Source organism: Poeciliopsis prolifica, unplaced genomic scaffold, assembly GCF_027474105.1.
Source record: "Poeciliopsis prolifica strain line A6 unplaced genomic scaffold, Auburn_PproV2 SCAFFOLD031, whole genome shotgun sequence".
Classification (NCBI taxonomy): Eukaryota; Metazoa; Chordata; class Actinopteri; order Cyprinodontiformes; family Poeciliidae; genus Poeciliopsis; species Poeciliopsis prolifica.
In genome coordinates, this window is record NW_026562406.1 from 4,966,283 (window position 1) to 5,022,921 (window position 56,639).

General features: G+C 40.5%; 2 protein-coding genes across 6 annotated transcripts; one reads left to right on the forward strand and one right to left on the reverse strand.

Moving 5' to 3' along the window:
* The first annotated feature begins 16,985 nt into the window (after nt 1-16,985).
* On the forward strand, nt 16,986-28,114 carry angptl2b (angiopoietin-like 2b). Of its 3 annotated transcripts, none has more exons than XM_055050592.1 (5): nt 16,986-17,383; nt 22,839-23,755; nt 25,667-25,860; nt 26,635-26,905; nt 27,012-28,114. In XM_055050592.1, exons 2-5 carry the CDS (start codon nt 22,864-22,866, stop codon nt 27,209-27,211), a joined length of 1,557 nt encoding a protein of 518 aa, XP_054906567.1. In that variant the 5' UTR covers nt 16,986-17,383; nt 22,839-22,863; the 3' UTR covers nt 27,212-28,114. The 3 variants fall into 3 exon arrangements, with proteins under 3 accessions (XP_054906567.1, XP_054906568.1, XP_054906569.1); XM_055050593.1 differs by having other exon boundaries at nt 16,986-17,090; XM_055050594.1 differs by having other exon boundaries at nt 16,997-17,066.
* An 8,266-nt stretch (nt 28,115-36,380) lies between these two features.
* On the reverse strand, nt 36,381-49,021 carry zbtb34 (zinc finger and BTB domain containing 34). 3 transcript variants are annotated; one of them, XM_055050590.1, is made up of 2 exons: nt 48,816-49,021; nt 36,381-43,523 (listed from the first exon to the last, which is right to left on the reverse strand). In XM_055050590.1, exons 1-2 carry the CDS (start codon nt 48,831-48,833, stop codon nt 41,961-41,963), a joined length of 1,581 nt encoding a protein of 526 aa, XP_054906565.1. In that variant the 5' UTR covers nt 48,834-49,021; the 3' UTR covers nt 36,381-41,960. The 3 variants fall into 3 exon arrangements, with proteins under 3 accessions (XP_054906565.1, XP_054906563.1, XP_054906566.1); XM_055050588.1 differs by having other exon boundaries at nt 48,734-48,840; XM_055050591.1 differs by lacking the exon at nt 48,816-49,021 and adding an exon at nt 47,532-47,652.
* Between the last annotated feature and the right edge of the window lie 7,618 nt (nt 49,022-56,639).

Sequence of the window (56,639 nt, forward strand, 5' to 3'; positions counted from 1 at the left end):
CCAAAACTGAAGCTAAATCATTTACCATGAAGTGCAGTTCTCTATCAATAATATGCACAAAAATAAAATAATAATGCAATACGAGTTCACTTATGAAGTAGCGCTGCTTATACCCAAAACACAAAATAAGTAGCACAGCTGTGCAAAATCTTCGGTTTATTAAGATGGAGGGGTTTTTGTTGAAGCGATGCTGTCAGTGAGACGTGTGATTGGTCCAACAGTGGTTCTGCAGCATGATGATGACCACAAAAGAGCAGCATGAAGTACTTTCTTCAGGCACAAGGGAGACAAGGATTCCAGATTTCAATATTATTTGAATACCTGCTGTGGAGGGAGGAGCTCTCCATTTGCCGGCAGCAGTGTTGCAGTACTGGAGACCATTTTGTAATTGTCTCGATCTTATCTTGGTCTCGGACGCTGAGGACTCGGGATTTTACAGTTCAAGACCGCAACTGTGGAAATATCACTGAGATTACAGCGTACTGTCCAGTTCATTGGTTAACATGTTTGTTTTCAATGGATGCAAAACGCACCGATTAAAATCCAAGCAATAACGTGAATTACCAATTACGTGTTTCATCTCCTCCGCATCTTTCACTCTCATTATTTTATTTCATTCAACTATATACATTGATATTTATTTAATTAGCGAATAAATGAAACACAAGAATGAAAGAGCATACAGAGCATGCACATAGCTCATTGATTGTTTTCGTTCAACGTGGCATCATGGCCGCTGTAATGTCTGCCATGATAGCAGATATTACGTCTTTGTGCTGCCTGACTTCATGCAGTGGGAGAGAAGCGAGAACAGTCATGGTGAGAGCCTTGTGCTTGGTTACTTCTTGCTTGTTGCTCTTTGGTCAGTGTTCATAGTTGACCATTGTTTACCATCAGGGCATTGCTTCAATTGCTATGTTTAATGACAGTGGTGATTTTTGACATGAATTATGGCAAATGCCCAGGGCTTTATCTTTTTAGATAATTAATATTGGTTCAATTTATTTCAGCTCTAAGTATTTAATATCTCTGGGTTTTTATGGGAATGTGAATCTTTCAGATCAATTTGATTAGCAATTTTGATATTATTTTACATTTTATTGTGTCATGTGGTGCGGGGCGCTGGTCTTGGTCTCGATATCTCTGGTTAGGTGGTCTTGATTACAACACTGGCCGGCAGACAAGAAGAAAAACAAACAAAAAAAAAAAGAGTAAAGAAAAGATGTGGCAGGAGAATAAAATAACGAAACAATATCGCAAGATGGGCATTGCTGACCCGTTGTGCCAGGACTGGAAATAAAAGCTCAGAGTACCTACATACCTACAGGAGGAGGATAGAAACTTGGCTTTGGATCATGTAATAAGTCAGACAGCTGCAGACATGCGATAAAAATCAAGCTATATTTAGTACATGTAAGAGAATGTAAAAACACAGATGGTGGATTTATACGTCAGCTATAATTCATTTACAGAAAAAACTCAGGTCAACGGTGGGGTATTTACAGACAAGACGGATGCTGTACTTTTGAAGTTCATCTCGAGCTGGTTATTAGAAGAATAAACCAGTCTCAAGTCTAATCACCCTGCTAATAAATCCCAACTATAATAATCTCTATCACGAGGCCTGGCAGCGTTTAAACCGACTGGGACAGACTGCTGTAATGGTGTCTGTCTGGGGTTTTGACCTTCGGATGGCGCACTCTGCCAGGCCAGTGGAAATAACTGACCAAATGCTGGCAAACCTGTTGAGACTAAATATTGCCACTAAGCCCGTGGAAGTTCTGACTAAAACATTAGGTAACTGTTCGACTCTCTCTGTCGACCGAGTGGTGACTGTACAATAAACACAACGTGACGAGTTTCAGTTTGTCCGTTAGGTAACAAGTAATAAACTGTTGTTTGGCCTGCAACTCTTTATGCCGGTAATTCACTTACTGTATTCCCCTTTTCCACAAATTACGGAGCGTAAACAGCTCGCGTCTGACTAGGAGTCTTGCTGGAGGGTTGCTAGAAAACCTGAGATGGCAGCAATCTGCTCTCCTTACCATCATTCAGGCAAGGGTGCAACAACAACTAAATCTGCTGATTGACCTGAGAGGGACAGCTAATGTCAACTAAGCTGTCCTCGTGAGACAGCTTATCTCATGAGGACATGAGAGCCAGCTTACGAAGGGGAAAGTTTGCTGCACTTGCTGGACGAACTTCTGCAAGAATAATGTCGGGTCCCCCGCCAAAAAAAAGGGGCTCATTATGACATGAAGACACTTAACTCGATTAACCGTGCACGGTTCGCAGTGAATTCCTGGAGTGAAGTTACAGACAACGACTTTGACATTTCAGCAATGAGCACTGAAAGTACTCTCGCCTTGCTTTGATCCGGTGGAAGCACATTTTAAAGAGCTGCCGCTCAAAACATTTGACGAAAGCCTTTATTCGAGGGAAAGTTGAATTTTCTTTTGTACCTTTCGTTCAAGCGCTCAGACATTAAATCTCAGGGTCAGTTTCTTTCAAAAACCAACAAAAAAAACACTTTTTTTTCTGAAACAAAGAAACCGGAGGCTTCGAATCGCATGCGTTTGTGTTTCCGAGATCAATTTTCCAAACTCAAAACATGCCCTTGTTGATGTTCAAATATTAGAGTGCAACCCTGGTCTTTATGTGGTCCCAGGCAGCGTATTGTACGAAACGGCTGCAGAAGCCGGGCCAGATTATGATCTCAGCACTGTCGGAAAGCAGCAGCCTCTGCAGAGAGGACACTAAGTGCACACATGTGTTTGTGCCGAAGTGTAGGCTTATTAAGCTCCTCTTGTTTTCTAATGTGGTCCAAGAAATACCTCACAGCGCTTCCTAAGCCATGTTTAGGATGCGGCAGTAAACATTTTGTAGCCAAATTCCTCCACACGGGGGAAACTCATGGTATAAGGTCCCCATAAAAATAAAAAATAAAAAAATCCTTCCTGACGTGAATACCCATTAACCAAGAATCTCATTACATCATTGAAAGCTGCTTAATACAATAAACTATAGCAAATCAGTGTAATTGTTCTTCTCCTTGAGACGATGGTCTCTTATCTGCGTTTCAAAGCGAGCCGTGACGAGCTGAAGCAACGCTCGACCTTGGCAGCCGACGCGGCACACAGCGCATTATCTCATGCAGTGGAAAAGCAATTCCCATTTTGTGGTTCGTTTGTTTTTTTGTCTCCTGCGAGACTGGGGTCTGTCATTGAAGTGAGAGCAAGGAGAATGCTTTAATCTGGAAAATATTATTTGAGTGGGGGGAGAAGGGGTGAGAGAACATGGGAAACAATAACTGTAGGAGGATTCCTCTCCCATCCTCTGGGTTCTGTGATTTCGAGATATGCTCTCAGTCTGCAATTTTGGCTCACCGCAACCACCCGCCTGGCCCCCATCCTTTTCCTGCTCTTTCTTTTTTTTTTTGTTTCGTCTCCGTCTAATCGCAGGCCACGAGGTGGGACGGCTTGCAGCAGGAATCCCACAGGTAACACTTTCAGTCGAGTCGCCCTTAGGCTCAATGAGCTCTCCTTTTACCCTCATGCCATTGAAAAGACCAATGTGCAAACCTCCCACTGTTGCAGCGGTGAGAGGAGATGCTGAAGCACCGTGTGGAAAAGCCTCCCTTGTTCACTCAAGAGCTTGTTCTCCACACAAGGAGAAGTAATCATAACAAATGGAGCAAGTAGCTCTTCCTTCAGAGTTGGATGATTCCCTTCTGTTTTTGACATCCAGGCAGCTGAAGCTTTCCGCCTCCTGATTAACTACTGTTTTCGCAGAGGAAACCATAACAAATGATTTGTAAGCTGCAGCTCCATGAAATTCACTACAGGGAGAGGAAGAGCGAGTGAGAGGGGGAGGGAAAAAAAAATCAAATTTATATTTGCTTCCCATCGGGTTGTATTATGTAAAATCCCTCATAAAATGGTAACTCAATTGAGAGAGGAGGGATGAAGCGGTGCTATATGCTGGATGTCTCTTTATAAATGGCTGAAAGGTTTAATATTTGCAGATGTGGAGTCAATATACACGACTGCACAGATATTGAAAGTTGGACTTTCATGCAAATCTGCATCTTTTCTTCAACGTCCTCAAATCAATTGAATGTTTGTAATTAATCGAGGACGGACAAAAGCGGTCAGTAGCTCATTCAGACTGTGTGGTCTGTCACTGATGCAAACACACACACACAGCCTCCTCCCCCCTCCCCACACACACACACACACACACACACACTCGGTAACCAGTAAGTTATTGGTAACTTTACAACAGGAAGTATTTTATTAGATGTTTATGTGGCAGAAGAGGTAGTAAGATAATAAAATGCTCTTAATTTGTTGAGAGTTGTATTTTTGTGAAATTTCTGAAAACTGTAGTGTCTTTGTGTAAGATGAGATTTTACAAATGTGGTAGGAAAGCAATAAAAGGCTCTTATTGTTTTTTTTTGTGGTTTTTTTTTCTGAAATTTTCTGTCTGTATTCAGCCACCCTGAGTCGGTACTCGGTAAGTCATGAGGTCAATTAAATCATTTCATCGTAGCTTTGATAACAGTGAAATGGGGTTGTTGAACATTTGCCCCAGTCTCAGGTTTTGCATCCGCTACAGGTTTCTCTACCCTGACACCAGCTGCTAGAGACGGACGGCCACCCACCCTCCCTGTGTCTGCTTCGGTTCCACCCATCCTCACCATACCCTGTTAAAGTACAGCATAAGAAGGCTGACTGGGTTTCATCTGTGAGTTGACTATGCAGTTCGGGACTGAACTGGGAAAGTGAGTTCAATCTGGAACTCTTAAGGTGACCATATTATGTTTGCCAGGTGACTGATGTTCAACAATTCTAAGCAGATCGACGGGAATAAAGCAGAGACAGACCCAAGGCTAAGGCGCTGCACTCTAATGTCATCCATATGCTTTCATAACATGACCTCGCTGAATGTTGGTCTTACTTTCGGTAATTTCTTGTATATGTACTTGTGCCTTATGCACATCTTGGGAGTCAAGTGTTTACTGATGCACTCACCGTCTGTTTGTGAGCTGGAAGTGTCTGATTTCACATGCTGCCAATGAAACACAATGGCAACATCAGACACGGTCTGAACGGTGGCAGAAACACACACTGATGGGGAGTTTTTATGAATCCCTGGGAATCAGGAACATCTTCCAGTTTGTTGTAAAGTACCCAACAAACTCCCAAAGGCGTACAAAGATTGTTTGTTCAAGGCAACTCGATTCATTTTGATGGATCCGACTGAGAAACTAAGTACGTTCAAGGGATGAAAAGCAAATATAAAAAGTGTTCCGTAACGTTTGGCTGAAAAAGACTTCGGAGGTCATTGGCGGCATCACTGTAACATATTTAAGTCCTTTACTGGATTGCCAAGATTTTAATATTTACAGCAAGGTCAATATTTATGGCAGGGTCACACAAACAGACATGCTTTGCTGAAACTGACTGATGGAAAATGCCACACTTGACTGAGTTTGGTCACATAAAAGCTGGGAAGGAATTCCCTCTGAGTTTCAAGTCAGTGACGCTCTCCAGGAAAGTTGCTCATTAAAAGTAAAGACGGATTAAATTAGGAACAAAAGACAATTTATAAATCAGTTTTGAGCTGAGTGCTTAGTTTTTTGTCATCGCACAAAACATTACACTGTGCTAGTGATCAACTTTATTGGGATAAAAGAAAAATCATACCATGCTGTTCATTAAAAAACACGGTAAATGGGGTGTAATAATTTGAAGTCTGATTAAAGTGGCATTTTACTTTGTGGCGCTAAATGGGACGTGAAACGATCCAATTAGAGTGGCATACAAAGCTTTTACAAACAAGCATAAAATGAAATAAAATGATCTCATAACTCATCAGCTGGTTGAAGGTGAACTTAGACTATTTTGTTACTGGGCTTAGTAGCCAAATGCAAAAGGAAAGATTTTTATCCAACCACTGTTAAAAGAAAAATGTTTCAAATTCATTATTACCGGTTGTCAAAATCTTTAAGCTGGCTTCAGGTTTTCTTCTACATTTAGGGATGAAGTAACACACCTGAAATCACCAAACGTCTCTGTTTGCACTTTGTGTATTTTTTTGAATCAGGTACAAACTTTGCTCATAAAACAATACTTGACTCTGAACACAAATTATTAATAACAAAAAAACGTTTCACATTTTCCTTAAGTAGGTCTCAGTGTGATGTCACATCAAAGAAGTAATTTTATTTTATTTTTTCAGTGGAGGATTTGATCAAATATAGTTGAAATTGTCTTCGCTTCAATTTGACTTTATTTCAGTTTACTCAAATTGCACCAATTCACAACATGTTGTCTTACAAAATCTTACCAAAAAAGAGTCAATTAAAGATTCAAAGTCGGCATCAAATATTTCAAATTGTCCTAGTTATCGAACAATGCGTCCAAATTCAGTTTTTTTATTCAAATTAGTTACGTTTTCTACCAAAAGAAACCAAGCAAACTGCATAAAGTCACTGACTTGCAGCATTCACTGCTCCTGAAAGAGTGTGCAGCGAAAGCCGTCAGTCACTTGCGTTGTGTCCTTGACTTTAGGGCAATCCATCACACTGAGCACGCACATAGCAACAGCGGGAAAAAAATCTCTTCCTTAACAGGAAGAAACCTCCTGCAGAGGCTGGCTCAGTGTGAATGGTCACCTGTCAGGACGGACTGGGGGTTTTCAGAACACAGAGCATTTACACAAACGTGAAACAAAAGAACTGATTCTGGAGGAGCTTCTTTCTATATTAGAGGAAAGTAAAAAGAAGAAAAATGAACGGCAGTAGTGGGTCCATTAGTGGCTTCATCTAGGGGAGAAACACGGGTAAACAAATGACCTTAGAACTAGTTTATAATCAAGTTTGATTGACCACTGGTCACTTCAGTGACATGCCAGCAGGGTTGCATCCAATATCACAACTTCATCATTTACCTAAAATCACTATTTATTTATTTATTTAGAGAAAGTCATATCAATATCAGAACATGCACCATCATCATCGAACCTGATATGCTGCAATCCTACATGGCAGCCCTGCATTCGTGCAGCTACATTAAACGCTCTACAAAGTGCAAAGGACTAAATCTTATGTGTGTGTTCGCCACGACACCTGGCTCGTCATGCTAACCTTTCTCATGTCGTGCTTCATGTGCTGTCAGAACTGATTCGAGTGGATTATTATGAATTTGTCTGCGTTCTTGGCAGTCCTGGAGGAAGATGTGACGTTTTAGCAAGTCACAGCAGGAGGTATAAATGACACTCGAAAATAAAATCTGCCCGCTCCAATCCACGCCTCTCCTCCTGACATGCGTTTTCCATTCTGAAAACCCAGCGATGTTCCTGACGTATGTCTCAGGGGTTTTTCTGCAGCCGTTCTGAAAGCAGAAAATGGAACCCTCCAGAGTAAAATGAAATGAAAAATCAAAACTCTAATTGTGCTTAGAGTGACTGAATGATACTCATCTGCACTTTATTCTGCAGAGCAACACCTTGATGTCTTTGAGTTATCAGGTGGACTGAATGCAGAAGTTGGTTTGATGTTCGTTAAATCATGATTTAGTCATTTTGACAAATTTATTTCTTACTAGAAAAAAAAGTGCAAAATGTTCCAAATAATGCCCATCCTGATAAGTCATATGCTCAGAAGAGGTGTTGTGTTGTGTTGGTACCACTATAATGCTCTTCTGGGTTTAGAAAAAAAATAAAAATGACTGAAAAGCTCAACAATGTAATAATTTTCTGATAAAGTTTTCAGGTGCAGTGCACAAAAATTTCAGCTTCTATTCAATACAGCAGATTTTTTTTTAAGGAACTATAATTTCCCTGTTGTTTTTCTTCTTATTATTATTTTAGTGACATTTTTTTTTCTTGTCAGTTAAAAAAACTTAAAATATTAGTAATACACGGAAATCAACCAATGCATACAAGCAATAAGGATTTGTTTTTTCACTTGCACATAAAATGTGATGCTCACCTTAAGATAAAACTATTCATCAGCTTCTTGTCACAGTGAACACATTACTGTGTGAACATCGATTCGTACAAACTATCGACTCATTTCCCCTTGTTGCATTTCTACATGCTGTCATTGGGTAAAGTAAAAGGAGTAAGTGCTGTGATTTGTCACATGTGAGACCATATTTTAATCATATCGATCATTTAAACATACAAATCCCAGAATCAATAGAGACGACTTCTGTGCATTAGGTTACACATTGCTAGATCTTTTCAGTCCTTCCTGTTTGGCACAAGCCTTCAGTCTGTCATGACTGCTGCCTTGTGTGCTAAATCAGAGCACCGGGATAAACTTTCACCTTTAGGATTATTTTCCCTTGGATTCTTTTCAAATGATGTAAAGCAGGCCTAGGGGACCATACAATGAACCTTAAGTTGCCCAAAACAATGTTGAGTTCAAACTTATATCATCATTAAATATGCGATGACATAATTTGGCTCTTGATGCTTGTAACAAAACAAGGTTCAAACAGAAAAAAAAACCCAAAAAACAAAAGTAAATGTAGAGATCTCTGAACTTTGACTCATAAAAACTGACCAGATGGTGCAAAATGTCTCTCAATCTCCCTAATGCGTTTTGCAGCCAAGGCATTGTTAAGAGCACTGTTAAGTCACTGCATGAATTATGACAAGGGATCTGAAGACAAGGCCACACAGGCTGCTCGGGCCTCCAACGTCAGGCTAATGAAGTTTGATTGAAATCCCTTCCCTCTGAATTCTCACACGTTGCATATTTAACAGTCTCATTTGGTGGTTTCTGCAACCGTTGGAGTGAGCTTGACAAAATCCTGAGCCAGCCCCATTCTTTCCACTCAGATCATAAAACCGAAAATTTTCCTCCCAGCAGAACCCTCTTGTGTGTCTCGCCTTCAGGCACAATGAATGCTGTACGGCCAGGACGTGAACAATTAAGTCTGAAGTCTTTCCAAGCCACAAATAAAAGTGCAAATATTTCCATTTTAGCCTCTCTTTTTTATCATTATTTACTGTATCATTGTACAAATCATGACATGCATCAATAAAATCTTTGATTTTATGTGGTTGTCTTCCGAACAGAGTCAATAAGTCATGCATGAAGGCTGCATTGGGAGAATATTCTGGTAGACGACTAATCTACCAGTAAACCGTTGTTTTCATCCATCACTTCTCTCTGTCGACTTGGCTTCTGTCATCAGTGATGCAGATATTTTATTCTTCTGTCTGCTGTCTGCATACCTGTGGATTTCACCTTGATAGGTCTACATTGTTCCTACCGCAAAATAAAAAGTACTTGTAAAATGTTCCTATGGCATAACAGAACTCAATTACTTGCAACCATTCGTTGGGCCTTTCGCATTACTAAAACTTGAGGGTGAGAAACGTTGGCAGGGTGTGATGGAGACATAAAACATAACACTTAACTTCATTCATCCCACGCTACTAGCTGTTTCCAGGTGCGGATGACAAAACTGAAGGCGTTATATCATGCAGAGAAGACTTTTTGGAGCTTTGTCTCATGTGGTAATGCCATTCAGTCATCAAGTGCACACACTCGGAGTGTTGATTTATCGCATTCATGCATGTTGGAGAAATCCTTTAATATCCCGTAGCAAACCTTCAGGGCTGACCGTCCCAGAGAGCAACCATCCCTCATGATTCCACCAGACTAGCAGCAGCAGCAATTAGCAAACACCTGGTGGAGATGTGTGTCTCCTGAGCTAATCGAATCAACTACTTCTCACTCCTAAAGGTTGTAAACGTCATTTTGAGAACCGTTACTGTGACAAAGTGCTGAAGGGGGGAGTGTCGGAGAGGATATCAGGCTCTTAAAGAGACAGAGTCCAATTTCAAGTGTCACATACAGTTGTGATGTTGTCAAATTTCTCCTAAGCTGTTTTTTTTAAACAGCATCTTTTTTTAAAAAAGAAAATAAAAATTTGAGAGTAGATAGACAGGAAACTGAGGAAGGGGAAGACATGTGGCAAAGGTCATCACAGGTTGTGATTCCAAACTATGACGTCTGTGTTGAGGATGATTGGTCCTCCATATGTGGGTTGTGCTTTACCCCTGTGCCACCGCATCCATATTAACAGCATTTTTCTAACATTTGAAAGTAACATAGTTACTTGATTGTGCTATAAGTAATTATGTACCTGGAAAATACATAATACACCCCACAGTCCCTTTAAAACTCTGTAAGAGATCCGTCTTTGGCTTTACCCATTTCCAAATGCCGCTATTTCTAAAGTTTAAGTTCAATTGATCTGTTCTGTCCTAGCTCACTTCAGCACAATCCATCCAATTTATTTTTAATGGCAAGAACTGATGTGTGTAAAACTAAAGACCCTCATGAGGTTAAATTCAACTTCCAGACAAAGATGATAAAATCTACCGCAATACAAATTTGGGTCGGCTATTTTTTTGTTTGACCTTCGTCGATCACTGTGATTATCCTATGAGTCCTTATTTACAGGCATTCCAGCACTTTTTACTAAAGACTCCCACTTAGTAAAGGGCCTGGGTCAAGAGGCCAAAAGATCACATGCCAACAAGGGGGATGAATCTCTATCTACATGTTTCACATTTCTGTCTATTTAAACTCACAGAGGCAGATGGTCAGGCATTCTGGTCACAGTTTCTCCACAAGTCAACAATGAAACTCCGACTCAGAAATCTGTTTTAGTTGCAACATGAACCAGTTTTGCTTGGTGCTAATCCTCGCCCACATTCAGTTCAGACCAGTATCACTGATACCAGTGGCAGATTTAGACTTAAAATGATTTTCAGTCAGCCAAGAAGTTTGCTTGTGGTGAGAAATAAGACAAACTTCTCTCCAAAGACACTGAAATAAATAATTACCTGTTTTTACTTTCCTTTTATTAAAAGACAGCATGTCAAAAATTATTCACACCCTTCTATGGATTCTGCAGAAAATTCGTCATTGGCAGAACAAAAATCAAAAAAATTGTTGCAATTGTTGACCTGAATTTTGCAAGTTCCCTCTTGTGTTTTGACGATTTATCTGTGGCGATAATCTGAAAGGCCTCCACGTCATCACCCTAATCTTTAACTCCCTCCACAAATTCTGTATGTGATTTGAAACCCTGGAACTCTGTCTGCGCCACTCCACAATCTTGATTACACTTCCAGTCAGAAGAAGTATGTCGGTAAAGTTAGAGGTTACTTCAAACATGCAGGGCTTATAAATAATTGTGGGGCTTGGGATAACTATTGGTATTTCATTGTTTTGTGATTTAAAGTGACCTTACACCAGAACTGAGTGACAAATTTGTTGTAACAACCACATATGATGAGAAGGAAAGGACCTTATTTCCAAAAAGACGCTCATGGATCAGCGAGACGTCTCCTCTGGGGCACCGTAAGGGACAGCGACTTCACAACGACCAGCAAGCTGATAAAAGAAGACCAGCGCTGTGCTGCAAACTCTGGGGACTGTGGAATTGATTGTGCAAAGAAGAATGCTTTACAAAGTGAACCAAGAAGAAAAAAAATCGGAGCTTTCTGTTCAAGGCACTGCAGCTGGCACCTTTAGTCTGTGGCAGCCTATGATCTTTTCTGCCCACAGCTATAACCACCTATAATGACTGTTTAAAGTAACTTAGATAATGAGAGCTACTACATCATCTAATTGTTGAACTGAAATGAACTGAATATTTACCAAGAGAACATAGCAATTACCTGCAGAACTTCATTACATTTATTTGAACTGTTTATCAGCGTGAACCAGAGACATTTGAAATATTGCCTCAAGTGATATTTGTGTGTGTGCGTGTGTTAATACACATCCTCTTACTGAATGAGCAGAGGTGGGCAGTTTAAAACAATTATAAACAAGACAAATAGTGATTATTTTATGTTGAGGAAACAGAGTGAGACATTTGCTAACCTCTGCTTCCTGGCGTTCCAGTGAGAATTTTACAGAACTAGCCCTGTGCCTGTTTGAAAGGAAAACAAAGCACATGTCATGTAGTAGTCTGAACAGTGATACACTTAAGAAAATCAACATGAAACAGACGAGCATTCAAATATTTCCTAGAAGAGTCATTTAGGTTTCATAATGCTGTGATTCTGTTTATTTTCAGAGGACCAGTTGAGTCACAGTCCTCGGCTAAGCACTGGGACCTTCCTTTTCCTCTCTCCCTGTTGTCACAATTGATAAACGTTCAATAGCCATAATCTTTTTCTCTGCTTGGCCTTCACAAGCAGAAGTCACGAGTAAAACATTGAAACACACCACAGAAAAAAAAGGTAAATAAATCCGCCCAAAGTGTATCTGGATTTGAAGTATTCCACTAAGTAGAAACACAAGAAAGGAGCTGGAAAGACTTTAAAGATTAGATCACTCTTCTTCATTGCTTTATAGTGGTTTCGTACGTGCCAGCAGCTTCCACTGCTCCTCCCCACTTCCCTGACCAAGGATGGAGGAAATGGGACGAGGAGGAGAGGAGAGAGAGAGGGAAGGAAAGCAGGTTTTGCTCCCCTGAGATGTGAATTACCACATGCGGCATTATACGGCCTCCAGATTAGTGGACACGTCGGTGTGCTTTATTGAGAGTGGAAACAAATGACCTTTGGAATTGTAAGGAAGTGAGAACCTGGTGGAAATGAACTATGACACAGTGGAAATTTGCAATGTGCTCATACGCATTAATATTCCAGATGTTGTACAAAACACAAGGCTTTGTTTTTCACATCAAAAGCCAAAGCAATAGTCCTGTGTGCTACAAACAACGTGTCCGGCGAATGTCTGCATGTTAGGGTATCAGATTGTTACTGCAACCTTTGTTATTTGCCATTCTGCGGCTGGCAGGATGGATGCCGAAAACTACACAGTGAAATGTGCCTAGGATCTGTGCAACACGATGATGCAAAACCACATGTTGCACCCAATACAAAGAAAATGGGTGTGGAGGAAACCAGGAATGATGTTAAATCAAAGGATGTAAATTAAACCAAGATGACAAACTGTTTAAAAAATAAAAAAAAGTCAAAGGAAATGTAAGAGTTACTGCATTATTTACATTTCTTTTACTGATCTTGTGAAGCAACTACAGTTTTGTTGGACTTGGATTTCTTAAATGTCTGTCGCTTAAATCATTTGATGTTCTGTTGCAGTTTTTTTCATGTAACATCAAAAGTCTGGTCTTCATCACTATAAACTTTTTATTTCATGTTTGCACCTTTCATCTGCCTACAATAAAGTTCTGGTGAGAAAAAAAAAATTCTCTAAAGTAGCAAAGCATTAATTTGTGAGACAAAGTCAAAAGTGCAAATAAGGTCCTTTTTATGTGGTTGGAAATGATTTTCCATGTTTTTCTGACACATTTTTCTTCAAGGTGTCAAGTTTGAAATTCCAGATTCATGACCATGTTTTTTTTTTTTTTTTTTTTTTTAAACATATTATATTTGTTCTTAAAATATTCTTGAACATCAGGACAACCTGAAACTTCCATGCTATTTTTTAATATGTGAAAATGTATTGATATTAATTGTTGCAGAGGGTTGAAAAGTCTTGCCTTTGCTTTGTAGGACCACCGCTTCATCTTTTATTCCCCCCTCCCACCCTCCATCTGTGAGTTTGTTGTGCAAAGTCCTGTCAAAAGCAGTAAGATTTTAAAAAAAACTAGCATCATGACTTCAAGATAAGCACGCATCTTGCTCATAATATTTAAACTGAGCACTCTGCCAGGAAACCAGTCAGGCCATTAACCAACATACTGACACATCTGTGAAACTTTCCAAAAACTGAAGATGATTTCTACAACCTTTCACATCTGTGCACAGGTTGATGGCTATTTTTCCACTTGACATCTGTGAAGTCCCATGTTCCTCTGTCTGCTGAGGATTAAGCACAAGCAACTGAACTAATCAGTGCAACAACAATGTGGTTTAAAAGGAGGCTAGGTGCCTCATCCCCTAATCTGCTAACATTTATGAATGCCTGAGTTTCACTCTTATTCTCTTTGATCTAAAAGCCACTTAAAGGATTAATCTGTTCAATGAGCAACTGATCCTTCAGTTTTGGCTTTTTGTTTTAGATGTGAATTTTATTTGTCCAATTCTTGGTAATCCAAGGACTTTTATTCTGTAAAACCGGCTGTAACGTCTCAGTCCATCCTTCGAGAAAGTGCGAAAACATTTCCATTCACTAAAAACTGAAGTGAAAAAAAAAACAGCTGCTGTCCATTTTTAAATACTGAACAACAGATGATCTGTCTAAAGAAAAACATACATGGAAAATTAAATAATCACTTACGTAATATTCTCTGGATAATACTTATTTTTATGAGGTCATTTGTTAAAGACATTTTGTCCTTCTGGAGCTGCTGCTCTTCCGCATCAAAGGCAGTGAGTTAAGATGTCCAGGTGTAGGATCAGGATGCCTTTTTGGGGCGCCTCTCTTTGTTGGCTCTTTGGGCATGCTTAGATGTGTATGTTTAGAAAATGCTGCAGGTGCTACACACCGTCTTGGGAACGCTTTGGGATCCCTAAGAATGAGCTGTCGGGGACAGGAATGTCTGGATTTTCCTCTTAGACTTATTGCTCTTAAGACCAACATTTGGTTAAAAGAAGCGTGTGACTTGCAACTATAGCAGGTAGTAATTCCCCCACTTTCAAAATGAGATGCCAAGGATGTAACAGAAAGGTTCAAAATGTACTATAATTTGGAAACGGTTTTTAGTGCTGCTGTGCGTAATGCGAAATGGAACTTTGGTATTTTTATGACAAAGTGAATATAAGTTTTGCTCAAAACAGGTTTTGAGTTCAGATATGAACTGAAGCCAATGTAAACATGTAGCGTAGAGAAATGGGGTGCATTCACACCTTGTTTAGTCCACTTTAATCAAATTCTAGTTTGTTTGCCTAGAAAGCCCAGTTGGTTTTTGGGAGGTGAGAGAGTCCAACTCTGATGTGAGAGTGAATTTTGTTTTGCCCATAAACCTAGGTCTCTGTTTGCTGGAAGTGAACACTGGCGCAGTTCGAATGCACATGTGAATAGCAACCGTGCTGGAGACCGCTCCAAAAGCAGGAAGAGAATAAAGCACAGGGCAATATGAGTGAATACAACCTAAAACAAAAACCAGAGTGTAAAGCTATTTAGAGAAATGTCTTGTAGTCTTTTACCAAAAACAAAGTGCGAAATCTGATGGCACTCCATTTTTGTCACATTTCGTGAATAAGAAAGTTGTGCCTGGTGTCTCCTTCAGAGGTTTTGGTGTCATTTCCTTCAGTAGTTCTTCATTCACAGGCTGGGAATGTAAAGGGGTTTCAGAGTTTGATTTGTTTGACACAGTGTAGTGGGAAAGCGGATCGCACCAGCTGAAAATGTCACAAATGTTGCAGTCTTGAACGATCAGTGCAAACATACAAGGCTGGCATTCTTTCATATTCTGCCCAATTGCTTTAAGAAATTCAAGCACCGGCTGCAAGACATTTGTCTTGCATTTGCGAGGGATTGTGCTAATTTATTGAAAGAATAAGCAATATTTTTAAACAAACTACGAATAAAGCTGTCCAGTATCAAACATCCGAGCAAAGCTGGTGCGGTGACGACTCTGCTAAGTACTTCCTTTTTGTTTATTTTTAAATGCAACCAAGTACTTAGTGCTTTAACTTTATAGTCGTAAGCCCAAAGAAATATAGACATCTGTAACTTATTAACTGTTTGTACCAGTGAGGGAGAATCACATATCCTGTGACTTTTAAAGCTCACGCTGAAACATAATGGAAAGTTTTATTTATAACCGAGCTACAATAAAACTGTGAAGTTAAGCTTTGCAAACTAAATAATAAACTGGAACGTGACAAGACCCATCGAAACGTGGCAGAGTTAAACAGATTTTTTTTTTATTCGTTACAGGTAAAAACGGAGAGAGAAGCAGGAAAACAAACTTCAAACATGTGACCAACATGTCTGACACTTCTCCAAGCTGAGCTGAAACAATTACATTTCAGTGAAGCTGTTAGAAATAATTAAAAACGTATTTCTGAAGCTGCGACAATTGCTCTGTAATTTTGCTTTCTGAAGTATTTATGACTCACACACACGCACGTGTGCACGCATACACGCACACACACAAGAAGAACAAACCTAAAAAAGCAAAACAAAATACATAACAATGAAAAAAATAGATGATCCTAAGAGAAGCATGAAATGTACCAACATCATAGCTCTCTGGGCAAAGAAAAAAAGAAAAAACAAAATTGTATTAAAAACAGAAAAAAAAAAACAGGCACAATATGCAACATAATCAAAAGCCAAAGCATAGCGTGAGAAAATAGGAGACCTCTGGCATGACTGACATGACTGACGTGTTTCATATCCTCATATCCACCAAAGCACATGGACACGAGGGTGCTTTCAAAGTAATGACGTAATCACACGCTTGCAAGATTTGGTTCAGCATCAAGACACGCAGCCCCGTTTCACACATCTCACCTCCAGGCTCTGAAAGCAGCCGCAGAACCACACCAGAGCTAAACACCTGGATCTGCTTCCAGCCTGTCCGTCCTCTTCTGCTGCGCTCACAGGACAGGTGGAGCATTTGTGCCCAGATCAATGCAATGCCACATATGTCCTTAACCGGAGCAACCAATGCAAGCCTTGGCAGAAATAGTGGTGGTGATGAATTGGTGGCGAGGGGGCGGGGGGCTTGAAATGTGAGCAGTGTGTCTGAATAACTTGCGTGGTGCATGCTTGTGGATCTTCTTTGTACCGCTGGGGAGGAGGGGTGGAGAAAGCCGGCTGTTGCTTTAAACAAGAATGTGTTCATTTTAAGGGAGAAGAGGAGGAAAGGAGGGGGGCTTTGCCCCGGCGAAAAAAAAAAGAGAAAAAAGTGCTTGAGCATTTTTCATCATTTAAGCACACCAAGGAGGGGAAGAGTGAGAGAGGTGCGGTGGAGAGAGACAGCCTCTTAGAGCCGTGAGGCAGAAGTGATGGACTCAGCCCTCGAAAAAGTGACAGTCTTCTCCCAACCGGCCACGGGCGGTACACATCCTGCCCCGGACTCTCACCATTTGGCAGGAAAGTAAGTGCCAACATCCATCTAAAGGTATCCATTGTCTTTTTCTTTTCAAGAGGATATCTGAACTGTTTACTCAATGTTTGCCAAAGAGTGTCTGGGAGGTTGGGCAACTATTGAGCAAGTGACAGCCTTTTAATAACAAAGTACACCACTGTTGGACTGGACTGAGGTGATCATTTCAGAGAGACTGGACAAGGAGAGAGACAATACATAAGTGAAACTTTCTGGCTTGGGATGAATTCCTACCAAGGCAATCTCCGAAGAGCTCTGGAAGAAGCGCAAAGCCACTGAAAACCTCCTCAACACTGTGCAGTTATCTTGTAAGCATTTAGTAATCTTAATAAGTTTATGCATGCATCTTGTTCTGTTGGTTAATTTTTCGGGGAAAGTTGAAAGAAACTGACGGCAGTCATGATCTGACAGAGAAAGTGATCATCTCTCCACAGCTGATGCTTTGTTAAAACCATGTGCCCTGATGATTCCCATTTGGCAAAGAGCTCACACTTTGGCTCACACAGTCAATCTGAGTCACCACAGATTCACCAGTGGTAGCGTAGCATCTGTTATCTGACTCACCGTTTGGTGCCAGTAAATACTGAGGACCATAAAGGATGCTGGTGAAAAAAGAAAAAAATAATGTGACTAACTGAGAACAGGTTTGACATACATGTGCTTTCTGCAGGAGCGTATTTTTTTTTTCTTTTTTGCAAATAAGCTTTTTAAAAAAAATAACGTTAAGTGCAAAGGCATTTTGTAGTGTTTAATTTTATGAGAAACCCTGAGTGACATTTTGCTATTTATTCTAATGAGAAGCGGAACAAGATAACGTCTTATGGCAAGCATACCGCTTCAGGATGTTCCCCTTGAGCCAAGGGGATAGAGAAGCAGGCAGCTGAATCCCCTCTTTGTTCCTGATGCCAGAGGAGTGTTTGGATAAAGGGGCTTTGAGGTACAATGGTGGAACTTATCGAAACTGTTCCCAAAGACCCTCTGCCTCCCCCTCTGTGATTAGACCTAAAGCACAGATGATTGTGTTCAGAGGGAAGACAGAAACCGAGGCCGAGCTGTCTTTTTGGGAGCAAGTTGAACAGGTGGTCGAGTTTAATCACTTCTCCCGTTTCATGGCTTACATGCTTAAGGAAAGAGTGATTACAGTCAAGGCAAGGTAATAGCGTGGATTACGAAAGGCAAATTAAGTTTGACCGTGATCCAGAAAAGTTTGGGTATCATGCAGGAGACCGTTCTCTGAAGAGCTGGCACTGATTCCTACACGCTGCACAAAGCCCCCCACCCAAAAAGTACAGTGACCAGATCCTTTCAGCTACTGACAAATCGGGTGCTGTGTGGTCGTGTTGTGATCTCCCCTCGTGGATGATGATGCGATTATGAAGCATTCACATAGAAAGTAGGACATCGAGAACGAACTGGGTCAGTGGATTTATGCTGTAGGCAATGGCACGGATTGGGGCGGCGGTAGTTCTCCGTGCAGAGGGTCTGCCATCGCCACTAGCTCTCCATACGAGCGTGGCAGCTCACTCTAATGAGGTGATGAAGAATGTGAGGAATGCCATGTTCGGGCTGAAATGAGAGGGGCTGGGGTGAGAGATACGAGCCAGGCTGAGCATAGCTGCCCACCTTCTAATTAATATGTGCTGAGCATGACCATTCAATGAAGCAGTGACCCACCCCTGCGCCAGCCCCCTCTAAAGTCCAGCACGAGGAGTGGTGTAAACACTGACTTTTCACCTGAGGACAGTTTAACCAAAATATCTTGGTGTGAAGCAGACTTTTTCAAGACACTCGCCAAGGTCGGCAGTGTCTTGCTATTCACCGCGCGTCGTTCCCCCGTCTTTATGCCGTGAGCAGAACAAGCCATGTCTGATGCTGTAGCAACAGGTAATTATTGCAGCTACTGGCTGGTCAAACGCAACTCGTTTTGGCAATCCGATTCCAGGACAATAAAAAGCAGGTTGTTAACAGCAAACAAGGAGGCAAAGGCTTTCTGTTGTTGCCTCTGAGAGGCTGCGGACAGGTTAATGACAGGTTGCCTCCGTCAGGACAGATGGGACTCTCTTCTTCCCTGGAAGACAGGCACCCAGCGAGGGTTGTGTGTCTGTCTTTCTTTTTTTGTTTTTCAAAAACACGCTTGCAGTCATGCACATGCCACATGTACCTACAGACGTGTTTCCTTGCAAGCTGCAAACATTTCCCCTCCTCGTCATCTTTGAAGTGTGGTGAAGCCCAGAGCAGGAGACTCCACATTAACAGTGTCTAAAACGGGACTCCTCCTCAGCAGGGAAAATTACATGGCTGTACAGAGACAGGCTCATGTTCCAGGGGAGAAACCGCAAGACCCACTCGCCAAATACACTCATCAACACATTACAAGGAACAAGCTCTGAGATGCTCTGTTATCCTGGTGTAGGATGATTTGTAAGCTATTATTACAGTTTTTGTTAGAAAATGCTCTATGACATGTGATAATTTCAGGTAGAACTACAGCTATAACTGTGGCTGCCGTCGCTTTGCCAATCAGGACTTGCAAGAGTGATGTCACCGAGGGCCGGCTTTATCAGCAGTTAAGGAATTCTGACATATTTAATACTGCGGTCCCAAAAAGATTGCCTAATGCGAAATTCGTAAATGTGATGCCCGTTACATCACATTTACAGAGGCAATCAGTCAACACACTCTTGGAGTACGTAGACTCTAATAGTCCATGTGCTGACAAATGACAAGCAGTAATTCGTCCCATGCTAAGATCTTCTAAAAAGGCTTAACAATGATTTAAAGAAAATAAGCAGAAAGATTGTACATCACAAACCCAGGAGGTTTTCATTAACTGGATTGCAACATGCATTTACTTCATCATGTGTAAGGGAATTAGGAACACTGCACTTAAATGGAGTCAGCCCTGTGTCTGAAACAGTAGCTTTTCCAATTTATGTTCTTCATTAAAGTGCCTCAGGGCTCGATTTTTGGCCCAATCCGGTTTAGATTACATTTTCTACTGCTGGAATCAATCATCTGAAACTGTGATATATTCTTACATTAATTTGCTAATGTATTACATACATACCTTCATATGGAAGTTGGTAATTCTGCATCCTTTCAATCACTACACACTTCCCTAGAGGCCTATAAAACGTCAAATAATGCAAGTCTCTTTATTTGAGAATTCAATGGATTTGGATTGGCAAAGCGCTGCCACGGTCCCTCCAGTTGTTCAGCCTTTCAACAGCCACACATTTTGGTTTACTTTCTTAAAACAGACTTTGAACTTACTAATAAAATTTGCTTTGTTGCTCAGATGGCAACCAGACTTTGAGAGCATGATATCCGGCTTTGTTTCATCCCACAGGGGTCACTCACTCTGTACTTCAATGACAAGTTCTTCGAAATTCAACTCCTTATCATCAGAGTTAGACAACATAATGTCATTTTGGTGTTAGACTGCTTGAACTGGCTTCTGATCTAAATGAGCATTTTATGTACTGGGAACAGAGTATGTTGGACCAGGCTAAAACCAAATTGAGCAGAGAATCTGGAATAATCCACCAATTCGAGTGAGATCTGTTTAAACAAGCATTTTGTTCTGACTGAATAGGATACATTCAATCTTTGAGTATTTCATTTCAAATGATTACCACTGGTTTCAATTACTACATTGTTTTACTGTAGCAGATTTTTTGAACGAAACAAAGTAAATAAATAAATAAAACACGGAGCGTTGATTTCGCCAAGGATCATGTTCTTGAGAAGTGCTGCATTTCTCCTTACTATGGCTCCACTCTAAGGTGTTGGCTTCATGCCCGCACATTGCATAACAAGGCTGAAACACTTTTGACTTTGTTGCCCTATTCTGTGCTCAAATCTCTGAGAAGGATAATCTGTGTAGAAGGTGCAAGAATCCTTCTGCAGTGACTATCGGACAATTTGTAAGACTTTGTGATTAAACAATTACACTCCGGTGGTGCGAGGCTCTGAAAAGCACTGTATTGCGACTTGCAGGAGCTGTCGCTCAGGTTCCCCTCAAAAGTTCAGTGACTCATTACGCTTACCCAGCAGCCACAGTGGTCTGTGGCCTTTTTTTTTTTCATGTGTGTCAAGACTGCATCATATTCAAAACCTGCAATTACTGGCTTTAATAAAAAGAATAATCACTCATTTGTTTGAGGCCAAACAAATGAGCAATGTCATTTATTTTTTCACTCCTCTGTAATCCTAAATGAAAGTTGTGGGTTGTGTCAAAAAGGCCTGCTAACAAGGAAAACGTGTTTAAACCAAAAGAAAAAAAGACTAACATTAAAAGAACAATACCAAAAAATAAACCAGTGATTCAGTCCAATAGCAACTACGTTATACGACAATCCTTTCACCATAATGTTACAAAACTGGAATGGTCTTTCCGTGCTAGGGTCTCATGAAAGAGGCTACAGACCTGACTGATGCAACCCAATCAGTATTTAAAATAGCCACTTGAGTTGCATCATCTGCAGTGTCTCAGCTTTTCCATCTCAGGGCCCCGCAAACAAAACAACAGTGTTTGTGTGTAAAAGACAGACTGTGGTCGTTGCCTAAAGAGAACCAGAGCCAGAACAAAGCAAAGCACTCGCCTCGCAACAATCTATCTGATTAAAAGAGATCGGGCACATTGTTAGGTAGAATAAATATTGTCCTTGGCTTTCAGGCAGCAGGTGTTGCTTTTGATTGCAGAGATCATACTCAAACATGTCAGGCTGGAAGGTAAATATTTTCAATGATTTACGTTTTCCTCGTATACCACAGAGAGCAGAGCAGGCACCATAACATTTCTGCATTGCACATCGTCTGCGTCCCGCGTGACTATTATGACATGGAAAGTCAAAGCAGCCACTGTTGTGCTCGGCCGCACATGTGAACAATTTCCCCTCTGATTATTTGCTTTTTTTGGTTGCACCAAATCTTTTTAGTGCTGAAACCTGTTGGTGTTTAAATGTTAATGCACAGTGCTTCTGTCTTTGGATATTCATCACAATTTACAATTTACCGACAGAAAGCAAGCGACATCTGCTTTTAATAAGCAGAGCAGTGAATGCACAAACTCGTCCTAATGTCAAACAGGTACTGGCTGTACAAGAAAAAATACCATTGCTTCGTGATATGACAGTATTCAAGCTGAAATGTAAAATGTGTTGACATGATGTAACTAACCCTAACCCTTCTTGATGGAAAACAGAAAACCAAGAATCATTCCTACTGCAGCAACATAACGTTTTGATTATTTCCGATAATGTTACAGATAACAATGGTTTATTTTCATTTTGATTCTGAATTGTAGTTTTTGACAAGAATGAATCACCCGCTAAATTTATTTGTAGTCTCAAAAAGCCAAAGTTGTATTTTTAGGAGCAAAGAAAAAGTGTAGCAGACTTTTGTAAACTAGTTGAGTCGCAGTGTCCTATAGAGCTTTGGCCCAGAGCACCGCCTCTCTTCATAGCCACAGAAAGTTCCATACACTCTGACACTGCATCTATTATATCACTGAAAAGACATTTAAACCACAGAAATGGTACGATGGAAAAGATTTGTACTTTTGATGCATAACTTTTTAAAACCTTGATACTAAGAACAACCATCCAATGGCTAATGTCAAAGTGATAATTTTTCAAAGTCCTGACAGTTTCGCAGCATGAGCGAAAGTCGCGAATGCCTTATGTAGTGGATCAGCAAGGACAATTTCAAACAAATATTTGTAATCACAATTTGATCTGTGTTCTTATTGATCGTCTACAGGTTTTGGTGAGTTGGACAATAACACATGGAGCCCCCTTCAGTGGTCCTGCTGGGGGTCATTCTGGTTTATGGACTAAGTTGGGGCGTCCAGCAGACACAGGCAAGTCTGTCGGACAATAGCCAAGGGAAGCATAAAACCCAGGAATTTGGGAGCAGTGAGGATGATTTGGAAGGAGAGTTTTTGTATGCTGGGAGGAGCAAACGTGCTCCAGCTGAACAGCCACAGGACAAGTGTTCCTATACTTTTATTGTGCCTCAGCAAAAGGTGACCGGAGCCATCTGCGTGAACTCCAAGGAACCTGAGGCCATGCTGGAGAATCGGGTCCACAAGCAAGAGTTAGAGCTGTTGAACGTGGAGCTCCAGAAACAGAAAAGGCAGATCGAAACCCTACAGCAGCTGGTGGAGGTGGACGGAGGTATTGTCAATGAGGTCAAGCTTCTAAGAAAGGAAAGCAGAAACATGAACTCCAGAGTGACTCAGTTGTACATGCAGCTCCTCCATGAGATCATCAGGAAGAGGGACAATGCTCTGGAATTAGCCCAAATGGAGAACCGGATCCTCAACCAAACCTCAGAGATGCAGCAGCTGACCAGTCGATACAAAGACCTCGAGCACAAGTACCAGCACTTGGCTTCCCTAGCCACAAACCAGTCAGCTATAATTGCCCTGCTGGAGGAGCAGTGCCAGAGCCGACACCCTCCCCGTTACATTCCTGCCTCGCAGCCACGACCTCAGCCTCCTCCACCGCCATCTCAACCTCTCAACAAGCCTTACCAGCCCCCTTACCAGCCACCTCTCCTTCCACGCATTAACAATCCAATCAGCAATGAGATCCAGAGTGACCAAAAGTCTCTTCCGCCCCTTCCTACAATGCCCGTTGGTACACACAGCCCCTCTACCACTGACAAACCATCTGGTGAGTAGCTTAAACTCCTATTGCCACCATTTCTTTCAGAAGCTCTCTTACAGTTTCTCTCCTGAACACTGGATCAAAACAAGAACTTTTTGTGTCTGAGTTGCCTAATCACTATTCATGAGACAGCAGTTCTTTCCCATTCTTCCTAAAAGAGAGTGATTTAGAAAGATCTCATGCATTGCCAGGGCAAAGGACTGGTTGTCAGAACAGAAAAGCTGTTGTCCTTCGTCTTTTTCAGATGTATATCTATTAATGGCCATCATTAAATCCACAAAAAAAAAAAAACAAAGTATACTAGCAGGGTACATATGTGTACCAACATGAATCACTGGCCCAAGGTCAGATGGTTTTTAAAAACACATGTAAGTAGATTTAAAAACTGATGTGAAGGCTGTTTTGCATGGCCTATTACTTTCCCTTTGCGTTAGAAATCTCCACTTTGTTGGAAAAACGGGGAAAAATCGCACACACAATTTCCCTAATGACTAGTAGGTGTTTTTAACCTTTGACTGTTTACTCTAATGCTTACCATGAGACTGGCAACCTTTGAATTGACTGTTTGAAAGTAGACGAGTCATTTCTTGCCCAGATCTATGGTGCTAAGACAAGAAAAACCTTTGCAAACCCTTTAGACAAACAGACAGCTGCACACCGAGCAGGAATACACACTACAGCACAAAAGAGGCAGACGGAAAGGGGAACAAAGCAGAAAGATGAGAAAACCAGAGGGGTGAGGTAGGTACAGAGATACAAGGAGTGAGTGATGTCATTTGTTCCACCAGGCGAGAATCAGTCATATGTTCCACCGAGGGATCAGACTTTATCAGGCAGAACAGAGCAGGCCAGGACAGGGCAACTCTCTGGCTTGTATCTGCTCAACAGAGACATTCCTGAGAATAGATGGGTGGCTGAGCACAGGCCAAGAAAAGATTATCATCCAGCCTCACTTTAAAGACCAAAAACAATCTTTAAGGCAATCATAGGCACAATAAGAGGGTTCTCCGCAGCCCTGCACTTTCAAACCCCATACCGTTTCATCCCCCTTTTCCCTCTCCGTGTGACCCCAGTAAGTCCATTTCTAATTCCTCTAACTGTACTTAAACTCTCGGTATTCTGTGCCAGTTGGCATCGCACACTCGTGTTATATCAGGAAAACGTAAACACTTTCAAAACAAATTGTTGCTGGGGAGCCAGTCGGCTTTTGGGGGTTTCCTACACCTCCCATTAGTTGTGAATAAAAATTACGCTGGCACACACACACACACACACACACACACCCACACACACCCACACACACACACACACACACACACACACACACACACACACACACACACACACACACACACACACACACACACACACACAGCAAAGCAATAAATCCTCATCACTCCAACTAAACATATAATAGTTCCCATAACCTATTATATTCAGCCTTACTAAGCTTTTTGGCTAATAAAGAGAGCATGAAATAGAGATTTGTCAATCTGATGTCATTCCCAGCGGATGATTTTACACCACAAAAATGTGCAATTACAATGAAGATGATAATAAAAAAATCACTACAGGTGAAAATAAGTCAAATAACAATGCCTGACTGTTAATCTCTAGGAAATACACGGTGGAAACTTGCTGCTACCGTTTCATCATTCATTCAGTAGTCAGGATTCCCTTCGCCCTTTTGCCAGTGTTTCTTTTGGCTGTGCAGCCCAGCAGTCATTTCCCTCACAAGACAAGCAGCCAAAGTTAATTTCACTGCTCTAACAAGAACTTTTGTTGCAAAAAAAACAAAACAGCAATGCCTCCTTGTGTCACTGTAACTTTCTGCCTTTTCTAATGTGTCGACATATTCTGCCGCAAGTGATGGAGTTTGACACGGTGCTGATGTTTTCTTCAACTCTACCCGATAAGGTCCATTCAGAGATTGCCTGCAGGCGCTCGAAGACGGCCACACTTCCAGCGGCATGTTCCTGGTGAAGCCAGAAAACGCCAACCGCCTCATGCAGGTGTGGTGTGATCAGAGACAGGACCCGGGCGGCTGGACGGTCATCCAGAGAAGGCTGGACGGCTCTGTCAACTTTTTCAGGAACTGGGAGACGTACAAGGTGCGACAACTTCACACCGAGTCAAGGCGCTCATAGTTTGAAAGGAGAATGGAGGCTTATGAAAGGTGTTTCCGCACCACCCAGATGGTAAAATAAATTCAACGAATGAATAGATTATTGTTAAGTTCAAAAAGCATCTATTGCAGTTAGATCCTTGGGAGTAAGAGACTCTTATTGTCTTGCATTCACTTTCCTTTAGGACGTCTTTTTATTCCAAGACCAACAATTTACAAGAGTGAATTCAAGATTATATCTTTGCTCGAGGCAGCAACAAGCCTATTTCCATAACTTTTGAAAAGACTCTTAAATGTTATTCTGACTGTGGTACATTTCTTCGTGAAGAGGAATGCCTCCCTGGTTCAAGGCACTCCAAGCCAACTTATAGTGTGAAGGCAGCCAGATCAAAGAAGTTAGATTGTTGAGTTTCTCACCCGCTGCAGTGAGTCCTGCTGTGCTGCAATAACAAAACCCCTCAAAAAACCAGTGGAAACCTGGCTAGCAGATACCAGCTATAAACCTGACCCGAAGGCTTCGTTTATAATCATGTTCCCTGACGACAAACAATAGAGCCGAAAACCAAGGCCGCCCCGAAAAGCCTGTGAATCAATCAGTCGGGTTTATTTATATAGCAGGTTTCAGCAACACGGAGTATGCGGTGACCCTGTGGGCATCCCCTCAGACATCCAAACAAGCAGTGCAATGCTCAACCCAAACGATGCAGTGAGTGTTTCCCAATCGTTCTGATGATGTTTTTCTTATCGCCTTGCTCCGCAGCAAGGATTTGGCAACATAGACGGCGAGTACTGGCTCGGTCTGGAAAACATCTACTGGCTGACGAACCAGGCAACCTACAAGCTGCTCATCACGCTGGAGGACTGGTCTGGGAGAAAAGTGTTTGCAGAGTACGCCAGCTTCAGAGTGGAGCCGGAAGCTGACTACTACAGGCTCAGAGTGGGCCGGTATCACGGAAATGCAGGGGACTCCCTCACCTGGCACAACGGCAAACAGTTCACGACGCTGGACAGAGACCACGATGCGTACACAGGTAAAACGTTTGGCTTTTTCAAAGACTGGGGAGGATCATTTGTCACTATTGGAAGGAAATGATCATGATTGTTTTTTTTTTTTTGCTATTTTTGTAATCTTTACAGGAAATTGTGCTCACTATCAGAAGGGAGGGTGGTGGTACAACTCTTGCGCACATTCAAATCTGAACGGCGTTTGGTACAGAGGAGGACACTACCGCAGCCGCTACCAAGATGGAGTCTACTGGGCAGAGTTCAGAGGAGGAGCCTACTCACTAAAGAAAGTAGTCATGATGATCCGTCCCAACCCGAACACCTTCCATTAGGGACACACCTGGAAAGGTGTTTTCCATCACACAGAACTCCTTGGCGTCATTTCCACAAGACCAAGTCAGGCCACAAAAAACAAAACAAAACAAAAAAAAAACATGATCCTGAAAGTGCAATATTGAAACATCAGGGTGATGCTGGTCTCCCCACCAAATTAATAATATTTTAATAATATTTTTTTAACTGTTTATTTTTCTTTGTTTTGTTTTTCTCTCTCTGTTTCTCTTTTCTCTGCGGGATATTTAAATCGGGCGCGTTGCTCAAGAGTTATTTTAACTCCTCTTTGGCAAACGGGGCTGTCAGTATCTGTGCTTTTGTTCGGTCTGAGTGGCTCTGTATTCTGCACCCTGCATTAATATCTATCTTAACAAGCGAAGGAGGTCGACACAGGAAATATCTCCAGTGATTGCTCTTTAATTTCATGCTAATTACGTATTTTATTTCAAACTGCGTAGTTTCTAGTAACACTAAAACAGTTAACTCGCAACAAAGACTCTTATGTTGTGGTAAGTATTTTACAGTGAACACTACAAAATATCAGCAACATTTTTTTTTCCTTTTTGCTCAAAGAAAGCCAGAAATTGCAATACAAACACATAAACATTTTATCAGTTGTTTCTTTTCAATTAAAAAACTGGTGGGAAAAAAATAGATCCTTATTGCCAAGATTTAATAAGGTAAATCATTCATCTTTTGGTAAATATTTTGAAATTGTGAATTGTTTAAGCAAGTATCCCAAGTTGCTTGTGAAATCTGAGCACCATATTTACTGTATAAATGTGTTGTTTTGTCAGTGCAAGTGAATCCAACACAATGTGTTTGTACATAGGATAATTGTAATATAATGTATGTAAAAGTTCTTTCATAATTGAGTCGCAATAAAATATGTACAGATCTTGTGTTTATTATTATTATTATTTTTTTTTTTTTTGAAAACTTCAACTGGAACTCGTTATTTAATTTAGTAGAAAACCTAATAAGGTAAATTCAGCTGAGCAAGTTCTGTCTCATCTGCATCAGAAGTGCATTAATTAGATGACATTGTTAACAAAAACATGAGAGCTTTTCTTCATCCGGAGAAAACATCATATTGTCAGAACGTTGTAGAGGCTGTGTTTTTTTTTGTTTGTTTGTTTATAGCAGATTAAAATGATCTTGCTGATCCATCAGTTAGAACAAGATGATTTCACTTTGATTAGTTCTGATTTGTGCTGCTAAAAGAAAAGAAAAGAAAAAATAAAACCCTGACTGTTTTCCTCATTCATTTTATGAATCATGTCTAAGAACTCCCACGATTTTTGCTCCATGAATGCAATAACAAACAGTTTGTACTTTTGAAAACCCTTAATGATTTTAATAAAACCATGAAAAATGTTCGGGACCAATGCTTAGACATGTAAATTGAGATAATCTCAAAATGTGGTCATTTTCTTTTGGGTTCAGAACTCAGATCTCTACTAAGGCACCTGCTGCGTCAAAAATCTAAATGAGTCTAAACTGATTGTAGCACTTTGGACCTCAAAGTACACCTGGCATTGGTGACGCCTGGATTCGAAACATCTCTAATTGAAAATATCAAGAAAACAGAAGACGAAAGAAGGCAAGCAGCACCAATGCTGAGGACAAACGAGAATTTTTCCCCAGTTTGAAAAAATTTGATTGCTCGCTGTTTGACCCACACAAAGCAACACTCATTACATCTTCTGTGCACGGTTTAACACAGCAAACATGTCAGATTTTGTCTATAATTTCATGGCTTAATCTGATCAAGTCATATTAAAAATGTGCATACAAATCCTAAATGTACAATTTCTAACACTGAATATTTAAACACGGCCTCAGAAAGCATTGTGCCTCCAACATTCTGCTCCAGCGTCTACACATTCTCAAATATCCTGTATAATCAGCGTGACTGATGAAAAATGACAGGCTAGTAAACTTAATGCATCCAGCAGTCTCTTCAACTGACAGCTAAAAAGCTCTAATCCTCAATTTGTCAGGGTGACGGGAAAATGACTTAACATTGCAATGAACCCAACTGTGTTAATACCATTTTCCGACAGCAAACTAAAGGTGAAAGATTTGACTTTTTCCACTGTTTAAAACATAAATGGAGTTAATCAGAGAACGATCATACGCAGAAAATTTCCAGTTTCAGGTATGAAATGAACCATGAAAGGGATTGTTCACATTATTGTGTGACAATGTCAAAGGCGCTTTACCCTGCATGAAGCTGACACACAGTGGCTGTTAAGTCTGGCTGAGCGGCTATTTTCCACATGTCACAGAGGCTTTGAACAGGACGAAGTTAAGACTGTGAGTACGCCACTTGTCATTCTTGTCAGCAGTGGCTTTTTCCTTGACAAAACATGAATGAGTTGCTACCAGAAACACAAACGCAAAACGTCTGCTTTCTCAATCAACTTAATGGTGGTGAAAAAAAAAAAAGGCCAGCGTTTCATTGTCTCCGTAAACATAGAGGACAGACTCGTTGGATGCCGTGCAAGTCTGAAGACTCACCACAGTGGAAAACCTTGAGTGAGGGTGGCCTGTTCCGCTCCCACTCCTCAACCAACATGGAAAACCTTGAGCTGACATGTTGCTCTCTCAGCACAAAAGGAGCCCACATTTCCTGAACCTTCAAACCTGGAGCTTTCAATGGGCCTGCATTGTTGTGTCCCATCTGTTAAAGTCTGCATACTTGAACGTTTTTAATGGAGGAATGCTTTAACTTTCCTGGCCTCTGGCAATGCCTATTTCACTAAGTAGTCACAGCACAAAAGGTCATAATTGCTTTTACAAGGAGCCTTGGTCACAAATGTTTCACGACCTACGGTCCTCAGTGAAGAAAACATCTGTCGACGGGACAAATGATGCTGCATACTGAGGAATTTGCAACAGATATTTTTATAAAGTCCTGAACACATTTCTAAAAATCTAAATATAGGCTATAAGGGCTGAAGACAGTAGGAGTAACCCGTAGACTGCCACTTTCAATCCAGACTACCCCAGAGCAGCAGTGGCTGTAATGTGGCTTCATTACCACCGGTGTGTGAATGTATGGGTGAAAGCCTGAACGCTACAAAATATTTACAGGAGCGCTTTGGCAGCTACTGGTCCTGATGAAATGCTATGCAAGCACAGACTGTTTGCAAATAAAATGGTGGTCCTTTGTTGTATTTATAACACAAACCCATTGTCTCGAGTGTGTACTTAATAAAAAAGAGCGACCCTGTAATTATGAGATTTGGAGTTTGCAGTGACGTGAATCAGCGAATGCCATCTGCTATCAATCAAATGTCTGCCCCACAATACACCACTTGGTGTACTAGTATATAGTGCATACTATATTTAGCCTATTTATGTACCATAAGCTAATGTGTAAATGTAAAACGGAGAAGAGCCACAATCAGTCAGAGTTCTATTGCACAGCCTTTGCTGGTTCAGCATCACACACAAGTTTGTCCCCGTGTCTCACGTTACCCACAATCCTTTGGTCTACTGGAGATGAGATTGGAGAAAATTCCTCCATGAAATATGAGTACATGCTGAATTTTTAGGGTGCAGTTATGAACATTATTGAATATTACAGATATAATAGAATCACACTGTGACAAAACACTAACTCCCGTATTTTTTCTTCTTCTTCTTCTTTCAAACCGAATGGTTTCTCATGTGAAACATTAATCATAAACCATTGTGCTAACCGTAACCATTAAGTATAATCAAATCCATCCCTTTTTCCGCTCTGCCTTCTCTTCGTCGATGTGATTCACGGCATTTGTTGGCGATAACTCACCAAGGACAGACATGACATGCAGTTGTACAAGAGTCCGGCTATCATTTCAGAGTTTTTCCTCAGAAGTGGCAGCTCGTCTGACATCTGTGTAATTGAGCATTCCACTGAACTGACTGAACGCTGACTCCAGCCAGGGCTTTGCATTGCCGTAATCTAACGGCAGTTCAGGTTTAACAGAATTTTCCCCACATCTGACCTTCAAAAATATATAGGAAAACAGCAAATGTTGACTCAGGGTAAGAGGAAAAAAAAAAAAAAAACTGCCTCTTTTTCCAAACCGTTTACAAGAACTATTCCCAGTTGCTGCTGTAAAACACTTTTGATGCATATGGAAGTTATTAGTTAAGCTTCAAAATAGAAACGTGTAAAATAGTGGTGAGGTATTTGCTTCTTATATATATAGTGGAACTTTTTTTTTTTTTTTCCCCCCATTTTCCAAAAGCTCAGCATGTGAACCGATTTCTAGCTGAGGAGATGTGCAGATCCTGGTATAACTTTATAGTCACACACCGTGACCACTATCCCATGCTCTTCCAAACGGTCTGCAAATCCTCTGTGAAGATTTACAGGACATCGTTTAAGGATCGGTAAGAGAAATTTTCCTTTGTGCAACAGATGTTTTTATTTATTTCCTAGAGTATGTTTTTTTTTATTTCTTTTAATAAAATAATAATAAAATAAACAAACAGTATCATCAAGTTATTTTTGTTTTTGTAAAGTGAAATCCTGTGAAGTCTGTCCTTACAGGTCAGATGTACCCTCAATGTACCTCAGGCTTTTTTGTCTCATTAAAAATAGAGAAGCGGTTTTCAACTAATTTGGACAGTGGAGGGCAATTTCCACCAAGTCTGATTGCGTTCAAATCCACAAGATCAATAAATCGATTCAACAGAACCTGTTTTGCAGCATGAAGTAGACGGACGGATCTCAAAGAACAACAAAGTCGTTCACATCTATTAGTCTGGAAGGAGTTCCAAAGCCAGTTCCACGACTTTGTGACTCCGACACGCTGCAATGAAAGTCACTGTTCAGAAATCGAGGAGTGACTGACTTATCAAGTTATTTTTTTGTCCAAGAGAGCATCCAAGAGGTCACAAAGAGATCAATGTTAGAATCCAAAGTACTGCAGATAAGGGTTTGTGATTGACATGACTGAATCGGAATCGTGGGAGAGTAAAGAGTCGTAACTCCATGCTGAAAAAAAAAAAAAAAAAAAGAACATAAAAGGCCACACAAACCTTTTACCACACAGCATCTCAGTGATATCAAGACTTTTGGGGAAACAGCTTTTGGACTGCAGAAACACAAGTGGAACATTTTGGAGGATGTGAATCAAGTAACATCTGGTTCAATCTAACTAAATAAAAGTGAAAGAAGAACTTCATACTTACATTAAAGCTGGGGGTGGCGGGTGTTAGTGAGATGGTCTGGAGATGCAATTGCTGGAGCCATAAATTCTGCTCTCTGCTAAAAATACTGAGGTTCATGAATCTGAGCCTGGTTTACGTAGCATAAAAGTAATCAGGAACGCACCATTGCGCTCACTTCTACATGACTCAAAACATAAAAATTGGCTGTTTTGGAGTGGCCTAATCAAAGGCATGGATATGAATCTAGTAGAGGAACTGGAGCTTGACTGTGGGCAGGACGTTATTGCTTTAAAACAGTCTGGGATTTCTGAATCAAAGTGATCTGGTAAAGAAAAGTGGGAAAAAGGTTCTCTGCAATGATGTAAAAGACTAACTGTTTTCACCCAAAAAAAATAAAAAAATTGATGATCATTGTGGTCAATGGGGGTGAAATTGTATAGTTAGTAAATAAAATAATAGTTTACAAACTGCTTGCTTCTATCACATAGAAATATTTGTTAGGACATCAGAAATATTGAAGCGTGAACAAAAGCAAAGCAAAAGAAATATGTAAGAAGCCACATTCTTCTCGCTCCATTGTTCAATATTCGAGCTGCAGAAAAAAAAAAACATTAAATGCTATAACTTGCATCTAAAAATCAGCCATCAAAGAAATAAAAAAAAAGGATTGTTATTGACTAAAATATGAGCCACAACTACTGGAGTCCCAGTTAAGCTGTATGAAGGAAAACCTTTAACTCTTTGAATTAAACTGAGGAAACATGCTAACTGAGATTAAGTTGCAAGTTTTCCATGGTTTGACTGAATACTTCCAATTGTTTGCATTAGACTCTCTTTACAGAACAACTGCAGGCAAGTGATGGTAATAATGGGCAATAGCTCTTTTTAAATGCCGGGCAGAAATTTTGTCCCACTCTTCTTTGAAGATGTTTTTTCTTTTTTAATTCAGCCATCCTGAAGAGTTATGTAAGTTCCTTTGTGGAAGATTTAATAGTGAGGCAATCTCCCAATTGGACTTCATTCATTAGTTCACAAAGGTTTGTCAAAGACATCTGCATTCCCAGTGACTGAATCACACAAATTTGATTAATTGGATGGGTGAGGAAATAACTTTGGCCAATATAGAGTTACTTTTCAGTTTGGATTTGTCATAGATCAAAATGTCAAACTTGTGGTCAAGACAAACATTTGTGGTCACGGCACAACACTCAAACTAAGGTTGAACCTCTTCTGTTTCAGTGTTTTCCTAAGTTATTGCATCTATTCTGTCACGTAACATTACCTTGCTGGCGGCTAACGTTACAAATACATAAATGCTCCAAATGAACTCGGTGCAGATGACGAGCTACTGCTCCGGAGGAAATTATGTTTTTCCTTTTCGCTGGTCGTTTTCGCACATTTCCCTCTGGAATTATTTTCCATTCTGTCACGTTTGGCGCACCAGAAGCCACTGGAAGTTTTTAACTGGAGTCAAAGGTTAACCTTCCCTACCTGTCACAACTATTTTGTGAGACTGATCGGTCTGGGAAAGGAATTCCACCCGGGACAAAAAAAAAAAAAAAAAAAAACGGACCTGAGGACCAGAAGACTTAAATTCGACATTTTCTGTAGGAGGAGAAACTCATCTCCTGCTTTTCCACTCCCTTAATACCTGGCATTGACTTGAATGAGACTGCCACCACAAGATAGCGTAGCAGTGTGACAGAAGAAAGAATTGCATGAAATACAGACAAGAAACAACTTGATGCTGTTGTGGGTAAAAAAATAAAAATAAATAATATATATATACCGGGTTCATTTTTAGAGTTACAATTAAGTTTTCCAACAGTATGCGTTTGTTGTTCATCACAGTTCATTTGATTTTGACAATTTAGTATTTTGGATTTAATATCAGTTTTCAGATAGATGACCTCGTGCCAAATATTTTATCTTTGTAAGCTGAAATTAGCTGGTTAATCAGTCAGCTAGTCAGGCAGCACTGAACTCGCCAAAGTTTTGGCTTATCTAAAATACCTTCGTGTCCACTACTACTGAACAGTGATACTCCTTGCAATGAGTGTGTTATTATTTGATATGACAGCAGAATTTGTATTCCCAGAAGGAGAATGTCTGGCCATCAATGTCAGACGTCAAGCTTAAAAGTACTTTGGTAATGCTGAAGGACAATGATTCAAATTCACTAGCCTAAGAAAAGCTGATTATTGTTTTTTTGGGGTTTTTTTTTGCAATGATGAAAACTGCATTTTGTTTCAGAAACAGAAATAATCTCAAGAGAACAGAGATGCATCTTTTTCTCCCACGGCACTTCAAAGCAGTTGTCATGGGATCGCCTCAAAGTCGAACAGGCACGAAAGGTCCTTTCAAAGTGTCACTTTAAGGAAAGTGTGACACAATAATCCGAGTTTCTCAGATCTGTCCACGCTGGTGTTAAAAACCCGCATCACATCATACTGTATTTAAAGATCCCTGTGGAAACGCAGCAACCTCTGGGTTCCTGGTCTTGTGTTTAGTGGTTCCTTTTAAACTCTTATTCTTCCAAGCAGAGATTTTTGGGCTGTTATTTTAGGATCGCGTGTGCTTACAATCCCATAACACTGTCATTTCATGAACTTTATTCGATTTCTTCTTTTTTTATGCATTAAATGATGCAAATTTTACATCCCACTTTGCAGAGCTGTGGGGCTAACTGAAGGGAAGAAGAAACACTATAGTTAGCATTACATTAATGTAGCATGCAGCTGCAAATGGTGATTTATGAGACACTTGATTCTGTTAAAAAAAATAAATAAAAAAAAAGTGAACATAATTCCCCGACAGTCCTACCACATGTGCCTTGCAGTTAAAGTGTTTCTCCCCTCGGATGCATTTTTTTCTGACACAGAAGGGACAGGAAAAGTAACATTGGCAAAAATTATGTAAAGAATTTAGCTGGAGAACCGTCGAGACTGGTGATAAATTTGTGTTTTATCCCCGGGCATCTGGGACTAATGCCGTTTATTGTTTTATATGCTGCTACTTGGCCTCTGTGACTTGGATGGATCACAATATTTCCAGCAGGGGCATGGTTTTATCTGGGGAGGCCAGGAAAACTCCTTCTGAATAACTGCCATCCAACAATTATCACTGATTATCACTTTGAGTTAGTATTTAACCTTTAGTTGTAATCATTATTTTAGGAGTGAAATTAAAACACAGCCACTGAAGGCCGAAGGTGATGAGTGCTTTTCTGAAAAATGACTCTCTAGCTCCCTCTGGAGGGCCAAGCTGCACACATAAACGCTTACTTTCTCATTCACACTCAGTGTTATAACTGCTGCAATAAATCCAGTTATTTCAAACAACTAGCATATTTCAGTACTTAAGAAATTTTAAACACATACTTTTATCACACACAGTGTTGCACTTGAAGCTTTTGTGTCTTGTAGCAGCTAATTACAAAAATGAATTCTGAAGATTGAAATATTAACTCAAACCGATTAAGAAGTGAAACTTTAAGGCAAAAATGCAAAATAAAAAAAACAGAATGGTGACTCTTGAAGCTCCAAACTCCACATTAACTTAACTTCTCCCCCCCAAAAAAAGTCCTAAATGAGGTTTGGATTGTGCTTTTTGCTTGTGGATTTTTACCCAGCTTTTCTACCTTCCACTCAACTTTCCAGAAGTATTAAACACAGCACTTTGAGCAACCGTCTTCTTCAGGATTTTCTTTTCTTTTTGTACTTAACCTCTTTGTAAGGTGTTAATGATTTCCTCCCCATGGTTGTTCAGATATTTCTGTACAATTATAATCTTACCTTTAAAAAAATATTTTGTTAGCGTTAGACTACAATCATAAAAACAGAAATTCTTATGCATATTTTACTTGACAAATGTACTGAGCTGCAGCAAAGCATCGAACTCCAGAATTTTTTCTAATCACTGGATACTTGCAAGCAGATTTTAATGCACAATAAACTCACCAACTTCAACTTTTAAGCAAAGAAAAGACAAACAAGAGCCAAATCAGCGTCTTTATTTTACAAACGCATTATTCTATGGACATTTTTTTTTAGATAATAAAAAGGCAATTTACAAGCTTAAGAACCAAAATGAAGCAGCACAGAATGATTATGAGTAAAATATATAATTTGAATAAATATATCTATTTCATGCTATAAAATAAATTCATAAATGGCAATAGATACAACGTCTATAGCTGTAGCTAGCTTCATTTACTTCATAGTTGTACAAAACAGTAGAGTTCTGAGGTTCACAGTTGGGTTGTGAGGTTGTGTGTATAGAGTGGACAAGAAAAAAAAACAAACAAACAAAAAAACTGGAGCCGGGTCGTTTCTGCTGTCACGGTTCGGGTCGTGGTCTTCGGCGGGCCTCGGGTCTCAGCTCTGTGGGAACTAAGGGCTCATCGAGAGCGTGAGGCAGAAACATTTGGGGAGTGGAGACTTGGTTCCCCGCCCGAGGAGAAGCGAACGTTTGGGATACGGACACGAAGTCGGTGTCCAAGGATATCACTTTTAGCAATATACATTTACCCTGAGTTCGAGGTTTTGTGATTAATTTTGTTTTGCCTTGTCAATAGGTACATGAGAGTCAGACACTTTATAGTGCAGAGTGTGGGGGTGGGGCGGAAAACATCCGGAGGAACTGCTCTCCGACGATCCGGAACTACAGCTTTGAATCCCGAGGAGCCGCCGGGGATCGCTGAACCTCAGCGTGTCGACAGACGGCCCACGCTCCATAACAGTGGCGATGCAGCCCCGAAAATCCCTTACATTGTTTTGCTCAGCTGGACGTGCACCTCCACAAAACGGTGCCGCTGAGCGCCCAGTTTCTGCTGCGGCTCACCGACGCCCACTGCGTTTCCGTGAGCATCTGAAACATCTCTTTAACAACAAACAGTTTCGATTGAATATTCTTTTGTTGTTGTTTTGAAAAGTAAAGTCAAACCATCCAAAGTATTAGAAAAAAAATGAAATAAAATAATAAAGATAAAGCAATATTAAAATCGTCCTGGTCCTACTTCAGCTCATCCTCTCCCTGACGTTGTTGTGTTTGATACATGACAGGCCAACATTTCCTTAGGCTTGATGATCCCAATACCCCACAATCACTCTCTCAAATAATAATAAAACAAAAGAGGTTATTGCTTTTCTTTCAATAATACACAGTGGACAGAAACTGACTGAAAAGCTATGGAAGACTTGTGATTTTTTTTTTAAGCCTGTATCAGTGTTCGTCAACTACCTGAAGTGAGTTTATTATAAAAGGAACAGGACGAGCTGCAATTTTTCAAAAGAAGTAGTCTGACAGCCTTCCTTGTAAACACTTCCTTTTGATTACTTGTGGCCCAAAATGCAGATCCGGTTCCTTTCGCAGAGGTGGACCTAAAAAACTGACTAAAGAGCCAATCTGAGAGTGTTTCAAGTTCAGTTGGTTCTGGAAGTGTGTACTATCTAAGAAGTAGCTATGGTTTATTAAAAAAACAACAACAAAAAAATAAAATAAAATAAAAAGCCTTTAAACAATTCTGCCGCCATTCACCAATCATGAATACATAATTTAATTAATAAGCTAAAAGCACCACTTAAGGGAACAACATCCCTACCTACCTACCAAAATAACAGGGAACTATTACTGAGTTCCTTAAATGTAAAGAAGGAGATAAAGTAGACTTTCCGGTTGGATCTGGTATGTAGTTTTGACAAATAGAAGTGCACAGTCAATGAAACAATTACAAGAAAAACTTAAGTTAAATCTACCAGTTAGCATTTTTATCAATTTCTGGCTGAGCAACGTGCAATTTGGCTACAGTATACGAGGATAAGCTTTTATTTTACTTTTTTTTCCCCGCACAAATGTTCATTAATTATCTGCTGAATATTCAGGCTGTTTCCTGCACCAAAATAACCCCCCCCCCCAAAAAAATAAAAAAGGAAGTAGATTGTTGTTTTTCATGCATTATCTTCCTTCACTGAAATGCTTCAAATACAGTGCAAAGCTCACATTGTCCGAGTACAGTCTGCGAACACGGGGCGGTCGGTCGGCTTGTTGGAAACAAGTCTGCCTTGTTTGATTACGATCGACTGCTACAAAGATCAGTTAAAATCAGTTGGCCCGTCCCCAGGTCCAACCCCCCAAAAAAGACTAGGTGAAAGTTAGAGGCCGGATTTAGCTGTTAATGGATTTAATTTAGGTCCAACTCATTCTTGGTGCACGCTTAACAATATTGTATTCATATCCTTTTGAATAATTTATCACTACAACCAGAAATCGCCGCATAATTTATAGAGATCTTTTTCAAATTGAAACAATGTAGTATGTAGCTGTGAAATAGAAGGAAGTATCTTTAAATGTAGAGAGAGAAATTTGAGGAGTGGCACATGGATGATTTTTTTTTTCAATGTTGGCAACAAGCTATTGAAAACAAGTGAAAGTGTGGTGGGAAAACTACCACTGCATTCACCCTGGACGCTTAATCTGTACGGTGAAATATGGTGGTGGCAGAATCATGGTGTGGGGACACTTCATTAGCAAAGGAAGTAATTGGATGTTGCGAAAGACTGAACACAGCCTGAGCCACAGCAGGATGATTAAAATGCTCAACACCTAAACGCAGATTTCAGTCCACGAGTAAACTGTTGGCAGAATCTGAAAGGCAACAGTAGTGCAGACACACCTCAAGGTAAAATTGACGTCAGCAGATTATCCACTGAGCTGGGTAGGAACAAAATGCACACCGCACTTTTCAGGTTTTGTTATTCCTTCCACCTCACAACTATGCGCTACATCGTGTTCTGACACCACAAGTGGTAAAATACGCTGGAAATGGCTGGCTGTCAGGTGGTGAAGCAATTTGATGGCAATTTTTGGGCAAGACACTAGTTTTAGTTGTGGCCATTTTATTTCATATTGTCAAGAAAGAAGCACATTTCCAAGTGCCAGAATCTAAAGTATAAAGCTTGTGGCAAGGCACGAGGTTTAGGATGCCACTGTTCTCTCTCTCTTTTTTTTTTTCTCCTTTTGCAGACTTAATAATTACGAAACCTATTGAACTTTTCTATGGCTTAAAATATAACATTACCAACTTACCTATTGAAAATGTTCGTCAAATCTTTCACAACTGATTGTTATAAGCTGAGAAACCAAACTTGCAAATAGCAATCACCTTATTCTATATTACGGAGTATTAAACTAGTATAATCAAAACGGACTCTAAAAATCACCTATTAGTCTTTGGTGTAATGTCTTGGCACAAACCTGTCAAAGATTAATTTAACAGTTTTTTTTTTCTTTTTTTTACTTATCATTCAACAGATGATTCTAATGAATATGGATGCTTTCCTTTTAGACTGGTAAAGATCATGGCAAAATTTATATTAGTCAGCGACTTATATTGATGAGGTCAGATCAGCTGACAAACCCACATGTTGTCAGCGTTTGACAGATATAAAATTGTACTTGGTAAACATTTATAGGCTGACAGACTGCTTGTGATAAGTGAAAGTGTGCGCTTCATTTGAACACACTGCTAAAGTAAAGCGAGCCAAACTGATTAAAGAGAAATTCTCCACATTTTGGTGTCACTATCTCATCCGATAAAAGCGTAAAGATGGCGTAAAGACATTCAGAGAAGTAACGAAATAAAAAATCTCACGTAATTTTAGGCAAAAGCAAATAACAGAATCTTCCACCAAACATACAATAATTAAGGAAATTATATGAAATAAACTATAATGTTACAAATTTTTTTGTTCATTGGCATAAAATTCAACATGGCCCAGATGGGAGAAAATAAAAGTCGATGATAGAAGGTGTTCTTTAAAAATACACAAACACACACGCACGCACAAAAGGCATTTAACAGCTGGATGGCAAACAAAGAAGCAGAGTAGCACAAACAGAACCACCCGGCTAAGTTTTAAACTCGCAAACAGTTAGTTTGGCACTTTAAGCGCCTTTTTATACATAGTAAGATCCCCTTCCCTGATCCCAAATAACACAATGAGTATAGATAAAAAATAAAAAAGTCATGCCACATGCATGACTTTAAGCCAATAGTATTTATACGATTTCAGAATGACAACAAAGTTTTTGTACTTTTCTCTGACTGAAGTTATACTCCAAATATGCATCAAGAACGACAAAACAAAGTTCTGCTCTTTTAATCGGTGGGCTGGCACTAAGCTGAAACCTAACTCTGCAGAGTGCACTAATACTTTTAAAAACTGACCACATTTCCACATTTGCATCTTTTAACCTTGATTCAGCTATGCCACATCTACGACAATGACACAGAGGAACACACTCCTAATCGGATTCCCCGACAAACACAACAAAACGAAATGAGCTTTTATAAGTGATGGCATATAAACTATGAGGCAATGGCTGAGATTCCTTTGTTCATTCTTTTTGCATATTGTTCAAGCTGCTCCCTAAGCCGTGCTTAGTTAACAGCAAGTACGCTTGTCTCTGTCAGATACTGAGTATTACATTGGAAGCCTTCCTCTTTATAAAACAGACACACATATGTTAATTCATTGTAAATTAGCCTACAAGGTAAAAGAGGTATACAGGTGACTTTACTTCGTAGACATATTTCACCCATTTCATGGGTGACAGTATCTAATACCACACCTGGACCAACTGAGTGAGACTTCCAGTAGTGACGTGGGATAAAATCCTGAAGTGTTTTTATAAAGAGAGAATCACCAGAAAGAAAGTAAAACGTGACATGAAATCCTAACAGGGCCAGTCTCTTAAATTGTCCGCAATATTTGCCAGAAGCACACAAGTAAGCGAGAAGATTTAATGCACTCCTAACATAGCACCTTCTTGATCATAATTTTAACCTGGCTGACCATAGACATTTGATAAGGACTTTGTCCCTAATCTATACAATCAGCAAGGAATATTTCCCACCCTAGTATCAAGGCTTTGTGTAAAAAGAATAAGTGTTACAGCGTTTGGCAATAAGATAAACTGTACATAAAAGCTAAAACGGATTTCAAACGGTGAACACGTTTGTGCCGGCTAGGTTCTTGGCTATGAGGTAGAACCCGGTGAGTGTCATTGAAGTTAAAATACTGTCTGTTATGAGTATGTAGTTGCAATATGAGGTATTAAACAGATATGTCACACGAAGCTTTGCACTGGCAGAAAAATCATTCCTTGTGAGTTAAGTGACCTCCAGTGGCCACATGTGCAAAAACAGGTCAGGTAAAAAGGTGATATGACAAGCATCTTACCAGAGCTTTCACATTATCAATTATTGCAACATGCCTATATAACTCTGTAAATATTTTTTTTTTTTTAAAAACATGGAAAGATAAAAAGAGCAATCAACTGGAGGTCTTGATTATTGGGACCACCTCAAAAATAGTACGTTGTGACTCCCTTTGCTTGAAAGAATTTCTATAATAAAGCATCCACTTTCTTTCACTCATTTTCTGCATCAATTTTACAAAAAGAAACGCTTGTATCAAGAAAGGTTTGTAGCAGAGGGATTCCAAAAAAAAGTGAGTCCTTTAGATTGAGTTGAACTAATCATATTTTAAAGCTTCCATAACCTGAAGCAGGACCTTAAAAATCACATCTCGATGCCTGAGCCTCCTCTGGACTGCATTTGGAACTCTCCTCCATATCATTGGCTGGTGCCTCTTCCGCATACTGCGCCTTATAGGCCATCCCCTCTGGTGTATCTCTCTGGTCCTTTTGACCTGAGCTATCCTCGGTTTTCTCCGGGTAGTCCGTGTGATTGCTAGCCTCCGACGCTCCCATGTGCTTCTTCCGCAGGTGTTGATTAAGGGTGCCCTGGAATGGGAAGCATTTACCACAGATCTGACAGTGGAAGGGCTTGTTGTCTGTGTGGCCACGAATGTGGTACTCCAGCTGGTCTTTCCTTGTGTACTTCTTGCCGCAGAACTTACAAACAAATGGAGTAATTCCCATGTGCAGGCGCATGTGGCGGTCCAGACTCCCTTTCTGATTGAAGGTCTTTCCACAGTAGATGCATATGAGTCTTTCGTTGTACGGGTACCACTGGCTCCGGAGGCTACGCTCTCGCACGTCATTCTCCAACCCTGCGGAGCCCACGGCTGATTCGGCATCGTCCGAAGCGGGTTTTATTTGACTCAGGACCCCTGCCGGGATAGCCACTGGGCGCTTTGATCGGGCTCTCCCACCTCTGAAGCCACTGAGGATGGAGCGAGAAGGACTGGAGTTGCTGAGGTTGACCAAGCAAGAGGAGGACAGCCCTGAGTAAGAATAGGTAGCAGGCTGGATGACTGGACCGTAGGAACCCACAGTTACAGCCACAATTTGTTCTCCGTCCACAAATTCTGTGTGGTAGCCATCGTCACCAGCTGAGGAACTATCTGAGCAAGAAGGCCTGTCATTTTTTTCTACCTTCACATGCACATCTGTGACTTGCCCATCTTTGCCAATCAGTTCTATTTGCTCAGTTTCACCTTCGATGACTGCATCATGCTCTGACACACCGTCGCTACTGCCACGATCTGATTGCCCCTCCTCTTGCTGCTGCCGCACCCGGCCCTGGGCTTTGCCTGCTTGTTCCGACCGAGCTTCACCGACTCCATGGCTCTGCCGGGAGTAATAAGGGGGGGAGATCTGGGTAGGGTTTATGAACAGGTTGCTGTCGTTTACACCATTGTGACTGATTTGCGAGCTGTCTTTATCTGGGCTACAAGCATTAACTGGGAGGCTGATCTTGGAATGGATGCTCTCCAGGATCTGGGTGCACTTATCAATGATCGCCTGCATCTGCAAAAAGCTGGCCGCAGTGAGGAAGCTGATAATATCCTTGAGCTGGAGGGACATGTGACCCGTGTAGCAAAACGCGAGGAGCTGCTCAAACACTTCAGGGCTTTTGATGACTGAAATGGAAAGGCCGCTCATGGTGTTGAGGGCTGAGTGGTCACGGAAAAAGGGTGAACTAGCCGCCAGAACGGCCTTGTGAGCTCGAAATGGTTGGCCCTGAATGTGGACGATGATGTCACACAGCTTCCCCTGCAGCCGTAGCTCGTTGAGTTGGGTCAGAACTGTGTTACTGAACTCCGGCACATCAAACTCGATGTAGCTGCCGTCGTCCATTTCTTGGATATGTTTCTCCAGTTTGTCGACAGCCTGAAAAGAACAAAAACAAAGTTTTGTTTTAATATTTTGCATGCACACACACACACATTATAATACATGCAGAAATACCATGACCCCTGTGGGAAAAAAGCAGTAACCCTTACACATGTTAGTAGCTAGAACACAATAAGCAACAAGTGAACACTTTTCTGTTGTGTGTAAGAAGGAGAACAAATGGGAAAGCTAAAGAGCTGAGGGAGTCCATATCAGGAACAAAACTATCATTTCAACCACGGCTATATAATCTATAATATTTATAAGTGTTTGACATAGATGAAATTAAACCTTTCTGGCACAACTGACCCAATAAGCTCCTCTGATGCTGAAACACTTCAAGTGGAAAGAAAACCTTAGAATTGACTCCTGCGCAAATTAGAGTGTGTTTTGAAATGTTTGCTGTGCAAAGCATTACTCCTTTCTGCCGTTTGAGATCAACAAGTTATCTCCTCATGTAGTATGCCTGCAGCTTAACAGACTTTATGCTCATAGCTGCCAGCTGTGAACTAAAGCATCGTTGACTTGATATATGTGACGGGTGGTAGCTCTTTAGTTTGCACACCATAATTCTGTTTTTCGCAGAGACAAAATATTTAAAAATAGCATTAGATGTCTTTCTTCTTATCAAAAGAAGGTGGAGAAGTATGCAAACCTTCTTTAAACAATTTGACAAGGAGGAATGTGACTGCAGAAATTTCTTAGTGGCATTACTATATGTTCGACTTCCTCCTAGCATTTCCTTAAATTGATTTAAAAACTTTGATATAGCTTGATATCATTAACCGTTTTAAAATGCACAGTGCGTCAGAGACCATTGCATAAAGGGCTGCTTAAGCAGCAGATCCTTGAGGTTAGAAATGGTTTTAGAAGCACAACTTGCTTCAAGTTTGGACTTGGCCTTTAAATTCCATAAAACTCAAATCCAATAAACATCTTATATTGTGCTGAACAAACAATTTCCATTGACGGACGTCTAACCTCACAACTTATAGGACTTCAACAATCTGTTGCCAAACGCTTAGTGGTGTAATGTAGCCCATATCATAATGGGTCAGGTCTATTTTGGTCATAACATTATGCTAAGCAGGTATATTATGATCTTGCCATGAAATTCTATACAGTGTTGGCGTTAAAAAGAAAGGAGCTGGGTACATAGTTAAACCTTAAAAGGAAACTGATGGGAAAGCAGGTAAAACTTATGCAAATCATTGTTCAAAGTCTACCTGTCAGTGACTGTAGTGAAACGTTAACAGTCATTGGAACCAGACCGAAAAAGATATACTGTACATACAGTACTATAGAAAGAAGAAAATCTGGTCCTGCCAGGAAGGTTGGCACGCACCTATTATTCTTTAGAAGGCTTGTAAAGAAAAGCTACTACAATTAGGAACAACTCATGTGGGGCAATTGCCTATGTGTGATCATCTTTCTATCATCTTTCTAGATTATGTCACTTATGACAACATTTATCAAAAAGCTTTGAGTTGAATTCAGGTGCTACGTAGCAGATATCCCCCCCCCAAAAAAACGACTATAAATTATAACTTACAATCAGGACACGTTTGCAAAGTTACTGTCTTTTACACTCACTAACGAATCCTGTTTGAGTCTCACTTTGCATAACATTAGGTTATCAAAAACATTGGTTTGAAATTAGGCATAAACTCAAAAACAGAAATGGTTCTTTACGACTATGTCTCGTAAAGAATTGCCTCAAAATGAAAGCCCAGTATGTTTACTGCAGGTAAATACAAATAACTTGTTCCAAGAGGCTGTCATTTTCTATGTTTATAATAACTGGTAAACAGCCACTCAGTGAGTACATGCTAAAAGTTTGAGGTTCATAAGAAAACTTTTATTAAAACAACTTTTGGAGAATGGAGTTTTTACAAGAAAGTAGAAGTCTGTCAGTTTTGGCCTCTTTTAAGACAAGCTTTTTATTGTAACAAATTAAAATGCCAAGAGAGAGTTATCAATTGCAAATAAGATATTTACTGCTTATACAGCTTGAACAGAAGCTCACGTCAAATACTCTGGACTATCCTCTGAGGCTGTGATAGCTGTTTAGCGTTAGCTGCTCTCTCCTACCTCCTCCACTGCCCCACATTTTTCCCTTATAACCCGAGCCGGCTATTCAGCACTATCCTATGCAAACTGAGTACTGTCAGCACACTGGGGATGTAAACACTTTCTCAGTTGCAAAAGCTTGCTAAGACATCTTTTTAAGACATCTGTCCAATGAACCTATTCTTCTACATGTATTCTTAGCAACAGAGAGACAAGCCTGTATTGAGGCATAAGAATATCTTTGGTAAGAGGGCTGATTTTCGCTCCTGTCATGACAGTTAATACATAAAACATATCCACACTGACAGACTCTTTACGACATGTAAACTGGGTGGAGCCAAATGGAAAGGCAGACAAAGAATGTAAGCTCAGTAACTAGAACGTCTGTGATGTGTGAGGATCACATGCTTGGCTTGGACGCAAAAAAACAAAACAATTGGAGCTAAGCTCATATTTCTTGCTAGATAATGAGTTTGATGCTGCTGCTACGTAAGTCCACAAAGATATATTAAAAAGATTGTCATTTAGAGGAGGGGAAAAAACGGTCAGCAGGAAAGCAGTTTATGCTTTCTTCAACATCAGCAGGCAGCCTTTGCCTACTTTGAAAAACTGTTTGTGGGCCACACCAGACATGGGACAGAACTGCTTAACAAGCACAGAATGAAGAACAATTTAAAACAGATAGCAAAGCACCCATATAAAAATAGACCACAGAGGGCCTAGGGGACAGTAAGATGTGCATAACTTTGCTGTAGTGAAAATAACACACACCCTGAAAACGACTCAGCCTTCTGTATCTAGAAATCAACATGGCACACTGAAGGTTTCACGTTGAGCCTTGTGGGTGGGTTCTCCGATTGGATTTGTTTGGAATACATCAAGCTTGTTTGTTTGTTTTTCTTCATTTCAGGCTAAATACATGTTAAACAGATGAAGAAAAATTAAAATCTTAAAACATTCGGGCCTGTCTCCATCCTCCTCATCGGTTTGTAAACAAGATACCATTAAAAAAACATCCCTAATAAATGTTTTACATTTGTTTTAGTTTGCATTATGCTTTTATTAATTTATTATTAAAAATGAGTCAACCAAATTAAGAGAGCGGACCGACTAAAGTTCCAGTTGGGTAATGCAAATTAAATTTGGTACAACATCCTTAAAACAGAAGTCAGTGGAAATAAAGTGTCCATTTGCTGTTCAGTTGCTGGAAATATCTAAATGCACAATAACTTTTACTGTAGTCCTCTTTTAGCAGGAGGGCAATTGGAGGGATGGGAGGAGTCATAACTGGTTGGTGAAATTAAACCTTAATGGGTTTTCATAGTGCAAAGTGAAAATGATAAAAGTGCTCTATCCGTGGAGTAAAAAGCAACCTATAAATATGGGAATGTGGCTTGTGGTGTGAAGTATTTTAATGGCCATTAAGGCTGTGGAAGTGATATATTTTAAGAGCACTTCACCATCTTTGGACTGATATCTGTCTGATCCTGTTTGAAAGCTGTTTGCAAAATTATTATTAATTTTTTGTTGTTGTTTTAAAGGATGATATCTAAACAAAAATGAATAGAATATCATCTACAGAAAAAATATTTAGAAATGAAGCAGAAAATGAAGTGATTGCAAGACCTTACCCAATAAACGAACCTTGATCTGATTTTCACTAAGCTCAAAAAGAACTAAAAGTTAGCCATTTGTTGCACTTTTTAGTATCTGATGTTTACATATATATAGAATAAAATATCACAAAATCATGTGCCTGAGTCAACTTTTATAAAGTTACTGCAACATGAGGCAAAAACCAAGATTACATAAAACATCTGACATTTCTATTGCACTGCAGAACAACGTTCCAAGTGACCAGTTTGCTCTATGCCTGTCAGTATAAAAATAATAAAACACAAACAGAATTAGAATCAATACAATTTAACTACTTACCACATAAAGCAAACACAGAGCTTTAATAAAAGAATGTGGGGGTTCAATACCACAAAGTTCTTGTAAACACTGCAACTAGTTTGGCAGCAACAATCTAATCTGGCATATGTTTTTGTTCAAATTAGCCTGGCTACAGTTGCAAGTGTCAAATGTCAACATTAGTACAGATTCGTGTCTACGGATATTTTTTTATTGTACTGGATTAAAAACAAATCATTGTCAAATACACAGAAGTGAACTCTGCCTTCAGTGACCCAGGAGACCTAGATTTACTGAAAAATAATATGCCATGTCCCTGCACTTTGTCCTGCCTATCTCACTTTCTTAGAACAAATTGTAACAAAGTGTGCTGCCATATTTGCCGGCCCACCTCACGCCCCAGGAAATCCAGTAAAGTTTTTTTGACAGATGGGATCTAAATGCAGCCCTGGTGCCATATCATATTTGAACAGTGAGTTTATCAAAAAAAAAAAAACTTTTACTTTGCACCCCATGTAAAGTGTAACTACTTTCCATCTGGAGTGGTGTTTTTATAAACAATAACACCTTCCTACAAGTCCACGAAAGCGTCGAGGCATTCAGTGCACACTCTGATGTGTCGACTGCCAAGGCTCACAAGAAGCAAACAGGAACAGCTTCAAACTTTAATGTACAGCGGGTAATGATGGGGGAGGAGGAGAGGGTCCGATTAGCAAAGCTGCTACCGTTGACGAGAGCTTCACTGTCACGTCGAGCTCGTTCTAATGCCAACTGCCGACTATGTCTCGCTCCAACTGAAAGCTTAAAGTCTGGTTAAAGTTACTTAACCACTTTCAGTCGATTCGGTGGGCTGGACGAGCCGCGTGTTGAGCATCAAACAAGCAGAGACTAACTAGCTACACTAGCTAGCCTACAATCTAGTTTCATGGAGAAATGGACTGCTTAAGCAAAATGTTCCAATTTGTGTTGTTCAAGCATAAATCTTGTTCTCCAGTTCATTACTATATTGGTAACTGTCAAGCCCTCGGGAGTTAATCACCAAGTTACAACGTCGAACGCGGTTGGAAACTATGTCGGCTACAATGCTAGTTAGCCAATGCTAACGCTTAGCCGTAGTTTACTAGTCACTTTCGTTTCAGCGCCTGGCGTTACCCACAGGCTAATGCTGGCTAGTAGATAGCACCTAGCGTACGGTCGTAGGTAATTACTTCGCCATTACTTACGCTGAAAAGGCACCGACGTGCCGACATAACAAACGCACTACGGTCACCAGTCCATGCCAAAGACGAAGTCCGCCACACTCACCGTCTTGAAGGTTGGCATTTAGATGCTGTCCATTCCCCTCAGCAGCTCGCTAACACTACAAGCCAGGCCTCCCCCCCCTTTTTCCAAGTCCAGATGTGTCAGGCAGTTGCTGCTGCAATTTTTGCATCAACAGGAAGTGTTCTTTAGGCTCGTTGCATTCATTCTATCTAATGTATCTTGCAGCAGAGCAGCCCCTCCCTTGCTTGTGTCAGTGCTGTACGGTGACATATTATGTTCCTAATGTATGACGGGGTGGGGGACGTTCACTCGCAGAAAATGAGAAATAAGAGTTGCCCGTGTCTTTTCCCTTGAAGTAGTTTAACTGATGGTTTGAAGGTTATGTTTTATTAAACAAAAAACAAACAAAAAAAATAGAAGAAGAAGAAATTACATCGTGCATTCCAGTCTAACTTTTTTTCAACTATAGTATAAAGTTAATATTTATTCTGTGGTAAGTAGATTTATAATTAAATTTGACATAAAAAAAGTGTTAAATTATGCTTTTTTGTTTGGAACTCTGCGTCACGTTACCATCTTTCATTTGTTTTAATGTTTCTGTTTTTGTCGTTTTGAAAACGTGAGTCTGACAAAATTGTGAATGTGCGTGTGTGTGTGTCTGCGATCTATTTCTATGTGTGCAGCTGTTTGGGTGAAAGCTCAATGAATGGGATGGAAAACAAACTTAGTGCCAGCCACAAAATAAAGGAAAATAAGCTGTGAGAATGTCTTCTGCAGTTTGGTATATTCGACAAAAAAAGGGACTTTCGACGGAAGAGTTTTAAGATACAATTGTTATTCACTTCTGCATTGAGGCCACAGAGTGGCGCCAGAGGCCAATTTGACGAAACAAACTGAGCCGAGCTCATCAGATTAACTGGATTTGTAATGGAATTATTCAATGACAGCAAAAATACCTGGGAAAGATTTAAAGACCAAATTAGGCTTGAACATGTTACATTATTTGCTGTACATGTGTTGTAGACCATGACAGGTAAACAAAGAATAAAAACAGGAATACTGTCGGATTTTTTTATGAGAAATTATACAAAACATGAATGTCTTCTGTATTCAAGATTTTGCATGTTAATACAGTATATTGCACATGTCATGCATTTACTCTCTGCACTTTTTTCTAGTTAGATGAACTATCGCTGGCCTGGATCCATACGCCTGATATAGATATTAGTGACCAAGATACTGATACTCATGGTGAGTGGTGTGTGGACATTTTGAGATTAGAATATCTAGAGACCAGTGAAGAAAATATGGATTAAATGTTATAATTACATCACAAATCACTTAATTTGCTAATTCCACTCAGGCCTACCTAATGTGACAACATTAACGATTCAACTTGTCTGATCATTTCTGTATCCATTTCAGTGTTGATGGTAAGTCTCTTTTCAAACACTTTACTGTTTATTCTGTGTTTAATCTGAGTAATAATTCTTGGCTGCCTGTTTTCTTGATAGCGAAAAGGACAAGTAAGCCCCTGTTCTCTATTCTCTGCAGAACTTTATCTGTTCTCCCCGAAGAGGAGAAGGAAGGATGAATGTGCACTGTGTGGATTTCTGTTTTTCTTTTTTCTTACTAGCCTGAGTGACAACTTGGCAGCTCAGGTAAATATCTGACCTAATCTGTGTGCAGGTGGGTGATCAACATTGAGAAAGGAATCGCTTTGTCATTGCACGTGTGTCTTGTTAAACAAGCCAGTGTTTCATTCTCCACAGTGAGTTCCCCACCTTCCCATCCCCGCATTTTTTATTTATTTTTTTCCAGGAGACCAACGCACAAGTGAGCGTGCAGCCAAAGTATGGCGATTAGAAATGCTTTTTGTCGATCCGCAGGAATGATCATGATATTGATAACGTTTCAAGCAAACCTGCAATCAAAGAGTTTCTTGTTGAAGTTGTAATCTTTTCTGAAGCGGGGCTTTGTGAGAGCTCAGTGTCGTTTGGTCGACCGAGTATTTTCTGGCAGCATGCTAACGTGGATGGCTTTGAATGCAGCAGCGCCCGGGATCGATTGCGGGAGGCGGGGGGTCTCCAGGTGGTGTGGCCTGGGGCTCTGATGTGCTGCCCCTTTTTAATCCCAGATGACATTGCAAAATCCTCAAACTCCATGGTCTTGTATAAGACTGTATAGAAGCAGAGACCAGGTGATTTGTTTAAAAAGCACATATCATGTGTCAGACTGGGGGGAATAAGGAGCTCCACTGTTTTGTGTTTAACTTGAGACCATAGCTCATGCTTACTAAGAAGACAGGCATTTTTTACAAATGCATGTGGGTCCAGTCATATTTGGACCAGAATTATATTTTGGTGTGTTGAGTCATTATTGTTGTGCTAATTGCAATAATCTCAAAGTATCCATTGGGTTGCAAATTAATTCCCTACAATCTGAAGTGATTTAACTCCAAATCATATTAAGTGATTTTTCAGAGTCCAGATTCACAACGTCAACCGCAATTTGTTATGAATATCCAGTCCCCTTTTTAAAGTTAGCATGAATGACACATTGTTTCCGACGAGTGCCGAGAAGTTCCAGAATACCTTGGCTGTCACTGCTGGTGAGAACAATGGTCTCCCAGTCTTCTTATCCAGAAAAAAAAAAAAAGTAGTCTATAGTTCACTGATGGAGAACATATTTGCCAGTAGCAGGTGTCCGAGCCAGTCAGAGCTTGATCCTCACCATGGCTGTAAATAAAAGGCCCAGCTCGGCCAGGTGCAGGAACGCCTGCTCCGACCCTCTCAGGTTTCTCCCTGATGGAGAAGGCTGGTGTGATAGAACTGACACGAGTAATAAAATGAACAGCGAAAATTACTCTAAAACTTAAGAGTGCCTTCCAGGTATTCATACTGCATGAATTTTTCACCACCTTGTCATGCAATAACCACAAACTTAAGTGTTTCCTTTTTTTTTTTTTTTTTTTTTTCCTGAGTTGTTCATAATTATGACACGGAAGGAAAATGCTTTTCTGAAGAGGGAAAATCTGACAAACATGACATGCATTTGTCTCAAGCTCCCTTTTGTTTGCTGCTCTGAAATTGAATTCTGTAACCAAAAAAAAGTCTTTAGGATACCTTTAATATGAAAAAAAGAGTCCCATTGTGTTGCTTATTGGAAGACCTCAGAGAACATTAGCGACCAAACAGCATCATGGAGACCAAGAAATAAAGCAGACAGGAAGAGCTGCAGAAAACCACAACTCAGGTGAGTTGATCTATTGGCAGGGAAACTAAGAGTCCTGGAGCCCAATCCTGTTAACTTGCAACCCAAGTGGAGCTCCAGCTCATTTGGACAGGTGGTTTTACCATTGTATGCTCTGCATAATGACTGCTGGAAAAGACAAGTGTTTTGGTGTTGACTTCCCATTTTGAAACCAGCGGGCTCTACTTCTGATTTCAAGATGTACGATTGTATGATTGCTCATCTGTTTGCAGTCATTTTCACATACCAGCGGACGCTTATTTGGATTTAAAGTGACAGAGCCCTAAAACAGTAAATTCTGAAAGGAACTCAAAATGAGCAGTTTAAAATCTCTTTATATAAAAATGATTTGTACATGAAATTTAATGAATATGTTCAGTCTATGCCAAAGCTTAAGATAGCAGACCTATCTTAACCTTTTGTTGTTGTTTTTTTTAAATCCTCAAGACATTTTGTTGGCTGGTCAGATGACACCCAAAATATATATTTTTTGCCTGGATGTAAAATGCTGAGCAAGTAGATAAAAAAAAACACAGTGCATTACTCTGAATGCCCAGAGCATACCAGGAAACATTGTGGTGGCAGCAGCATGCTACAGGCGTGCTTTGTTTTCAACAGGAACAAGGAACTGGTTGGAGTTAATGGGAGGTCGGATGGAGCTAAACACGGGGCAAATCCAGGAGAAAACTAGATAGAAGCTTCAAAAGTCCTAAAACTGGAGCAAATGTTCATGTTCTACCAAGACAGTGACCCTGAACATGCAGCCAGTGGCACAATACACAGGTGTAGATCAACGCATTAGCATGAGTTAAAATTACCCACTCAAAGTCCAGGCCCAGATGTAATTGAGAATATGTGGCAAGACTTGAAAAGGAATGTCCACATATCCAAGCCAAAAGACTTGCAGGTTAATTTGCAGTAAAGGCTGTTTCCACAAAGTACTGACTCAGGTGGGCTGAGCAGTGATGGAAGCACTGTTAAAATGTGAAGGGACATGTATTCAATTGCAACGTGTTGTGTGTCACTATGTACAGTGAGTGCGTGAAGGTTTTTTTTTTCAAAGTCGTCTGTATTTTTACGCACTTCAGTCGAAGACAATTTTACGTATTTTTTCATGAAAAATAGAATAACTTCATGAGACATTTGCCTACCTCCGTCACTTAACAGATTCTTACTTTAATTTGAAAGCCAGCTGGATTCCAGCTTAAAGCCATTCGAGACGAAGCTGCAGTTGTAAGAGAAGGGTTTTGCCGGCGAGCGCAATAATCACTGGCATTGCAAAGATGATGAGTTCTCAGATGTGTCATTTATTTGCCTGAGAAATTAAGCCAATTTGTGAAAATGGTGGCCGGGGGTTGCAGGAGTACAGAGCGGCTTGTAAAGATGAGTGATATCTGGCACAGCTTGAAGAGAATGAGAGGTGTGTTGCCCGGTGCTTAGCTCAAATGAAAGCTCTGATTAGTGGAGCAAAGATCAAAATGACTGAGCGGCAGAGGCTTCAGCTGGGCCTTTGTTATTGATAAGTCTGTCATCTCTGCTGATATTGGGGCAGTAATGGCAGCTGATGATTAGGCCACTCTTGAGCTATTAACTACATTTCTTATCCCTTTACTGGGGCCCAGGAGATCCTGCTTGAGAGACAATGGCATCCTTTATAGTGCTGGCTCCTCAAGCGGCGTCCACCTGACCTAAAAGGCGCAACTGTTACGTCTCTCCGCCCGGCCAAAGGGAGGCCAGGGGACGAGATGCAGGTCAGAGGTCGCGGCGGGCCGCTGTTTGAAATGAAGGGGTTCTGAGTGAGTGAGCTGCTGAAAGAGGGTCGGAGCAAAATTACAGAAAATTGGCTGTTTTGTCGACATTTCATCAGCAGATTTACAGAAAGCTGACCCCGACCCTTTTCTCCGCCGCTCTTTCACATCACTAAGGAGATTGCGCGGGTCGGAATTGACTGACAAACAAATCTCTTCTTTATTTCTTTCTCGCTTTCTCTTGCCTCTCTCTGGAAGCGATATTTAATATGATCTCTTTTTAATGATCCTAAGTGGGTGAAATTACATATCCTCAACACATATTGTTGAGGCTGTTTCAGTCGGATTGTGGAGCACACTAAGGGCATAAAAAGTAATTATCAAAAAATGTTTCAATTCTCCATTGAAGAGAATAGCATGCCATTCATTTGGTTATATTACACCGTGGTGTGCATTGATCTGGCTGCCTCATTTTAATATTTCTCTTTTATGTAATGATACACTGTGACAGTTTTAGGTGATTATTATGTCTGCTGTGGGAATAATAAGGGGAACATATTTAAGTTAGCTTGCCGGTGTCCACTGTGAGCATCACTCGAGTGGGTACTTTCTCAGATGAAGGGGTGTGCGCAGTCTTGCAAAAGTATTCATGTCCCTTAAACTTTTCAAGATTTTGTCACATTACAACGTCAAACTATGTATTTTATTTGAATTTTATCTGACAGACCAACATAGAGTAATGAATATATGTGATGCGGAAAGAAATACGCGACTTTGAAAAATTTTAAAACTGGAACGTGCATTTTTTTTTGTGACCCTAAACATACAGTCAGTGCTCCAACTGTTCAGATGAAATCACATTCATGCTAATAAAAATGAGCTTTCGTCCGAACCCTTCCAATGCAGCGCTGGTTCTAATTTTAAGATCATTGTTCTCCGGAGGGACAACCCTCTACACCAGGATCAAGTTTTTTCTGCAGCCTCTAAAAGGTTTTATTGCATGTTTGCTGTCTGTTCAACTCCATCCATCCACTCATATGCCCACAGCATGATGATGCCACCAACATGTTTCCCAGTTGGGGTTGGTGTGCTGATGGTCCTAGCTTTCTACCACATGTAACACTTTGGATGTAGTTTCCACAAATGAAGTTAAATGCCTGCCACAGGAGATTCAAGGATTCCTCAAACATGTACAAATGAGTCAAAGCAACACCCTGGCTATGATGATGGAAATACATGAAAAAACAACCACAACAAAAAAAACTGATTATGCCTTTTAAACACTTCAGTTGTTTTAAAAGTGACACAATAAGGGAAAGCACAAGTGGTATAGATAGTTTTATAGGCACATGAACAGGTACATCTAAAAGGTTTTGCTCAGAACTACAAAGTGACCTGACTCGGTGAGTAAAAAGCATTTCCATCTTGGGTTCAATGCTTTGTCTCTGACCTCAGCTCAATTTGCTTACTGCCTTTGGTATTCCCCCTACAAAGACCAACAGGAATCCACGGCTTGTTGGTCTAGCCCCCCAGCGGCCCGAAGGAAAAGCATCTTTCATTAACGTCTAAAACCTCAGGAATGAGATACTGGCCTAACGATAAGATCTGGTAATGCGGTAACATGGAATTATGGAAGAAGAAAATTGCCATTTTGTATATAAGCACCTGTGATCTCCCTTGAAAGCCACCCCCCTATTCCTCTGTTTTGGGTCGGTCCCAGGAGAGAAGGAGAGAGGAGAGGGTCCCGGAACCCAATCTATCCTGGAGAAGGAGGGATGGTTTTTCTTTTTTCCAGGCCAGAGGGCTGAGACATAACTCGGTGCTGTAGGGTCAGCTCGGCATGCCAGTAGGAAAATATCATCTTCCATCCCTGAGAGAACTGACCTCACCAGTTCACCTGTCCATGCTTCATGGCTACCGGGTGTCAGGAAACGCTTTAAGGTAGATTCAAAAACTGTGGCAATTTGAGGTTTCCATAACTACCAGAAAGGTATGCCGACTTTACTTCCTTTGGAAATGTTTCTGTTTTGAACAGAGCCACTCACTCAGTCAGCCAAATGGAGTACAGGCATGGCATTTGGACATTTAGAAATATTTTCACACCCTTTCTCTTTTTTTCTCAAAAGCTAAGGTCAAATTCACAGCGCTGTTGGAACCTTGGAAAAATGTGCAGGTGTTGTGCTTGCAGCAAAGGGTCTGAAGGAAGAAGAAGAAGAAAAAACATGCCTTCCTGTCGCCAGCCGAAAGCTTCCTTTATCCTGCAGTCAGAGAGAAGGCACACGGGGGAAGAGATGTTGACAATCACAAAGAAGAAATTTTAGGCATCTCTGGTTTCCAATAATCATGTTTGAAGTTCATTTATGTGATTGCACTAAATAACTTTCTAATTGGAATCTGAGCAAAGCGTTGCCTCGTTCCTGAGAAAGATTAATCCAATTTTCCCGAGATGTCCATAACGAACGCCGCTTGTTGTCAAAACATGCAAATAAGTCGAAGTGCTGGATAACGACCGCTCCGTGTGGGATGAATCACTCTGAAAGAAGGCAAGAAAAAGAGGGAGAAAAGCCTCATTGTGGAAGAACTGATGTGGTTTTTCTACTCTGTGCAGTTTCTTCACCACCTCTTTAAATTTTAAAGCATTTCGGCGCTCAGCCCCTGGCGAGTTCTCTTGAGGAAGCTGTAGCAATCAGGGTCAATGGTGTTATAAATCTCCCAGTGTCCACTGTGGAATCCAGCATGGACGCTTGAGATATGCATATTTTATAGAACATTCATGCCGCCGTGTCTTGACTCTCCAAGTCGAATGGATGTTACATGAAGGAAGTGTTGCTGGATTTTAACGAGCGAGCTGTTTGTCAGCCGGGGA

Excerpts from the sequence above, each read along its gene's own strand:
- angptl2b (XM_055050592.1), top strand. The coding sequence starts at position 22,864 with ATGGAGCCCCCTTCAGTGGTCCTGCTGGGGGTCATTCTGGTTTATGGA. Across the intron at positions 25,861-26,634 it reads GGAACTGGGAGACGTACAAG|CAAGGATTTGGCAACATAGA; the intron begins GTGCGACAACTT and ends CTTGCTCCGCAG. Across the intron at positions 26,906-27,011 it reads AGACCACGATGCGTACACAG|GAAATTGTGCTCACTATCAG; the intron begins GTAAAACGTTTG and ends TAATCTTTACAG.
- zbtb34 (XM_055050588.1), bottom strand. The coding sequence starts at position 48,760 with ATGTCGGCACGTCGGTGCCTTTTCAGC. Across the intron at positions 43,524-48,733 it reads CACGTCGGTGCCTTTTCAGC|GCTGTCGACAAACTGGAGAA; the intron begins GTAAGTAATGGC and ends TGTTCTTTTCAG.